The following is a 72089-nucleotide window of genomic DNA, read 5'->3' as shown; positions in this document are numbered from 1 at the left end:
CCTGAAGAAATAATAAATAATTGCAATTGTCGCTACATTAAAGCTGGTGACCGGGGAGCCATACGGTAGGGGCAGCCACTGTAGGAACTGAAACATCACCGAAAAATCTGAAGGAAACAACCATGGAGAGAACCCACCACGTGTTCTGCCCGAAATTAACTCGGTGACTGTGATTAGCAAGAATCCTGCAAACACCAATTTATAGCTGGGGGTGCTGCAAAACACAAAGGGAAACATGCTGAGCTTGGGTTGTGCCTTGTTTGCAGGGAAAGGATACAAGGTAGTGTTAGAAATTCATGGCACATCGTGCATACGCATGTCCTTCCATAGAGGAAAATGATGGGAGCTTTTGGCATCTTGGAACCATTTGGTGAGAATACAGAGTGATGGAGCCTGTATACAGGATTATTTAACTATTTTGTTCAAGCTAACAAGAAAGCAGCAGATATAAAAGTCCCATCACTCCTGAACATAATGGGGGAGGGACGTTTGGTGTTCTGAGGAGTCTCATACAGCCGGAAAAGCCTGGCAAGATAACCTGAGAGGAAATAGCATAAATATAGCAGGACCACTGTTCACCAAAGCATTTATTCATTGCATAAAGGTTTAGATTTCAAAAACGCAATCAAGAAGAAGATGGACCGATTACACAGTTTGTAGCCTCCCTGAAAAGACTGGTTGATCCAATTAAGAATTTGGGGATGTGTTGAACAATACCATCAGTGATAGATGAGTCTGCGTTTAAGGAGCGAAGCTATTCAAAAATGGTTGTTAACCGAAAGCAACCTGATCTTAAAGAGAGCTTTCGAGTTGCTGTCCATGGAATTAGCAGCCAAAGAAGATCAAAAGTAGTGTTCTCGCACGAGATGTCGGCTGAAACTCAAATGCAAACACAAACTCGCACTCACCATGGGTGTGCAAAATGTGTGCAGCCAGCAGCAGATTGGTGGGGCAAAGACATCATGTGCAGGTATTGTAGCTGAAACGGCCACATTTCACGTGCTTGTTGGAAAAAGAAACACGCTTCAGGCAAAAGTTGCAGGAAGCAAGAGCTGAATAAAACAAATGGGAAACTGAATCAAGGAAAACGTGTCCACGTTGTACACAAAGGATGCGAGAAGGAATTCAATTCACAGTCCGAAGATGAACTTTCATTAAATGTATTAGCTATTGCTGGTGCAACAAACTGATATTAGGTCACTCCATTGCTGGACGGTTAGCCAGTGAAGATGGAGATGGACATTTGGGCAGATGTCTCGCTGGTGCCAGAGACTGTTTATCAAGGGAATCTTGCTCTGCAACCCTCGAAGATAGTGTTAAAAGCTTACACTGGAGAAGTAGTTCCATTGAGGGGCCATATTATCATAGAATCATAGAATTTACAGTGCAGAAGGAGGCCATTCAGCCCATCGAGTCTGCATCGACCCACTGAAAGATCATCTTACATAAACCCACGCCTCCACCCTATCCCCCCATCGTAGCAACCTCGTCCAACCTTTTGGGCACTAAGAGGCAATTTAACATGGCCAATCCACCTAACCTGCACGTCTTTGGACTGTGGGAGGAAACCGGAGCACCCGGAGGAAACCCACGTGGACACGGGCATGAAGTGCAAACTCTACACGGGCAATCATCTGAGGCTGGAATTAAACCGGGCCCTTGGAGCTGTGAGGTAGCAGTGCTAACCACTATGCCACCGTGTCGTCCTATTGATGTTGATGTAACAGTGCAATTAAATAGACTGAAGACAGATGTGTTGTTGCACACATTCAAAGGAAATTATCTGGCACTAATGGGAAGAACTTGGCTGGGAAAGATCAGATTAAATTGTGCTGAGGTAAATCTCCTGACAGATTCCAAATCAGGCCTACCCACAATCGTGAAGTAACATGCCATTGTCTTCAACGGTGAGCTGTGAAGCATGAAGAATATCTCAGTCAGGCTGAAGATAAAGGAAGAAAGTCAGGCGAGTTGGTTAAGGGCTGTGTCAGTGCCGCACGCAATCAGATCGTAGGTAGAGGCAGAATTATAATGGTTGGTCAGAACGTGAGTCCTTGAACCGATTGGCATGAGTAATTGGTCTACTCCGATCATACCTGTGATGAAAAAAGACAGATCTGTACACATCTGTGGTGATTTTAAAGTCCCGATTAATCCTTTACTGTGTGCAGAAAGGTACCCTCGACCCCTGATTGATGACCTGTTCGCTGGGTTGGCTGGAAGCCAACACTTCAGTAAAATTGACCTCCGTTAAGCATATCTTCAACTGAACCCGGATCAGATTTCACAAGTGTTATTGATGATTATGACACACAAAGGGTTATTCACACAAAAGATTATCATTTGGCATCATATCAGTGCCCACATTGTTCCAATGAGTGATGGGCCAGAAATTAAGCAGATTAAACAGAGTCCAGTGTTACCTGCATGACATTATTGTTACTTGGAAGAATGAGGAAGAACATCTCCTCAAACCTAGATGCCACACTCCAGAGATTAGAAGGTTATGGATTAAGAGTCTGAAAAGACAAATGTGCATTTTTATACTCTTCAATTGAATATCTGGGTCATCGAAGCCAAGGGGCTGCATAAGTCACCGTCAAAAGTTCAAGTCGTTACTGAGTCAGCCGTACCTCAAAATGTCAACTAACTTCTTTCTGAGGCTTACTAAATTACTACGGAAGATTTGTCCTTAATCTGGAGACTCTTCAAAAAACCTTGCACAATTTACTGTGTCAAAACAAAAAGTGGAAATGGGTGGATCAATGTAAGAGAGCATTCGTGCAAGCCAAAAAGGTTCTACTCAAGTCAGAAGTCCTGACACATTTTGCTCCAAATTTATCCCTGCACCTGATATGTGACACATCACCTTCTGTGGTTTGGGCGGTGGTTTCTCACACTGTACAAACCCGAGACGATGTAATACGGAGAAGGCTTGTGGATCAACCTTTGGCCACACGGACCAATCTGCCAGAGACAGAACCAACAGAGTCCAAATCCAGCTGTCCCAAGAGACGACCTTGACCTTCCAGAGAACCTGACACAAACCAAATCAACTGGAGAAAATAGCACCTCGGTTGCGAATCAAACAAAGTCAACTCCGGTTAAGGTAACCACTGGTGATGCCTCAACCTAACTTCTGTGGCAGACGAAAAGTGTTCAAGTATAACTGACTGCTTTGAAGTAATTTGGAAGAGAGAGTCGAACTAACTATTGTGATATTCATTAATATTTCCATCACTAAATCCTCCATATTATTGCACTGGCAGTCCCCATTGTCTAAACACTCAATTGAATTGACCACATAAATGCTGTGCCAACTACTGCAGGTCAGAGGCTGTGTATTCACGGGAAAAAGAGTATGTGGATTAATAAAGCATTTCCCACGTGAGTAATGTGATAATGACCAGATAATCTCTGTTTTTAGCAATGTTGGTGGAAAGATAAATATTGGCCAATAGACAGGACAAACTCCCCTGTTTATCTCTGAAATACTATTGTATGATCTTTTACATTTGCCTGAGATGGTACATGGAACCTTGGTTTAATGAATAATCTGAAAAACAGCAGAATGGGGTTCCCCGTTTGACGACGGCGAAATCGCCAAACACGATTGGGCAGAGAATAGGTTCCGACGCCAAAATAGCAGTGGCCATCGATTTGACGCCATATTGCGATTCTCTGTCACCTCGACAATGACGTCAATGCATAGCGGAATGCACATACAGTGGACATCATTTGCATATCATTAGCAGGTCTCACCTGCTACTCTCCCGGGCCTCTGCGATGCTCCGCCTCCGATGGGCCAAGTTCCTTACGGCACGGTTCACTTGTGCTTTTAAAAATCCTGAAACTGGCATGGTGGCTGCTGAGGGAGAGAGAGGGGACACAGAAAGTGTCCAACATCCCCATAGTTTGCCGACAGTTGTGCTGCTAGCCGGGAGGGGGGCACCTGCCAGGGCCGGGGGTGGTATAGGTGTCCCCCCAGGCCACGCCCTGGGTGCCCTCTCGCCCCAGCCGAACAATCAGCTGTATGGGCGCGCTCCAGCACAATCAATGCCATCTTGTTGGCTGATTTGAGTGTGTGCGGGGATTGAAATGTGTATATACGGCTGCAGCTTGTCAGCCTCCCCAGTGTCAATCATGAACATGCAGAATCCCACATCATTTTCCATTGGAATCGATTGTATTCCACATGGCGCCGGTGCCAACCCCTCCACAGTCGCTGAAAGGGTCCAGGTATGGCGCCAATTCTGCTGTTGTGAAAGTTCACGAATTCTGCATTGGCTTCAACACTTAGTCTCAAAAGCAGAAAATCCCGCCGAGCACCTCCGAACATCAGAGCTCCTTGAGTACTGCACTGGACCGTCAGGCTGCATTTGCTCAAGTCTCTGAGTAATTGTTAGAACCACGATTTACTTGCTGAGTCAAGGTAGAAAGCTGCAGCGTTTGGGTCACCACCTGACCTCCCAAAGCACCTCCATCATCTGTACAATGCAGGACAAGAATGAGAAATGCTTTCCACTTGCATGAATGCATACAGCTGCAACAGCACTTAAGAAGCTTTACACCAAAGAGTACAAGGCAGCCTGCGTGATTGGTAGCCATTCATCACCTTGGCATTCACTCACACCACCGCCACCAGTGCTGCACACTGTTACAGACAGGGAAGGAGAGACAAACTGAAATCCCCAATTGCTTTCCCCGACTGCACTTGGTCTGCTTGGTCTTGTGGAAAGGTCAATGTATGTGTTTCCTGAGTGACCATTAATGTGTTGTAAACTTCAAGAAACAGCAACAGACTTCGGTGGGGTTTGAAAATAAAGATTATCCTCAAACTTGCCCCACATCTAAACGCTGCATCAATCGCACACGCACACATGATGCACGCATGAAGAAAATTCAGGGCGGGATTTTCCTGCCGTTCTTGCCGATATAATCTTCCGGTCCCGCCAAAGGCGATCCGCCATGGCGGGCTCCCCGGCGGTGGGACGGGCGAGACACACAAACACCGTAGACGTCGGCGGAACTGTAAGATCCCACCTCAGGCCAACTGTGAGTCATCTCCATGGCCGCAAAGCATTTTAAAAATGTTTTTTTATTTATTATTTTTAATTAAGGGGCAATTTAGCGTGGCCAATCCACCTAGCCTGCACATCTTTGGGTTGTGGGGGCGAAACCCACGCAAACACGGGGAGAATGTGCAAACTCCACACTGACAGTGACCCAGAGCCGGGATCGAACCTGGGACCTCGGCGCCGTGAGGCTGCAGTGCTACCACTGCGTCACCGTGCTGCCCCTACTACCGCAAAGCATGATGTGGGTGGTGTAACCATCTCAGATGGCCACCTGCAAAGGACCATGGGAATTATGGCCAACCCAGGACTCAGACACACTCAGAACTTGTGTGTGTATTTGCAACCCAGATAGCTAGACGTGATTGAAACCCCCGCTCGTTTGCATTCTAATGGCCCATTTCCCCAGAACACAAGGACTGTACTCAGGTAACCGACACAGATGCAGACTAACGGTGCCACTCCCTTTGCTAAGAAAGCCCAGACAGCCAAGGTCAATGACCGCTCAGGACACACCCAACCATCAAGGCACCCGCCCCTTTATTGGCCAAAATCGAAGGCAGTGATCGAAGCCTGTCAAATTATTGGGTCCAAAGCTAAGGACCGCCCCAAAGAGCGCGAAATCCCAGAGGGATAAAAATAGACACAGCCATGTGCTCGGCCTCTCTTGGCCACGTTCTACGCCTAAAACCAAGTGTAGCATTACGGCCAGAAGTCAAGTTCAAGACCAACGATCGCTACCAGATGGATGAGCCCAGCAGAAACTAAGCCACTTCTTCTACCCAGCCACGCAAGATCCGAACAAAGGCTTTGTTCATCTGCAAAGAGCCGGTTGCCCTGAAGTTAAGTATAGGTTATTGTAGTTGTTAGGTGTAGTTTAACTTGTAGTGTTTTATGTTGCATGTCGAAGTAATCCTTGTGTGTAAATAAACTATCTTTGAACTTGAACTGACTTCCTGGTTGTTTGGTCTTTGATCGATATTCAGTAAAGCATTGTGGTGGTATCATTTTCTACCTGGTGACTCTGATAAGCAATATTATCATTGATAATTGCCATATCTAGTTAATTTGACAATATTAATGGTGCCGATTGGCAACATTATTGGTGATGCTAGTGGGATAGTATTCCACTCATTAAAAAGAGCAACAGTGGTAGTGGCGGTGGGGCAGGGGGGGGGGGGGAGTCCTGCTCACAGTTAAAGAGAATGAAGCACTTTTACAAGTTATAAACAAAAGAACAGTTCATAGTTCACACATCTAGCTCGTTGCAGGACACAGTCTTTGTTGATCCATTGAAAATGATTTGGGGCTCCTGAACTGTTTATTCAGATAGATTCAAACAGCCAAAGTTGCATTTTTGAAAGTGGCACGATTCACTTGAAGAGGTGATGGTCACCATATGATCGAATTCGGAACTTTCCGGAAACTTGAGATGGTGTTGAATTTGCAAATTGGCAACCATTTTAGACACCTTATGAGCGTCCATTTTAAAATATAAAAGGACAGTTCCAGCAGCTTCCACAGGAACACGGTCCTGTATTTGAAGATATAAATAGGATATGCCTTCACCGGATATGACATCCCGAACCTGACACTTCCACCTGGACAATTGAGCTGTGCTGGGAACCATCTGACAAAATGATTTAAATAACTTTGGATGTTTCTGCCAGTTTTACCCTCATAGAGTTAGAAGAAATGAAACCACTGCTAACTTCAGCATAACTATTTTAAAGACCCAGCCCAGACCTCATCTACACGGAATTCCCCTGGCCCGCAGCTGCAAAGAAGAGGTATGTTCCCCTTCGCTCCATTTCATTGATAGTTCGACGGTCAGGGGAGACGAGCAGCTACCACTGATTGTCACTCAGAGGAAGTCATGGCCCATTATTCTGAAAAATACAGGGGTATCCTGTGGATGTTCCTACAAGGCATCAACTGCAAGAAGGTAGCTCACTGCCACCTTCTCAAGGGCAGATAGGGATGGGCAATAAATGCTGGCTGAACCATGGACACCCGTATACCATGATCAAGTATATTTTAAAAAACCAAGGGGACGAATTGTATTACAGGAGACAGAAAGCCTACCTGGTATTTCATTTGGAATTCTACTTCTGGTTTGCCTATAAATGCGTTTATTTGCCAATAACATCTGTTGGGGTTCCCCTATCTCCCACCTTGGCGGAAGCTCCTGAGGAACAATATAAATAACTTTTCCAGGACTTCCATCAATTGTGCACGCATGGGGCAGCACGGTAGCATTGTGGATAGCATAAATGCTTCACAGCTCCAGGGTCCCAGGTTCGATTCCGGCTTGGGTCACTGTCTGTGCGGAGTCTGCACATCTTGACAAATACATGAATAGGATGGGAATACAGGGATACGGACCCAGGAAGTGTAGAAGATTGTAGTTTAGTCGGGCAGCATGGTCGGCACGGGCTTGGAGGGCCGAAGGGCCTGTTCCTGTGCTGTACATTTCTTTGTTCTTTGTTCTTTGTTCTCCCCATGTGTGCGTGGGTTTCCTCCGGGTGCTCCGGTTTCCTCCCACAGTCCAAAGATGTGCAGGTTAGATGGATTGGCCATGCTAAATTGCCCATAGTGTCCAAAATTGCCCTTAGTGTAGGGTGGGGTTACTGGGTTATGGGGATAGGGTGGAGGTGTGGACCTTAGGTAGGGTGCTCTTTCCAAGAGCTGGTGCAGACTCGATGGGCCGAATGGCCTCCTTCTGCACTGTAAATTCTATCTATATATGCACAGTAATTGCACTGAGAGATGGGATAATCTCCAGGGCCATTCTATGCTCCTGTTCGGAAAATGGGTTATTACCCAATAGATATTCAACAGTATTAGCCAATATTGGAAGTGGCAAGCGTGCCACCATGAAGTTCAATATTTGACAGGTTTATAATAAGCCTGATTTCTTTGCAGGGATTCACTGAGAAGAGAATTACATTGTCCTCTTCTATAATTAAGATCAACAATGCTGCAGTGTCAACCGCTGAATGTGACTAAAAGGAACAATGACTATAATTCATCAGGATTTAGACAAAATGGCAATGAGCTTTAAAAGTGACAAGATATAGATATCCAGAGAAACCAAAGAGGAGAAATAGGTCTTTACGTACAGCCCCAGGTGCTATTACTGCACATCTAAAGCGTGCATGAGTGGGTTTTGAAAACTGAATACTGAAGAAGATAAGACATTATACAAGGGAATTAAACTGAGGGGAGGACTGCAGATAAACAGGAATAGCAAGCAACATAAACAAGGAAATAAAACAAAGCTGAATGAAATAAAGAATCATTCAGATAGATCTGAGAAGCAAAGTTTTCTTCACTGTAGAAGCGCCCTTTGATAACTCTCGAAGGGCACAATAGAAATATAGGTAATTGAATGGGAACTTATGAGCGTACTATAACTTCAAGATGCATTATTAGACTTCAATATTTAGTATACAGATGCCCTTGCCACAATGTCCTCTGATAACCTTGGTCAACAGGCTACTTGCTACTGTATTAATAAAAATCAACAGCCTGACCAGACACCTACTCATTACAACTGTCAGGCTATGTAATAGAAAGATAGAAATAACTTTCTGTACTACCTGTCATGTTGGGTGTTCTGCTATACAGACGAACCAACACGGTTGCAGATGGTACAATTCTGTTTTATTACTATCAATAATAACATCTGTAAATATATGACTGTGGTTCGTTCTTTACCCTTTAACTTGTGGACCCAGCCCTAACACTATCTTTGAGAGGCACTCAGCACATGGTGTATGTCTGAGTGGTTTGCTGTGAGCTCTGTGCCCTGAGCTGTCTCCTGCTGGAATGAGCGGGAACTGTGGTGTTCCCCGTTTTATAGTGCGTGTGCTCTTGCTTGTGATTGGCTGTGATGTGGCGTGTGTGTTGATTGGTCCGTTGATCTGTCCATCAGTGTGTATGTGTGTTTGCACCATGATATTTATCTGAATATCATGACATCCCTCCTTTTTTACAAGAATATGTGCCTATGTGGTAATAAATATAGATGTGTACTGAGTGCAGCTGAATGTGTGTGTGCAATATCTACAACATGTACATGAGGCTAAACTATATACATAGGAAGGTGTCAGGTGCAACATAGCAACGAGGTTGTACCATAAACAAAACAAGTGTAATCATCAAACATCAAAACAAATTCCTGTAATGACAAAAAGAGAAACATTATTAACATTGTGGCACAACACTTTAGTGAGTCCAATGTTCAAACAGGCTCATAAGTCCAGTCCAGCCTAGTAGGTGGGCGACAAATTTGGGTTGACCGTTAGGGTGGCACACCATTCATCACCCGGATTAACGCTGTTCACTGGCATCGGCTGGTGGGTCCTGCTTGGGGACATCCGGTTCCTGTCAATGACCGCGACGCGGAAGGCTTCCCGGTCGTCAGTACCACCGGTCTGTACATCGTCAGGGTATGACTCGGTGTATGGAGGCTGAATGGCCCGCACGTCCCTGCGAGGCTGGCGGAATTGGGGAGCGTTGGCAGGCTGAGCTGCTCGACAGTAGGCAGCGGAGTGGCCCATATTGCCACAGCGGAGGCATTGTCGTTTCTTTGCTGGACATTGCCACTTTAAATGTGCGGATCCGCAGTTGCCGCACGTCGTGGCGTCATGGCGTACGTTGCACCATCGCGCATGCACAGTTCGGTCCTGCATAGAGCGCGCCTGCACGTCGCGTCCCTCTGCGTCGACGTCTCTTTTGGCACGTACAAGCACGGGAGGCCGCGGAAAGCGCGCGAAATGGCCGCCATCGTCCGGGCCGCGGGCCGGGAGGACCTCAATCGACTGAACCCGCTCGGCCTCGTAGCACCCCTGCTGTGCCGATTCAGACGCCTGGAATTGGGAGTACCGGCTGGTCGCGTTTTCATGGAGGACGCAGGCTTCGGTGGCGGTGGCTAAGGTGAGGCTCTTAATCTTGAGGAGCTGCTGGCATAGGGTGCCCGAGGTGACTCCAAAAACTATCTGGTCCCGAATCATGGAATCGGAGGTGGCCTCCTAACTGCAGGACTGCACGAGGATACGGAGGTGTGTCAGGAAAGATTGAAAAGGCTCATCCTTACCCTGCAGGTGCTGCTGGAAGAGGTACCTCTCAAAGCTCTCGTTCACCTCGACGCTGAAGTGCTGCGCGAGTTTAAGAAGGACCGTCTTGTACTTCGTCTTGTCCTCACCGTCCGAGAACACCAGGGAGTTGTAAATGTGGATGGCGTGTTGCTCTGCCGTGGAGAGGAGGAGGGCGATTTTTCTGGTGTCCGAAGCATTCTCCCTTTCTGTGGCTTCTAGGAAGAACTGGAAGCGCTGTTTAAATAGCTTCCAGTTGACGCCGAAGTTTCCAGTGATTTGGAGCGGCTGCGGCGGGCTGATGGTGTCCATGGCGCAGGATGGCGGATTCCTGAAGATGTGTAGGTAGGTCTCACAGTTGCTGGGTTCCAATCCTGGTACTATGTCGTGTTGGGTGTTCTGCTATACAGACGAACGAACACGGTTGCAGATGGTACAACTCTGTTTTATTACTATCAATAACAACATCTGTAAACTTATGACTGTGGTTCGCTCTTTACCCTCTAACCTGTGGACCCAGCCCTAACACTATCCTAGAGAGGCACTCAGCATATGGTGTATGTCTGAGTGGCTTGCTGTGAGCTCTGTGCCCTGAGCTGTCTCCTGCTGGAATGAGCGGGAACTGTGGTGTTCACCGTTTTATAGTGCGTGTGCTCTTGCTTGTGATTGGCTGTGATGTTGCGAGTGTGTTGATTGGTCCGTTGACCTGTCCATCAGTGTGTATGTGTGTTTGCACCATGATGTTTATCTGAATATCAAGACACAACCGACTAAAGTTCTCAAAAAAAACCTCCTTTCTGACATATTTCATTTGAGATGATAGGCGCGATCTACCAGCCATGCTGCACGTGAAAAGCAATGTGCTGCGGCGTAATGTGTCCAGTAAATACCCGGCTTGCCGCACTTCACGAGATCTAACGTGTCGCAAGATGTCGCAATGTGAAGCCCGCCCACTGTGGGCGGGATCACTTTTTGGCAAATCTGCATCTGAGAACGAGACAGCTCGTCTCACTTTGATATGTAGTTCCCTGAGGTAACCAAAGCATTGGGATCTATCTCCCACGTGATTGGGAGCCCCAGCTGCATGCCCTCTGGGCAGAATGGCACCTTGGCAATGCTGACTCCACCTGGGCAACCTGGCAGTGCCAGGCTGGCATTGCCAAGATGCCCAGGTGGGACTGCCAGCTGACAGGGGCATTTCCAGGTTGCCAGGCTGGCACTGCCAAGGTGCCAAGCTGGCATTTTCTGTGCAGTAGTGATTGGGCAGTGGGTGCCCTGCCTCAGTGACGGAGGCCCGGGGAGCCCCGTTCAGTGAGTTGGAGCTTGATGAGCGTACGGAGTTCGGTGTTGGGTGGTGGCTCGAGAGATTGGGACGCCGTTTTTAAATAACATCCCAAACTCTCCCTGTACTGAGGAGTTTCGGCGAGCTGGACTCCTCAGTGCAGGAAATGGAATTAAGTCCGGCCATGGCTGTGCATTCCCCTCTGAGACCCTGTATTGAACCGTGGTCAGGATAGATAGCATTGTGTTTCTCTGCGCTGTGGGACATGGGGTGGGATTTACCGACTACCCCGCTGTTTGTCAACGGAGGAGGCAGCCAGCAGTGGGATCTTCCTGCCCCGTCATTGTCAACGGGATTTCCAAAAGACAGGACAGAGTCTTTGAGGCCCAGACACTGTGAAGAGAGAGGGAGAAGCACAGACAGGTGGAGAGAGCAGATTGGACTGTTTAGAGCAGTCATTATCGGACTAAAGGAGAGTGCAAAGCGGCAAGATGGGCCAATGATGGGATTCGAAGGTGACACTTCATGATTTCAAATGTAATTTGTTGAGGGAATTTGCAATGGATGAGTGATGTAGCTCAGCAGGAGAGATTTTGGATTAATTGGGGTTTTAGAAGGAGGGAGATATCCCTGACTGAGTGCACTGGAATCTTGATATCCCGAGGCAGAGGGAGCAGTGTGGCAGGCGTGAGAGTAAGCGGTTTTTCTGACTGAGAGTGTATGGAGTTTTGAAACTAAGCTCATGGAATTGCAAATGATTTTAATCAGCCTGAGGCTATAGCCGGGAAATGGAATAGACACTCAGTGAAAAGGCAGCAACCTTTATGGTAGAGGCTGAACACAGTTTCAGTCTTCCCATTGTTATTTGGATGGACATGATAACCCCATCCAGTACTGAAATTCGGATACAGGATAGAATCTTATGTCCTCCACCATAGTAAGCTCATGTAGGGGTTATTTAATCAGGCAGGAGAGTGGTGGGTGTGGACCCCACAGCTGCTCTGCTACCAACTAAGACCCTTAAGTGACCAATTAACATCCACTGAAGGGCTTCATCCCACCACCACTGTTTAACCCAGTAAAGGGGGCTCGCCATGTGGCGAGCATGACAAACAAACCTTGGTATGTTTGTATTCGGACTCCCAGGGAGCATTCCTCATTCAAAGGCATTGAGTGTCTGACTGTTAGATCCAATGCCTCAGATTGATGCAATACCATCAGTGGCCACTGCTTTCCTCGTGGAACTGCTGAGTAGCAAAGAACTGTCAGTCACTCATTGGCCTGCACCTCTCAATGGGCAGAACCTCCGACCCAGGATCCTTGATCCCTGGGGAAAGACCCATCAGTCGCCTGTTATGTGCATGATTGGCACTAGATGTAACAAGCCATCCCAAGTGTCTTGTTTGAGGGATCTGGTAACAGCAGGAGGGATGCCCCCAAAATAAAACCTCCTGCCCTTGCTGCCAAACCTCCTCAGCACCACCCCCCACCCCCCCTCCCCGTAACACCCACCCTTCCAACCCCCAGCTAGATCATTAGAAACATTTAAGGTGGAGATGGATAAATATTTGACAGATCGAGGAATAGAGGGGTATGGAGAAATGGCACAGAAATGAAATTGAGGCCGGCATAGATGAGCCATGATTGTATTGAATGGCGGGGAAGGCTTGAGGGGCCTGGTGGCTTACTCTTGCTTCTATTTCTTGTGCTCTTATGTTCTTGTGACAGGTTGAGGGGGCAGCATGGTAGCACAGTGGTTACCACAGTTGCTTCACAGCTTCAGGGTCCCAGGTTCGAATCCCGACTTGGGTCACTGTCTGTGCGGAGTCTGCACGTTCTCCCCATGTCTGCGGGGATTTCCTCCGGGTGCTGCAGTTTCCTCCCACAGTCCAAAGGTGCGCAGGTCAGGTGGATTGGCCATGGGAAACTGCCCTTAGTGTCCAAAAAATGTTAGGTGGGGTTACTGCATTACAGGGATGGGGTGGAGGTATGGGCATATGTAGGGTGCTCTTTCCAAGGGCCAGTGCAGACTTGATAGGCTGAATGGCCTCCTTCTGCATTGTAAATGCTATGATTCTATGAGAAGCATGACTTTGACTGACCCGTCATGATTATAATCACCTAGAATATTAATGGTTACCTGTAGTTTGGTACAGTGAGAAAGGCAGATACTAGGCTGCAGCGATTCCACATTTCCACTCGAGACCAAGGAGGGAGGTGGGCATGGAGCTGAGAGAACACCTTAGAAAGTCAATGGTGGAAGCAGTTTCATGATGAATGGATAGACAAAGATATTTGTACAAGACTTGTTCTACTCAATGAGTATTTACTTTTTCTTTGAAGGGGTCTTGAAAGAATTGTTGTTCTGTTGCCCTTCTGTGTGCATATCTTTTTTTAGTCATTCTGAATAAATGTTGAAAATTAATTTATCCCCTTGTCTTTGTTTGACCTTCACATTTTTATTTCTTTGCCTGTTTTACAGATCCCAGTTCCTTTCATTTGGGATGTAACCTCAGATATATAATGGTAATTTGAGATCTGAAACATCTTACAGTGCATACCTACCGTCGTCCCAAGTGACAGTGTATTCTACATTAATAGGACACAAAGAAAATCACAATTGCACTTGTCTTTGTGTCCCAGATCTCATGGCAGCTTGGAGACAAGTGGAAAATTACCTGAACAGAGTTTTAAACAGATGACTTTTTTTATTTACACAAAACTCCAAGAGAGATAAGTTTGAGTCAAATGAATTCAAACAAAACCTTTTAGAACTTAGTTTTCAAGGGTCACACTCAAATATTAGCTTCCTATTTCTCCGTATAGGATTTGATGAACCTGCGTATTTCTGAATAAAAGCAAATTACTGCGGATGCTGGAATCTCAAACCAAAGAGAAAATGCTGGAAAATCTCAGCAAGTCTGGCAACATCTGTAGGGAGAGAAAAGAGCTAACGGGTGGGCTTCTCTGATCCTGAGGCTAAGTGTTGACGCCGTCGTAAACGCCGTCGCGTTTCTCGACAGCGACATCATGCCCTCTGGAGAAGGGATTCTGACCCCTTCAGGGGGCCAGCAAGGCACTGGAGTGACCCATGCAGCTCCAGCTGCCGATACCGGCGTCAGTCAGGCACCGTGGGCCTGCGCATGCGCAGTGTGACCGCGCCGATGCGCGCATGCGCAGGACGACCGCCACCAAAGCACGCATGCGCAGGGCGACCGGCGCCAAAGCACGCATGTGCAGGGCGACCGGCGCGATTGCGCGCATGCGTGGTGGCTCCCTTCTCCGCACCGGCCCGATGCAACATGGCGTAGGGCTACAGGGGCCGACCCGGAACAAAGAGGCCCCCAGCCTGAGAGGCCAGCCCGCCTCATCGATAGGCCCCGATCGCGGGCCAGGCCATAGCGGAGGCCCCACCCAGGGTCGGACCCCCCCTCCCCCCCCAGCTGGCCACCCCCAGATGGAAGCACGCCGAGATCCCGCCGGGTAAGACCACACGTGGATGGCGCCGGCAGGATTCCGATTTTTTGTGCGGCTGCTCAGCCCATCATGGGCGGAGAATAGCCGGGAGGGGGTGGGGGGGCTGCATAGAATGGCCCCCGACCGGCGCCACGCAGACCATGGCGGCACCAATAGCGCCAATTCCCTGCTCTTCGGAGAATCGGCGGACTGGCGTCAGGGCGGCGGTGCTGATTCGTGCCCGGCCCGGCGATTCCCCGGCCCGGCCTGGGCTAAGAGAATCCCGCCCAACGTTTCGAGTCCAGATGACATAGAAAGTGGGAAATATTTATACTACGGTGTGAGAGAATGAAAGATAAAGTTGGTAAAAGACAGTTAAAATGAAATGGGATGAAAACAAAGGGGTCGAGGTGGGTTAGAGCTAATCATCTGAAGTTGTTGAATTCGATGTTGAGACCGGAAGGCGGTAGCGTGCCTAACCGGAAGATGAGATGTTGTTCCTCCAGCTTACGTTGAGCTTCACTGGAACATTGCAGCAGGCCAAGGACAGACATGCGGGCATGGGAGCAGGGTCTTGTGTTAAAATTGAAAGCAACGGGAATGTCAGGGTCCTGAATGCACACAGATCGAAGGTTCTCAGCAAAGCGATCACCCAGTCTGCGTTTGGTCTCTCCAATATAGAGGTGACCACATTGGGAGCAGCAAATGCAACAGACCAAATTGAAAAAGGTGCAAGTGAAACGCTGCTTAACCTGGAATGAGTATTTTGGGCCTGGGATGTTAAGCATGAAAGAGGTAAAGGGGCAGGTGTTACACCTTCTGCGATAGCATGGGAAGGTGCCATGGGTGATGGGAGAGGTACTGGGTATGGTGGAGGAGTGGACTAGATTATCTTGGCGAGAACGGCCTCTGCAGAATGCTGGCAGAGGGAGTGAAGGGAAGATATGTTTGGCGGTGGCATCACGCTGAAGTTGGCGAAAATGGCGGAGGATTATGCTTTGCATATGGAGGCTGGTGGGGGGAAATGTGAGAATGAGGGGGACTCTATCCTTGTTCTGGGAGCACTGTAAGAAGTCTTACAACACCAGGTTAAAGTCCAACAGGTTTGTTTCAATGTCACTAGCTTTCGGAGCGCTGCTCCTTCCTCAGGTGAATGAAGAGGTATGTTCCAGAAACATATATATAGACAGATTCAAAGATGCCAGACAATGCTTGGAATACGAGCATTAGCAGGTGATTAAATCTTCACAGATCCAGATTTAAGTTTGAGGCTGTGCCCTCGTGTTCTAGTTTCTCCGACTAGTGGAAACATCCTCTCCATGTCTACTCTATCCAGGCCTCTCAATATTCTGTAAGTTTCAATAGGATCCCCCTCAAGCTTCTAAATTCCATCGAGTACATATCCAGAGGCCTCAACTGCTCCTCATGTGACAAGTACTTCATTCCAGGGATCATTCTTGTGAGCCTCCTATGGATCCTCTCCATGGCCCACACTTCCTTCCTTAGATACGGGGCCCAAAGCTTCTCACAATATTCCAAGTGGGGTCTGACCTGAGCCTTATACAGCCTCAACAGTAATCCCTTCTCTTGGATTCTAGCCTCTCGGCATGAATGCTAACATTGCATTTGATCAGAAGTCAATAAGACCATAAGACATAGGAGCAGAATTAGGCCACTCGGCCCATCGAGTCTGCTCCGCCATTCAATCATGGCTGATATTTTTCTCATCCCCATTCTCCTGCCTACTCCCCATAACCCCTGATTCCCTTATTAATCAAGAACCTATCTATCTCTGTTTTAAAGACACTCAGTGATTTGGCCTCCACAGCCTCCTGCAGGAAAGAGTTCCACAGATTCACCACCGTCTGGCTGAAGAAATTGCTCCTCTTCGCTGTTTTAAAGGATCGTTCCTTTAGTCTGAGATTGTGTCCTCTGCTTCTAGTTTTTCCGACAAGTAGAAACATTCTCTCCACGTCCATTCTATCCAAGCCACGCAGTATCCTGTAAGTTTCGATAAGATCTCCCCTCATCCTTCTAAAATCCAATGAGTACAGACCCAGAGTCCTCAACCGTTCCTTATATGGCAAGCTCTTCATTCCAGGGATCATTCTTGTGAACCTCCTCTGGACCCTTTCCAAGGCCAGCACATCCTCCCTCAGATACGGGGCCCAAAACTGCTCACAATACTCCAAATGGGGACTCACCAGAGCCATATATAGCCTCAGAGGTACATCCCTTGTCTTGTATTCTAGACCTCTCGACATGAATGCTAACATTGCATTTGCCTTCGTAACTGCCGACTGAACCTGCACGTTAACCTTAAGGGAATCGTGAACAAGGACTCCCAAGTCCCTCTGATTTTCTATGCATCTTCCCATTTAGAAAATAGACTGTGCCTCCATTTCTCCTTCCAAAGTGCATAACCTCACACTTTTCCACATTGTATTCCATCTGTCACTTCATTGCCCACTCTCCTAGCCTGTCCAAGTCCTTCTGAAGCCTGTCTGTTTCCTCAGTACTACCTGCCCCTCTCCAGATCTTTGTCTCATCTGCAAACTGAGCAACAATGCCTTCAGTTCCTTCCTCCAGATCATTAATGTATATTGTGAAAAGTTGCGGTACCCGCACCGACCCCTGAGGTGCACCACTAGTCACCAGCTGCCTTCCTAACTGCCAACCGAACATGCATGCTAACCTTAAAAGAATCCTGAACTAGGACTTATTCTGATTTCTGAAGCCTTTTCCCATTTAGAAAATAATCTATGGGCGGGATTCTCCGCTTGACAACGGCAATTTCGTAATTGGCGATTTGATGGAGAATCCCTTTTTACGGCCGACTCAGGGGCGGCGCCTGTTTTCAGAAACTCCTCCACTTCCAAAACGGATCATCGGGGAGTACGCCGCACGCCGTTGGGACGGGCTCAGGACGTTACCTGAAGGCCCTCCCTCGATGCTCCGCCCCAATGGGCCGAGTTCATGACGACGCAGTTCATTTGTGCTCTCAGTTTTCATGAACCTCGCATGGCGGCTGCGGACTGTGTCAGCACCGATACAGTCAGGGGGGGAGCCATGCCGCTGGCCGGGGGGGCTTCAGTGAGGGCTGGGGCAATTGGTGGGTTGTCATCCGGGTGTGGCGAGTTGGGGTCCATGGGGACACTATCTGGCAGATCAGGACCTGCCGAGGCCGGTGCCATGTTGTACAGCGCAACTGCTGCAGGCCGTCGCCATGCGCATGCGTGGCTATGGACCCAGCCATTCTCCGGCCATTTTCGGCGTGGGATCCAGTAGTTTTACCCGGCACTGCTGCTAGCCCCTCACCAGTCCCAGAACCGGTGAGGGTTCGTCGCCAATTGATGTGTCGTAAAACGCCACAGTTCCCACGCCGGCATCGGCAATTAGCCGCAGAATCAGAGAATCCAGTCCTATGCCTCTATTCTTCCTACCAAAGTGCATAATCTCACACCTTCCTAACTTTGCCCTCAGTTCTTTCTTCCAGCTTATTTTATATCGTGAATAGTTGTGGTCGCAACATTGACCCCTGCGGCACACCACGAGTCACTGACTGCCATCCTGAAAAAGATCCCTTTATCCCCACTCTCTGCCTTCTGCCAGTCAGCCAATTCTCTATCTATGCCAATACATTGCCCCTAATGCCATGGGCTCTTATCTTTTTTTGCAACCTCCTGTACAGCACCTTTTCAAAGGTCTTCTGGAAATCCAAATCGATCATACCCACTAGTTCTCCTTTGTCTAACTTCCTCATTACTTCCTCAAAGAACTCTAACAGATTTGTCAGTCATTGCCTCCCCTTGACAAAGCCGTGCTGACTCTTTCCTATTTATCATGCTCTTCCAATTATTTCTGAATCTCATCTTTAATAATATACTCTAAAATCTTACCGACAGCCAAAGTCAGGCTAACCATCTTCTGCCTCCTTCCCTTCTGAAACAGGTGTGTTAAATTAGGCACTTTCCAGTGCTCTGGGCCCTCTCTGCCTCCAATGATTCCTGAAAGATCACCACAAAGCCTCCACAATCTACTCAGCAACCTCCTTCACAACCCTGGGGTGTAGTCCATCTGGTCCAGGTGATTTATCCACCTTCAGACCTTTCAGCTTCTGTACTCACCTCTTCCCCATGACTCTCTGAAGTTCTGGTATCCCATTGTTGTCTTCCACCGTGAAGACTGATGCAAAGTATCTATTCTGTTCCTCTGCCATTTCTCTATTACTACTTCTCCTGTCTCATTTTCCAGTGGTCCAATGTCCATTCTTTTCTTGCCTTGCTCTTACCTTTTATATATTGAAAAAACTCTTGCAATCTTCTTTTATATTACTAGTTGGCTTGCATTCATATTTCCCCCCTTATTGCTTTTTCAATTGTCCTCTGCTTGCTTTTAAAGGTTTCCCAATCCTTTGGCTTCCACTAATTTTCGGCACTTTGTACGTCATCTTGTTTCAAACCAAAATCTCACCATTTGCCTGGTGGTTGAAACCAAAGTTATCCTATTTTGGTGTCAGTCATGGCTCAGTTGTGAGCATTCTTTCCTCTGAATCTGAACATTATGATTTTAAATCCCACATCTGGATCAGACCACAAAAATCGAGGCTGACTCAGGAGTACAGTCCTGAGGAAGTGCTGCATGGTCAGAAATGCTAGGCGGGTTTCTCCGCTGTCCGATGGCGATATCGTAATCGGCGATCGGGCGGGGAATCCCTTCCGACGGCCAAATCGGGGGCGGCACCAGTTTGACGCCGGTTTTCAAGTCTCCGCCTCCCCCAAAATGGCATTATCGCATTGCGCACCGTACACCGTTGTAACAGCGTTGGTGCGTCATCGGCAGGCCCTCTCCCGATGCTCCGCCCTCGATGGGCCGAGTTCACGACTGCGCGGTTGACATGTGGTCTGAGCGCTCGGGAACCCGGCGTGGCAGCCGCAGATTGTGTCAGGCTAGGAGCCATGCCGCTGGCCTGGGGGGACTTCCACGAAGACTGGGGGGACTGGTGGGTGGTAGCCAGGGGGCGGGCTGTGGGACCGTATTTGGCAGGTCGGGTCAGCGCACGGCCGGCGCCATGTTGTACGGCATGGCCGCTGCAGACCATCGGCGTGTGCATACATGGCCACGGACCCGGCCATTCTCTGGCTGTTTTTGCCGCAGGAGCAGGGGGTTTTACCCGATGCCACTGATAGCCCCTCACCGGTCCCGGAATTGGTGAGAGTTCGGCACCTATTTTGGCGTCGTAAAACCCGGGAATTCTCTGTTTCAGCTGGCACTTAGCCGCTGAATTAAATTGGGACCTCCTTCTTCCCTTTCAGGTGGATGTAGAAGATCTGTTGACACAACTTTGAAGAAGATCTGTGGAGTTCTGCCCAGTTTCCTTTCCAATATTTACCACTCCATCAACATCACAAAAGCTGATTATTCAGTTTTTATTACATAACTGCTTGTCGGAGCTCCCAGTGAGTAAAGTGGTGGTCGCATTTCCTACATTACAACAATAACTTCACCTCAAAAGTGCTTAATTGGTTGTAAAGTGCTTTGAGATGCCAGGTGCTCATGAAAAGTGCTATGTCAATGCGAGTCTTTATATTTAAAAGCATTTAATCTCAAGGCTGGCTCGGATAACAAACCCTTAACATGCCCGTGTGACATTTGTTGGTCCTGTATCGGGGGAGTTAACCAATTAAAATAAATGGCCGATCTAATTAATAATGACAGTCACTAATTCTTCCTTTGAAACAATCTGATTGGTCGACAATTGCCAATCTCACTGAAATAAAGTTTTGGTGTGCCTTACTTATCAAACGTTGACTGTCACATGGCCTGGAATCCTGACTGTATTCTTAATAAACCGATGGTCATTGTGGGTGACCTAATATGGGCTAAAGTTACTGGGAGGGTGACAGATCTCTTTCCTTAAAGGTCATCAGTGGCACAATTAACATCAACTTGTATTTAAATAATGCCCTGAATATAATAAAATGTCTCATAGCTCTCCACAGGAGCATTGTTAGTCAAAACCTTTTACGATTCTTTCACAGGATTTGGGCATCACTGACTAGCATTTATTACCCACCTTGAAACTCCACACCCAAACCATATATTAATAAACCAAGGCTTGAGAACAGAGGTAGATTGTAAGAACTGTCTCTTCAAGGAGTTGAGAGCAGGAGAAAGGCAGGAGAAGTGGGATTATTGTATTCCCTTAATCCATTATCCACCCTACAACATAACAGTTAATCGGTGAAATAAGATCCTGGAGTTTTGATGTAATTTATCCTCAAATCACCCCTAAAACAGATTATCTGATCATTTACTTCATTGCTATTTGAGAGAATTTGGTGAGTGCGACTTGACTGCTGTGTTTCCAGACTGCAATTCAAAAGTGTCATGATATTCAAACATACATCATAACACATACATAATGATAGACAGACCAATGGACCAATTAGCACACATAACACGACAGCCAATCACAGACAAGAGCAGACACAGTATAAGACAAGAAACACAACACTTCCTGGGCAGTCCATCTGGAGACAGCACAGGGCCAGGACCTCATTAGCAAGACACTCACACAGTCATAACGTGCTGAGTACCAAGTCAGATGTCTAAATAGTTGGATGGAATCAAACTGCGTTGTACCAATCGCAACCGTGTTGGTTCTTCTGTACCTCAGAGAGCACCCAACACCTCAAAAATCACTTGAAACTCTTTGGAACGTGAGGATGTGAGGGTAGCTATAGAAGTGCCGTTCCTTCTTTTAATAATATACGTATCAAATCTCACTATTCAAGAGCGTCAAAGATCACATGCGCCCCTGATGTTGCATAACAGGGACATGGATCTGTACAAATGAGGATTACCGCAGAGATTCGTAATCACATATTTAATTGTATTAAACAGAGTGCAGCAATATAGCTATCATTTCATAAATTCCGCAAATCAACCTTCACCTTTATCAGTTGTCCAGCCATCCCATGTAACCCTGCTCTCAACCAATGTTTACATACAGGTGCTTCCAGTAGGGGTCACCAAATAATACTCGGGATTGGAAATCCTGACTGATTCATTTTCACATGTGCATACCCAGCAACATTGAGTCAAATAGGAGCATTTCTATTGTTATCCTACAATGAATGAAGTAACCAACAATGCTAGCCCCTGCATTGGGTACTTTGCTCCATTCAGTGAATTATTTCATTTATATAAGGTTACTCAGGAATTAACAGAACATAATTAAGAGGAAAATGTAAAATCGGGGGAAAAGACTTGTGTTCAGTCGAATTCTTTAATTCAAGGCATATTTCATCTAATTACTCATTTGACACATCCACAATTTGGCTACAATAACTTTATATATGTATTTCTCTTTTAACAATAATCATGCCGCTGCGAGCCTGAATGCCTTTCTCTGCATGCTAAGTTGCAATTAACCTCGGGTAACCTTTTGTGTAAAATTGATAATGGCTGCTTTTAAGTTCGCAACATTGCGAATCGTGGTACTTTGTCATAGGGTGTGAGGAGGTTCCAGAGAAAGATGGACAGAAACGAAGGCCGGATTTTTTTCACCCGCAGCAGCAGTCGTTGAGGGTGGGATGAAAACTCTCAGCCTGTCACTGAGTCTCTGTCGCAGCCTTGAACACAGTTTCAAAGAGTATTTTGAAAATACTACACTTGTTTATCTATTCTGTCAAAAAGCTACCCTCCTGTTTCATGATCAGTCCCTGTCATTCTGATACTTCTTCAATGTGAACACTTGTTTCTTTTAATGGAAGCTTCTAGTCTTCAATTAGGCAGTCAAGCACTCCCAGGTCAACGCCCACTGCCACCCTCATCAAAATGCCTGACAGGTGAGCATTCATATGGAATCTCTGAGTGAGGTTCTCACTTCAGTACTGAATTTAATGTAATGGCTATGATGCAGGTTTAGTAAAGTCTGGACTGATAATTCATGGCAGTTTGAGAATTTGAGGTTTTTCTTATACATTCCCTGGTGTTAGACCTTAAGATTATATGACATAGGAGCAGAATTAGGCTATTTAGCGCATTGAGTCTGCTCCGCCATTCAATCATGATGTTTCTCATGCCCACTCTCCTGCCTTCTCCCCATAACCCCTGATTCCTATTCATCAAAAACCTATCTATCTCTGTCTTAAAGACACTCAGCGATGAGTCCTCCACAGCCTTTTGCGGCAATGAGTTCCACAGATTCACCACCTCCTAGCTGAAGAACTTGCTCCTCATCTCTGTTTTCAGTCTGAGGCTGTGCCCTCGAGTTTTAGTTTCTGCTACTAGTGGAAATGTCCTCTCCACATTCACGGCGGCGCGGTGGCACAGTGGTTAGCACTGCTGTCTCAATTCCAGCCTTGGGTAACTGTCTGTGTGGAATTTGCACTTGCTCCCCGAGTCTGCGTGGGTTTCTTCCGGGTGCTCCGGTTTCCTCCCACAGTCCAAAAATGTGCAGGTTCGGTGGATTGGCCATGCTAAATTGCCCCATAGTTTCCAAGAAGGCTAGGTGGGGTTACTGGATTACGGGGATAGGATGGAGGCATAGGGTGCTTTTTCCAAGGTCCGGTGCAGACCCGATGGGCCAAATGGCCTCCTTCTGCACTGTAAAATCTATGATTCTATGACTCTCAGTATTTTGTAAGCTTCACTGAGATCCCCTCCTCATCCTTCTAAACTCCATCGAGTACAGACCCAGACTCCTCAACCGCTCCTCATATGACAAGTGTTACTGGCAAGATCAGCATTTGTTGCCCAACCTTAATTGCTATTGAGCTGGGTGGATTGTTTGATCTTTTCATCCACATCGTTGTGGGTCTCGAGCCACCTGTAGGTATGGATGGCAGATTTCTGGAGTTGCACTGGGTAAGGACGGCAGATTTCCTTCCCTAAAAGACATTAGTGAACCAGATGGGTTTTTACGACAATTGGCAACGGTTTCATGGTCATCATTAGACTTTTTACATCCAGATTTTTAATGAATTCAAGTTTCACCATCCGCCGTGGTGCGATTCGAACCCGGCTCCCCAGAACATTATCCATGGTCTCTGGATTACTAATCGAGTGGCGTCGCCATCGCCTCCCTCCTTTCACTTGACAACTTGACCTTATTGGAGCTGATAGTCTGCCTGACATCTGTATGGGTCTAACGGGTGCCTGTAAGAGCGAGAAGGTAGATTTAGTTCATGAGCATCCAGAATACAACATTGCATGTCACTCACTGTGAATGTTAGGATGCGATCATCTCATGGAGGGATCATGGAGGGCTTACTGGGAGATGCCAATCCCATCTTCCCCTCAGGAATAATCCCCATCCTCCCCTGCCAACTCGGTGGCATCCTCCTCAACCATAGTTAGTTCCTGCATATCGGCCATCCCTCCTCCTATTTTGGATCTCCTGGTGTGGACAAGTTTGGTCTGCATGGAGACACATGGATGGAATGTGATGAGAAGGAATGGAGTAGAGGTTTGGAACCATGAATACCTGCTGTGTGTACTGAGCCTTCCCCAGTAAGGGCTGAGGATGTAGACTGTGCAACATGATAGATGAGATGCTGGTGATCTTAAACTATCTATGAGACAATCAGTGCTGATGTCTCCCCTGTTAATGTTGCATGATATCTTTGAGGAGTGTAACCCTTTATGTGCATGGTGCCATTATGAGAGTGTGAGGTTGGAGTGAGCAGAAGGTTGATAAATCCGATAGATGTATATGCCAGTTGCATGCCAGATATGCTCAGTCTTGCATTCTCTTAGTCATGAGCGAATAAAGATGGGAGCTGTACCAAGATCATCAAACAGTATGAAGGGTAAGAAAGTGTTTGCTCTGGACAAAGATATCAAAAGTGTAAATGAAGAAGTAACTGAGCAGGTTGACACCTCAGAATGGTTGTGACTATGGGTTGCAGAGTTTAGATTTAGAAAATGCATCTACGAGTGACAGGTGACATTTGGGGGAATTGTTGCAGAGATGACCAAATGGCATTGGAAGTGGGCAAGGGGAGTATGCAGTGAGCAACATTAAGAAATTGTTGAATGTATCTTGATCTGTGACAGTAACCATGTGAGTACAGAAGCCACAGGAAATGGCAAGGCCAAGGGGGTATCCATGAATATCTGCAGATGTATTTATATGGATGGAGAGTTTTAGGAAGGACAGGAGATTGGTGCATTCAGAGGGGAAAGGGGATGGAGAGCTGAGCTGAAAATTTGATAGAGTTAAGAATGATGACCATCACGAGCAGTGTGGTTATTGTGAATGCTGGATGTTTCTAAATTTTCCTCCTCTACAGAACAAGTTGTTTCAGAGCACTTTATAATTTAGATCCTAATCAGCTTGCTAATGTCAGTTTATTTCATCATTAATTTGCCTGAATGAGGCCTACTCCACATTGTTGAAAAATGCTGTGAAGATATGAAACATGAACCAATCTGATTGGAGCTGTTATTCTATTGTCGTTAGCACGCTTCATTAGAGGCTTTTATATTATAGGCTGAATCTTCGGACAGAGGCTTAAGAACTCAATTCTTGTGAATTTACTTTTAAATCTTGCTGCTAAGTTATGAAACAGTTGAAAGGTGACAGTTGAAGTAATTTACACTTTTGGTCTCCATATTACAGTAGTGATATCCACCTTACTGACCAGGTGGAAAGCTGGAAGGTGCAGTTAAAACCATTAAAGTTATTTATTTACCTGCCCAGTAGCTGCTGAGGCCTAAATGGTCAGTGCATTGGCCTTTCTGATTGTACAACTGACAAGGAATAATCTCAGACAAAGGGATCACTCATTTAAAACGAGGATGAGGAGGAATTTCTTCTCTCAGAGGGTAGTGAATTTGAGGAATTCTTTACCACAGAGAGTTGTAGAGGCTGGGTTATAAAATATGTTCAAGGCTGTGTGGTGTTCTTTGTGTTGCTTATTTCAGGATGGTTGGCGTCGTGTTCGCAAAGATCACAAAATAACTTTAACTTGAACAAAGCTATAAATTTATTAACATTACTAATTTGGATTCGACAAGCACTCCTAAATAATACACTGTTGATAATTAACATATAATCTATACTCACCTACAACTAATCTCTACACTAGAATAAACTATGATTTGTTCTTACTCACACTATATTTACTTCAGTCTGTCTCTAGCTAACTCCTTGACTTCTCTCCCCCACAAGGCTTAGCATCAATGTTTTATATATTTGTAACTGTAGCTCCATCTAATGGTTGATCTAGACATTTCATTCACCCGTGCAGTTATTACATTTATAATAATACCACAGGCTGAGACAGGAAGACTTTTAATCAGTAAGGGAATCAAGATCATAGAATCATAGAATTTACAGTACAGAAGGAGGCCATTCAGCCCATTGAGTCTGCACTGGCTCTTGGAAAGAGCACCCTACCCAAGGTCAACACCTCCACCCTATCCCCATAACCCAGTAACCCCACCCAACACTAAGGGCAATTTTGGACACTAAGGGCAATTTATCAAGGCCAATCCACCTAACCTGCACATCTTTGGACTGTGGGAGGAAACCGGAGCACCCGGAGGAAACCCACGCACACACGGGGAGGATGTGCAGACTCCACACAGACAGTGATCCAAGCCGGAATCGAACCTGCGACCCTGGAGCTGTGAAGCAATTGTGCTAACCACAATGCTACCGTGCAGGATAAGGCAGGAAAGTGAAGTTGAGGATCATCACACCAGTCATGATCTCAGTGAATGGCAGAGCAGACTCGATGAGCTGAATAGCCGACTTCTGCTCCGATGTCTTCTGGTCTTGTGGTCCCCAAGAGCTGAGTCCTTTTGAACATATGCATGTCAGGTCTCAATGACATAATTTGAACTTTCCCGCAATATTAACTCAGCAGTCTAAACGGGAGGCTGCAGTTAGGCTCCCACCAGGCAAACCTTGCAATGAGGAGGACTGGAGCAGAAGAGGCCCCTAAAAGGCAAGTAGTTCAGCAACCGGACATCATAGATAGAAAATCATTCACAAAAGTTCTAGAGGGGAAGGGAGGGGAAATGTTTTCACTCAAGAGTGTTATCGTGATCTAGAGCGCTCTATCTGAAATGTGATGGAAGCAGATTCGCAAAATATCTTCAATTGGGAGTTGGACAAGAGCGTGAGGATGAGGAATTTATAGAGATATGAGGAATCAAAAGCAAGAGTATGAAAATAAAAGCATGGTTGTTGTTCCAAAGGACCGGTATAGGTAGAAGAGCTGAACAGCCTTTCACTATGCGATGTGAAGGGCTAAGACCTGCCCCTGTATTTTATTTTTGTAAAACATATAGAGATGTGCACATTGCTATCTCTAAAACTAATTATACTGGAGAAAAAACAAAACAGCTGAATCAACATTTGGCTGTGACCCTGAACAAGGGAAACGCATACACTGTTATCCCTGAAGATCCACTAATGACCCCCCCTGTGGACTGCACAGCCTAAATTCAAAGAGCACTGTACAAAGGCCATCTGCATTTCATAACCCAGGCTGGCCAACAGGATTCTGCTTGTCTGCTAAGACAAAGGGCCCACAAACATCTTTCAATTCTTGCTGGTTAAGACATTGAACAATCTCAGAGACCCAGACAAGGGATATATATCCATTGTCAAAGACAATGGGAATCATGTGACATGGGTCTCTAACTTGCTGAACTGCAAAGTCTCAGTCAGCTTTTTTATCATCCCACCAGCAGCTTCCCAGCCAAGGTTGGAGAGCTGGCCCCATCTAAATTGCTTCTGCTGGAAATTGTGTACCATCACCTGCAAGACTGATTCTTTCCTGTATGCCAATCACATTGTGCAAAGTCAACACCAACAAAAATTATACAGCATCGGTTTTTAACCCACTAACCTCTGCGAAGAAACCTCACCTGTGACTTTGATTCTGGACTCTGGAAACCACATGAAACAGTTGTTATTTTAATCCATGGTCTCTGCACTGTAAATATTTCTTTTCTCTGTCCTTCTACTGTATGAATGCAAAGAAGTCAATGTTGCAAATCTCCTCCCATGTTTTGAGTGTTCGAAAATAAACAAACGCTGAGTTCATCCTATCTTAATATTGCTGTGGGGTTATGAGCAGAAAATTGTACTGCACCAAAACCAAGAGTTTGAGAAATAAACCACATTTTATAAAGAGGGAAACAAATTAAAACACCTGTCTGTTTACAGGTGTGTGATGAGAGGAGAGAACACTGCTGTTTAAATTAACCCCCCTCCTATCCATAATAGCGATAAGTTTCTATGATCTTAAGACATTCTTCACAAAACTGAGTGGCGAACACACTGGAATTCTAATAGATGTCATGGACCGAGATAGCAGTATTTCACAAAGAAAGAAGGAAAGGATGCAGTTATATAGCATTTTCCACAATCCCGAAGCACTTTATAGCCAATTAAGTACTTCTGAAGTGCAGCCATTATTGTAATTTCGGAAACAAAGCCGGCAATGTTCACATGCATGGACCTGCAAACAGCAATGTGATAGCCAGACTTTTATGAACGATGAAAGACAATTGGCGGAATTCTCTGTCCGTTCACAGTAGCGGGATTCTCTGGTCCCGCTGAAGTGAATGGGAGATTTGGCTGAGCGTCAAATTGTCCGTACTCGCTAGCAGTGTTAGCGGGGTAGAATTGCAACCGAGAATCACGGCCAATGTTGTTTTCGTCCTTTGAAAGTTTAGCTTCATCTAGGGTTGACGAGCTGTAGAGTAGATTTGCAAAAGAATTGGACGGTGTTCTCAGACTCTGCTAGAGCTTTCTTTGGAAGAGACATGATAGAAACGTGAATCGTAGAATCTCTACAGTGCAGAAGGAAACTATTCGTCCCATCGAGTCTGCACCAACCCTCTGAAAGAGAACCCTACCTAGGTCCATTCCCCCACCCTATCTCCGTAACCCCACCTAACCTTTGGACACTAAGGGGCAATTTAGCGTGGCCAATCCACCTAACCTGCGCATTTTTTGACTGTGGGAGGAGACCGGAGCACCCGGAGGAAAACCACACAGACATGGAGAGAATGTGCAAACTCTACACAAATAGTCATCCAAGGCCAGAATTGAACCCGATCCCTGGAGCTGAGAGACAGCAGTGCTAACCAGCGTGCCACTGTGCCGCTTTTATGAAACCTTGTGGGAGAAATTGGTGAGCGAGAGAATGGTTGTGCAATTGGACTCCGCAGCACTGCTCTCACAATGGAAAAGGTGTTGGCCAGGCTTCCAGCCATTTCTCATATGACCAATGAGGTGCTCCATGCTGGGAAGTGCACTAGCGTGGGTGTGCCACATATAAACCAAAAGCATCAGAAGTCCGATTAGGACATTAATCAGGCAAAATAACTCTTTCGCAATAGATTTCAGGAACTTGAATAAAGCAGGTCTAGTAAATGCCCATGTTCGTCGCTAAAAGCTGAATACCTGTTTATTAGCACAATGAACCATGCCTCCCTCCTCCTAGCTCCTCACTTCTCCACTATGGAGGTGAAGAATTGGAAGACATTTTTGAGACATTTATACCTGAGCAAAATGCCAATGACTCAGTGAAAAATGCATTCACAACCCATTTCACACCCAAGAAAAACACAATGTATGAAGCAATTGTCTTCCGGAGCACTAAGCAAGAAACAAATGAAATTATTGCACTTGACTTTGCTGACAATGAACACGTCGAACAAGAAATCACAACGCAAATAATTGCTCTTCGTCAACTACCAGGAAAAGCACTTGAGAGAGAGAGACAAAAAGCTGTACGAGCTGTTGAAGTTAGCAAGATCCCTGTGGATTTCAGAGTTACACAGCAGAGGTTAAGGCCGCCAGTTACTTCATCATGATTGGGTGCGCAAATGCTGCCATAGAGTTGACTACTGTTGCATGGTGGATAGAAGAGGCTCCAATTTCTGCACAATGCCCTGTATGTATTTGGAGCCAAACACCTCCATCCTCTTTGATAGTAACAAGATGATGTCTATCAGACCTGCCAATGCACCAATCATCTGTGTGTATGTTCATCAGCAATGTCCAGCACACTATCCATCAAAGTCCTCATCTTAGTCCCCTGAAGGTGATCTGGGGCGAAATTCTCCCGAAACGGCGCGATGTCCGTCGACTGGCGCCCAAAACGGCGCCAATCAGATGGGCATCGCCCCAACATTGAGGGGCTAGGCCGACGCCGGAGGAATTTCCGCCCCGCCAGCTGGCGGAAACGGCTTTTGTTGCCCCGCCAGCTGGCGCGGAAATGACATCTCGGGGCGGCGCATGCGCGGGAGCGTCAGCAGCCGCTGACAGTTTCCCGCGCATGTGCAGTGGAGGGAGTCTCTTCCGCCTCCGCCATGGTGGAGACCGTGGCGGAGGCGGAAGGGAAAGAGTGCTCCCACGGCACAGGCCCGCCCGCAGATCGGTAGGCCCCGATCGCGGGCCAGGCCACCGTGGGGGCACCCCCCGGGGCCAGATCGCCCCGTGCCCCCTCCAGGACCTCGGAGCCCGCCCACGCCACCTTGTCCCGCCGTTCAACAGGTGGTTTAATCCACGCCGGCGGGACAGGCAATTTATCGGCGGGACTTCGGCCCATCCGGGCTGGAGAATCGCGGGGGGTGGCCCGCCAACCGGCGCGCCGCGATTCCCGCCCCCGCAGAATATCCGGTGCCGGAGACTTCGTCAACCGGCGAAGGCGGGATTCACGGCGGCCAACGGCCATTCTCCGACCCGCTGGGGGGTCGGAGAATGACGCCCCATGTCTGTGATCCCATGCTCTGGTGAGCTGGCACACAAGCTAAGCTTTCCTTCTGGCCTAGCTAAAGTCCACCCATGCTCAATGACTCACCAGGTTTTGATGCAACACTGGCCTCTAAACTTCAAACTGTCAATATCTTAAGGAATGGCTGCGAGTATGAGATAAAGTGAAAGAGTTTCTTCATCGGCGAACTGGTGCAACTCTGTCTCTTCCTCCTGGGGTTGCTCTGGTTGGGCAGGTGGACATTTTGGATACCTGAAAGTATAAAATCATAACAGCTGGTTAGGGAGATGAAGGTGAAAGAAGGTTTAAATTAAGAGGTCCATAGTTGCAGCATCTGCTGTTTACGATTCATGCTCGGTAGCAGAAAAAGAACATAAGAATATAAGAAGTTGGAACAAGAGAAAATCATACAGCCCGTTGAGCCTGCTCCATCATTCAATATGATCATGGCTGACCTTGGGTTTCAACTCCACTTTCCTGCCTACATCCCACAACATCCCTTGATTCCCCGAGAGACCAAAAATCTATCTTTTTCAGCCTTAAATACATTCAAGGAAGATGCATTCACAACGCAGTTGGGGCAGCATGGTAGCACAGTGGGTAGCACTGTTGCTTCACAGCTCCAGGGTCCTAGGTTTGATTCCCGCCTTGGGTCACTGTCTGTGCGGAGTCTGCACATTCTTCGTGTCTGCGTGGGTTTCCTCTAGTTTCCACCCACAAGTCCTGAAAGACGTGCTGCTGGGTGAATTGGACATTCTAAATTCTCCCATTATGTTCCCGAACAGGTGCCGGAATGTGGTGACTAGGGGCTGTTCACAGTAGCGTCATTGTAGTGTTAATGTAAGCCTACTTGTGACAATAAAGATTATTAATTATTAGAGATTTTATATAATAATAATCTTTATTGTCACAAGTAGGCTTACATTAACACTGCAATGAAGTTACTGTGAAAAGCCCCTCGTCGCCACATTCCGGCTCCTGTTCAGGAACACAGAGGGAGAATTCAGAATATCCAATTCACCTAATTTAGTTGCACTTTGACAATAACGCAATTATTTAAACATAGCCAATACTTAAAACCACAAAGGAAGAACCTGCAAAGAAAAAGTGGCCATTTGAAATGGACAATTTTCGTGAGCGGCATGTGGCGTAGTAGTTAGCACTGGGACTGTGGCGCAGAGGACCTGGGTTCGAATCCCGGCCCTGCATCACTCCACTGTGTGGAGCTTGCACATTCGCCCCATGTCTGCGTGGGTTTCACCCCCACAACCCAAAGATGTGCAGGTTAGGTGGATTGGCCACGCTAAATTGCCCCTTAATTGGGTAAAACAAAATAATTGGGTACTCTAAATTTTTAAAAAAATGAAATGGACAATTTTCAGAAATTGGTCAGGTTCTGTATCCAAACATTCCACAGGAGCTTGAAATCGTGACATAAACACAATAAGTGACTTTTTCAATCCTTCTTCGGTGATCACTTGCTAATGAGTGCAATTGCCCAGCTAAGAAACTCTGTGTTACCTCGTCATGGGTTCTGTGGGTTCTTGCATGGATGATGAGCCTGATCCGAGAGCCACATCTTCGACTGCACACTTGGCAGGTGTCACTGGGAGATGGCATTGGTCCTCTGGGTCTAGATCGCTGGTAGACCTTTCTCAGGCTCCTTTTCCGGGCCTCCTCTTACTGTCGGATATCATAAGAACATAACAACATATGAACTCGGAACAGGAGTAGGCCATCTGGCCCTTTGAGCCTGCTCCGCCATTTAATGAGGTCATGACTTCTGTATTTACTAATGAGAGGGGCGATATTGTTGGAGAGGACAGTGTGAAACAGACTGGTAAGCTCGAGGAAATACTTGTTAGGAAGGAAGATGTGTTGGGCATTTTGAAAAACTTGAGGATAGACAAGTCCTCCGGGCCTGACGGGATATATCCAAGGTTTCTATGGGAAGCAAGAGATGAAATTGCAGAGCCGTTGGCAATGATCTTTTCGTCCTCACTGTCAACAGCGGTGGTACCAGGGGATTGGAGAGTGGCGAATGTCGTGCCCCTGTTCAAAAAAGGGACTAGGGATAACCCTGGGAATTACAGGCCAGTTAGTCTTACTTCGGTGGTAGGCAAAGTAATGGAAAGGGTACTGAAGGATAGGATTTCTGAGCATCTCGAAAGACACTGCTTGATTAGGGATAGTCAGCACGGATTTGTGAGGGGTAGGTCTTGCCTTACAAGTCTTATAGAATTCTTTGAGGAGGTGACCAAGCATGTGGATGAAGGTAAAGATGTAGTGTACATGGATTTTAGGAAGGCATTTGATAAGGTTCCCCATGGTAGGCTTCTGCAGAAAGTAAGGAGGCATGGGATAGTGGGAAATTTGGCCAGTTGGATAACAAACTGGCTAACCGATAGAAGTCAGAGAGTGGTGGTGGATGGCAAATATTCAGCCTGGATCCCAGTTACCAGTGGCGTACCGCAGGGATCAGTTCTGGGTCCTCTGCTGTTTGTGATTTTCATTAATGACTTGGATGAGGGAGTTGAAGGGTGGGTCAGTAAATTTGCAGACGATACGAAGATTGGTGGAGTTGTGGATAGTAAGGAGGGCTGTTGTCAGCTGCAAAGAGACATAGATAGGCTGCAGAGCTGGGCTGAGAAGTGGCAGATGGAGTTTAACCCTGAAAAGTGTGAGGTTGTCCATTTTGGAAGGACAAATATGAATGCGGAATACACGGTTAACGGTAGAGTTCTTGGCAATGTGGAGGAGCAGAGAGATCTTGGGGCCTATGTTCATTCATCTTTGAAAGTTGCCACTCAAGTGGATAGAGCTGTGAAGAAGGCCTATGGTGTGTTCGCGTTCATTAACAGAGGGATTGAATTTAAGAGCCGCGAGGTGATGATGCAGCTGTACAAAACTTTGGTAAGGCCACATTTGGAGTACTGTGTACAGTTCTGGTCGCCTCATTTTAGGAAGGATGTGGAAGTTTTGGAAAAGGTGCAAAGGAGATTTACCAGGATGTTGCCTGGAATGGAGAGTAGGTCTTACGAGGAAAGGTTGAGGGTGCTAGGCCTTTTCTCATTAGAACGGAGAAGGATGAGGGGCGACTTGATAGAGGTTTATAAGATGATCAGGGGAATAGATAGAGTAGACAGTCAGAGAATTTTTCCCCGGGTGGAACAAACCATTACGAGGGGACATAAATTTAAGGTGAAAGGTGGAAGATATAGGAGGGATATCAGAGGTAGGTTCTTTACCCAGAGAGTAGTGGGGGCATGGAATGCACTGCCTGTGGAAGTAGTTGAGTCGGAAACATTAGGGACCTTCAAGCAGCTATTGGATAGGTACATGGATTACGGTAAAATGATATTGTGTAGATTTATTTGTTCTTAAGGGCAGCACGGTCGCATTGTGGATAGCACAATTGCTTCACAGCTCCAGGGTCCCAGGTTCGATTCCGGCTTGGATCACTGTCTGTGCGGAGTCTGCACATCCTCCCCGTGTCTGCGTGGGTTTCCTCAGGGTGCTCCGGTTTCCTCCCACAGTCCAAAGATGTGCAGGTTAGGTGGATTGGCCATGATAAATTGCCCTTAGTGTCCAAAATTGCCCTTGGTGTTGGGTGGAGGTGTTGAGTTTGGGTAGGGGGCTCTTTCCAAGTGCCGGTGCAGACTCAAAGGGCCGAATGGCCTCCTTCTACACTGTAAATTCAATGATAATCTATGATTAATCTGGGACAAAGGTTCGGCACAACATCGTGGGCCGAAGGGCCTGTTCTGTGCTGTATTTTCTATGTTCTATGTTCTATGACTGATCTTTTGTGGACTCAGCTCCACTTTCCCGCCCGAACACCATAACCCTTTATTCCTTTATTCTTCAAAAAAATATCTATCTTTATTTTTAATGAAACAGCCTCAACTACTTCACTGGGCAGCCTGAAGAATTGTGTCCCTTCAATCAAGAGGTTGCTCCAAGTAGGTCTCTTCTGAGCCAGGGTCTCCCATGCGTTGACATTTCTGTTATACTTCTTGAGGTAAGCCTTCAGAGTGTCTTTGAAGTGCTTCCTTCATCCTCCTCTTGTTCGGAAGCCTTATTTGAGTTGGGAAAAGTAGATTTTGCGTTGGTAGTCGGGACTCTGACATCCAAAGCACATAGTCGGCCCAGCGGAGTTGGTTTTGGATGATCATGGCCTCAATTCTGGTGCTCTTGGCTCCTTCAATGACACTGATGTTAGTACACCTCTCCTCCCAGTTTATGCAGGGAATCCATTGCCGGTACCTGTCCAGGGACTTGAGGTAGCATCTATACATAGTCAATGTTTCTGAGGTGTATAGAAGTGTTGAGAGGATGATTACCTGGTACACAAGAATCTTGGTATCAGCACAGATGCTGTGGTCATCAAAGATTCGTCCTTTTGTGCCCTAGGGAGATGCTCATGTATTGGATTTGATGTTGGATCTCCACATTGGTGCCAGCCTGAGAGGAGAGGTGGCTCCCCTGGTATGGGAAATGTTCCCCGTTTGGCAGGGTTCCTCCACCTTGATGGAAGGAGAGACCGGATCTTGCCCTGGGGCAGGTTGGTGAAGGATTTGAGTCTTCTTGAGGTTGAGGCTGAGGCCAATTCTTTGGTATGCTTCCGCGAAGGTGTCAAGCATGGCTTGGAGATTTTCTTCACAGAGAGAGGAGATGGCGACGTGATTTGCATACTGAAGTTCCACAAGCGATGTTAGTGTCGTATTCTCCTTGGATTTCAACCAGTTAAGGTCAAAAAGGTTTCTGTCTATCCTGTAGAGTGTCCACTCCACTGGAAAGTTTGCTCTTGACAAGGTGAAAGATGGTGGCGATGAAGATGGAAAGAAGAGTGGGGTGATGACTCCAGTCTTGATCTCAAAAGTTTCAGTCTCAGTTCTTCTGTCGCCGACATCTTGTTGTGGAGGAGTTGAAAGATGTTGGTGAATTTCACTGAACAGCCAGCCTTTGACAGGTTTTTCCATAGCATTTCCCGATTGACTGAGTCAAAAGCCTTGGTCAGATTGATGAAAATCATGTCCGCTGTTCCACGGATTGATCAGAAGCCACACTGGCTTTCCAGAAGGATTTCTTCAGAGACTGAAAGAAGGCGGTCGAGAGGATTCGGGTGATGATTTTCCCGGTAATGGAGAGTGGGGAGATTTCTCAATAGCTCCAACAGTCTGATTTACAATAATAATAATAATAATCTTTATTGGCACAAGTAGGCTTAGATTAACACTGTAATGAAGTTACAGTGAAAAGCCCCTAGTCGCCACATTCCGGCGCCTGTTCCGGTACCCAGAGAGAATTTAGAATGTCAGAATACAGCACGTCCTTCGGGACTTGTGGGAGGAAATCGGAGCACCCGGACGAAACCCACGCAGACACAGGGAGAACGTTCAGACTCCACACAGTCAGTAACCCTAGCCAGGACTCAAACCCGGGACCCTGGAGCTGTGAATGACCGAATCCCGGAGGTCAGCAAGGATTTCTTCTCTGTCCTGACCCAAATTTTCAGCAACAGCTGATGGAGATTACTTTTTCAATATATTAGTGGCAAGTCACATTTTGACCACACAGTTAATGACCATCTCCAACAAGAGCCTCTTGACATTCATGACATTATAATCACTGAGTCCCCCACTATCAACATCCTGGGGGTTACCATTGACTGGAAACTGAACTGGACTAGCTATATAATTACTGTGGCTAAAAGAGCAGATCCGAGGCAAGGAATCTTGTGGCGAGTAACTCACTTTCCTGACTCTCCAAAGCCTGTCTACCATGTACAAGGCACAAGTCAGGAATGTGATTAAATACTTTGCACTGGTTGGATGAGTGCAGCTCCAAAAACACTCAAAAAACTCGACACAATCCAGACAAAGCAACTCGCTTGATTGCTCCTCCTTCCACAAACATTCACTCATAGAACATAGAACAGTACAGCACAGTACAGGCCCTTCAGCCCACGATGTTGTGCCAACCATTTATCCTAATCTAAGATCAACCTAACCTACACCCCTTCAATTTACTGCTGTCCATGTGCCTGTCTGAGAGTCGCTTAAATGTCCCTAATGACTCTGACTCCACCACCTCCGCTGGCAGTGCATTTCACGCAGCCACCACTCTCTGTGTAAAGAACCTACCTCTCACATCTCCCCTATACCTTCCTCCAATCACCTTAAAATTATGTCCCCTCGTGACAGCCATTTCCACCCTGGGGAAAAGTCTCTGGCTATCCACTCTATCCATGCCTCTCATCACCTTGTACACTTCTATCAAGTCACCTCTCTGCCTTCTTCGCTCCAGTGAGAAAAGCCCTCGCTCCCTCAACCTTTCTTCATAAGACATGCCCTCCAGTCCAGGCAGCATCCTGGTAAATCTCCTCTGTACCCTCTCCAAAGCATCCACATCCTTCCTATAATGAGGCGACCAGAACTGGACACAATATTCCAAGTGTGGCCTAACTAGAGTTTTATAAAGCTGCAGCAAAACCTCGCGGCTCTTAAACTCAATCCCCCTGTTAATGAAAGCCAACACACCATACGCCTTCTTAACAACCCTATCAACCTGGGTGGCCTCATCATTGATAGACAGTGGTAGCAGTGTGTACCATCGACAAGAGGCACTGCAGGAACTCACCAAGATTCCATTGGCAGAACCATCCCAATACATGTTCGCTACCATTTAGAAGGAGAAGAGCAGCAGGTAGCTGGGAGCCCCACCACCTGGTTGTTTCCCTCCAAGTCATTCACCATCCTGATTTGGAAATATATCGCTGCTCCTTCACTGTGGCTGGATCAAAATTCTGGAACACCCTCCCTAACAGCACAGTGGGTGTACCTATACCTCAGCGACTGCAGCAGTTCAAATAACAGGACTATTGATGTAATGTATGTAGACTTCCAAAAACGCATTTGTGAAATACCGCACAACAGACTTGTGAGCAGCATTAGATCGCATGAAATAAAAGGGACAGTAGCAATATGAATGCTAACTTGGCTGAGTGACAGGAAACAGAGGGTAGTGATGAAAAGTATTTTTTGTACTGGAGGCAGGATTATAATGTGTTACCCATGGTTTGGTATTAGGTTACCTGATCTTCTTGACACATATTTTATACATATATCTTATTGCCATAGGTTTTCGAGGGGAGACAGTGTTGTAGTGGTATTGTCACTAGACCAGTAATCCAGAGACCCAGAATCATTCCCTGGGGATCTGGGTTTGAACCTCGCCAAGACAGATGGTGAAATTTGAATTCAATAAAAGACAAAATCTGGAATTAAAAGGCTAAAGATGACCAGGAAACCATTGTCGATTGTCGTAAAAACCCATTTGATTCACTAATGTCCTTTAGGGAAGGAAATCTGATGGGCAGCATGGTGGCGCATTGCTGCCTCATGGCGCGAAAGTCCCAGGTTCGATCCCGACTCTGGGTCACTGTCCGTGTGGAGTTTGCACATTCTCCCCGTGTTTGCATGGGTTTCACCCCCACAACCCAAAAATATGCAGGGTAGGTGGATTGGCCATGTTAAATTGCCCTTAATTGAAAAAAAATGTAATTGGATACTCTAAAATTTTAAAAAAGGGAAGGAAATCTGCTGTACTTACTTGTTCTGGCCTCCATATTATTCCAGATCCAGCAATGCGGTTAACCCCTAAGTGCTCTTTGGGATGGGCAATAAATGCTGGCTCAGCCAGTGATGTCCAACATTCCATGAACAAATTTAAAAAAAGGGGGCGGCACAATTTCAAAATGTGCAGATGTGATGGGATTTGAAAGTAATGTGAACTGTGAGGAGGATAGTGTTAAACCTCAAGAGGGAGCAGGCATGGTTGGGCAGGTGGTCGCTGAAATGAATGCAGAGAAGTGTCAAGCGATTAGTTTGACAGGAATAAATGAGAGAATAAATAGTACAATCTTAAAGGGGGTGAAGGAGCAGAGGAGCCTGGGAGGATATGTGCACCAAATCTTTGAATGTGGCAGGGCAGGTTGTGGGAATGGTTCATAAAGCATAGGATCTGGAGTGCACTACCTGGGATTATGATGGAGCCAGCTTCAATCATCAATTGGGACATAGAGTAAAGCATAAATAAAGGAAGGAGTTATGTTCAGCCTGGAGTTTGGCATCCAGTTCTGAGCACCACATTTTAGAAAGGATTAGAGAAGATGCAGAAAATATTCACGAGAATGGTTTCAAGGATGAGGAACCTCAGCCACGTGGGTAGGTTGGAGGAGTTGGGGCTGTTTTCCTTGGAGAAGGTTGAGAGGAGATTTGATAAAGGCATTCAAAACCATGAGGGGTCTGGACAGAGTAAATAGGAAGAAACTGTTCTCATTGGTGGGGGGATCAAAACCAGAAGGCACAGATTTAAGATAACTGGAAAAGGACCCAAAGGCGACTTGAGGAGGCAGCAAATAGTTAGGAACTGGAGCGCACTACCTGAGAGTACGATGGAGGCAACTTCAATCATGGCTTTCAAAGGAGCACTGGATCATTATCTGAGGAGGAGATTTTCAAAGAGTAACAGAGGAAAGATGGAAGGGTGGCACTATGTGAATTGATCTTTCAGAATTGGCACAGATACGACAGGACCAATGTCCTCTGTGCAGTAACCAGTCTATGATTCATTCTTTGATCATGAACACTGCATGCAAAAATAGATGGCAATGAGTTTTTAGCCCACTGATTTTAAATCTTTTTTTTAACTGATGAATTCTGTATTAGCGTCCTTTTTCTCAATGATGGAAATCCTTCAGGGAAGGAAATATGTTGCCCTTTGCCTGACTGCCCAACATGTGACTTCAACCCCCAGATCAAAGTGATAGACTGTTAACGACCCGAAGAAGGCACTCAGGTGCATCAAACACCTGCAAATAGTAATTAGTATTGGACTGGAGCGATTGGAGGGAGAAGACCCACCAAAGGGCAATTAGGGCTTAGCCTGACCATCCAAAGATCAGAAGGGAAATCCTGCCCCCACAATAAATAAAACTTCCTTCAAAAATGGCAAAGTTTGAAAGGCAGTTTTGTTTTTTGGACTGTGGGATTTCTGTGATTGATGGACCGACCCCTATCCTCCTCCTGTTACTCTCTGGAACACACATTTTGCAGTATCTCGAGGAATCATTTGCCAAAGTCACAGCAAGAATTCGAGAGAACCGTGCAAAAAGCCTGCTCCATCATTTGTGGAAGGTGCTGGTAAATTCACCAGCTAGATTGTGCAGGACAATTCAGCAACACATGCCACAGAGGAAGGAGTGGGGAAAGCTTGCACAATTGTGCAGGTGACATAGCAAACCTGAATGACTGTCAGAGCACTGTCGTAGTTAAAGTGAACATTATACAGCAAAACGTTTAACCAAAAACGGTGAAATAGGGAGTACAGTTTGTAGAAAAAAAGCACACATCCTACACAGCATTTTTAATAATGATACAGATATATAAAAGGACATTTTTCTTTGTGCCAGGAAATTAGATAATATCAGATAAAATCGAATTCCTACTAAAATATTGCCACTGATATCAATAATTACGTGCAGTCTGTTTCCTTGATCATATATTGCTGGTAGTTTAGGGAAAATCATACATTGTAGTTAAACCATATTCTGCTGTGTGGTGCTGTATGGCAGCATCATGTACACATTAATCACTCCCAATGGTTTTATAAATGGCAACTGGTTCATTTTTAGCATAATTTCTTTTTTTGATTAATTGCTGGTTGCAAAGCTTTGAAGGAAATTGAACCCCACTTCAAAGGTAACATTCAGCAAAATATTTACCACAGGAAAATATTGTAAAAAATGACCTATTTCATACAAGATGTACCCAAATTAGTATCACAGCTTAATTGATGTGTTTAGTTATTGAAGAACAATACTGCTCAATTTAATTCAATGTGAAAAATGAGACTGTTTATTAACAAAATAACCATCTAATTGGAAGCAGCAGAGGCATGATTCAGAAGCAAGTTTGAGTAGATCTAGAAATTGTCAAATGGAACAAAAAATAAAGAAAAGTGCAGCACAGGAACAGGCCCTTCGGTCCTCTAAGACTGTGCTGATCATGATGCCTTAACTAAAAAAAACCCTTCTGCCCTTACTCGGTCCGTATCCCTCTATTTACTGCCTATTCATGTATCCATCCAGATGCCTCTGAAATGTGGCTAATGTGCCTGCTTCCACCACCTCCTCCGGCAGAGCATTCCAGGGACCCACCACTCTCTGCGTGAAAAACGTACCCCGCACATCTCCCTTAAACTTTCCCCCTCTCACCTCAAACCTGTGTCCCCTTGTAATTGACACTTTCACCTTTGGAAAAAGCCTCTTACTATCCACCCTATCTATGCCTCTCATAATTCTGTAGACCTCTATCACACCTCCCCTCAGCCTCTGTCTTTCCAGTGAAAACAATCCTAATTTATTCAACCTCTCATCATAGCCAACACCTTCGAGACCAGGCTAATCCTGGTGAACATTCTTTGCATTCTCTCCAAAGCTTCCATGTCCTTCTGATAGTGTAGTGAGCAGGGCTGCACACAATACTCTAAATGCGGCCTAACCAAGGTTCTATGTAGCTGCAACATGATTTCCCAACTCCTGTACTCAATGCCCCGGCTGATGAAAGCAAGCGTGCCATATGCCTTCGTAATCACCTTGGTCACTGATGTTGCCACTTTTAGGGAACTGTGGACCTGCACGCCCAAACCCCTCTGTATGTTAATGTTCCTAAGGGTTCTGCCATTTACAGTATAATTCATACCTAGATTTGATCCTCCAAAATGCATCACCTCGCATTTGTCCGGATTAAACTCCATTTGCCATTTCTGTGTACAAGTCTCCAATCATGTTGTATCCTCTGACAACCCGTGGCACTATCAGCAACTCCACCAATCTTCAAGTCATCCGCAAACTTACTAATCAGACCACCCACATTTTCCACCAGATCATTTATATATACTCCAAACAATAGAGGTCCCAGCACTTATCCCTGTGGAACTCCACTAGCTACAGATCTCCATTCTGAAAAACACCCTTCCACCGCTACCCTCTGTCTTCTATAACCAAGCCAGTTCTGATCCCATCTAGCCAACCCATCCCGAATCCTATGTGATTTTAATTTTGTACCAGTCTGCCATGTGAGACCTTGTCAAACGCCTTTCTAAAATCTATATAAACTACGTCCATAGCCTTTCCCTCATCAATTTTCTTTGTCACCTCTTCAAAACACTCAATCAAGTTTGTGAGACATGACCTTCACCTTAAAAAAACATGCTGCCTGTCACTAACCAGTCAATTTTCCTCCAAATGTGCATACATCCCTTCCCTCAGTATCTTTTCCAAAAGCTTCCCCATCACTGATGTCAGGCTCACCGACCTAGAATTTGCTGGATTGTCCCTGCTTCCTTTCTTAAACAAAGGAATAACATTTGCGATTCTCCAGTCCTCTGGAACCTCGCCTGTGCTCAAAGAGGATGTAAAGATATCTGTTAAGACCCCAGTTATTATTCCCCTTTCCTCCCGCAGTGTCCTGGGATAGATTACGTCTGGTCCCAGGGACTTGTCTACCTTAATGCAATTTAGGAAAATCAACCCTTCTGCCTTTGATATATTGATGTTCTCAAAATCGTTCACACAATTATCCCTGACCCCAACATCTATCATGTCCTTGTCCCTGGTGAATACCGATACAAAGTACTCATTAAGGATTTCATTCCCTTCCTGTGGTTCCACGCATAACCTCCCTCCATTGTCCTTCAGTGGGCCTACTCTTTCTCTTGCTACCCTATTGCTCCTAATATATGCATAAAAAGGCTTGGGATTCTCCATGACCATGTTTGCTAAAGACATTTCAAGGCCCCTTTTAGCCCTCCTAATTTCACGTTAAAGTTCCTATCGTACGTTCACTGTACTACTCAAGGGTTTTGTCAGTTTTTAGATGCCTAGACCTATCATATGCTTCCTTTTTCCTTTTGACTAAGCGTCCAATTTCCCTTGTCATCTATGGTTCCCAAACCCTGCCATTTCTATCCTTCATTTTTGCGGAGACATGCCTGTCCTGCACTTCAATCAACTGGCCTTTAAAAGTCTCTCACATGTCAGACGTGGATTTGCCCTCAAATAGCCGCTCCCAATCCACATACCCCGGTTCCTGTCTAATTTAGGTATAATTGACCCTCGCCCAATTAAGCACCCGCACCCGCGGGCCACTCTTGTCCTTATCCATGACTACTCGAAATATTATGGGATTATGGTCGCGAAGTCAAAATGCTCCCCCAATGAAACATCAATCATCTGGCCTGGCTCATTCCCCAATGCCAAGTTTAGTATGGCCCCTCCCTGGTTGGATTGTCTACATACTGTATCAAAAAGCCCTCCTGGACACATCGAAAAAAATTGCTCTCTATCTGAGCCCCGGGCTGCAAGGGATTCCCAGTCAACAAGGGGAAAGTTAAAATTGTCCATCACAACTACCCTGCCTTTTTCATACCTGTTCAGTATCTGACTACACAACTGTTCCTCTGTCTCTTGTGGGCTGCTGAGAGATCTATAGGACACTCCCAACATTAGATTTCACCCTTATTATTCCTGAGCTCCTCCCATAATGCCTCACTACAAGATCCCTCCAATGTGTCTTCCCTTAACACAGCTGTGATCTGCTCCCTAATCAGCAATGCACCCCCACCTCATTTGTTTCACCTTCTGTCCCGTCTATAACAACGATATCGCAGAACGTTAAGCTACCAGTCCTGTCCCTCCTTTAACCATGTCTCCATAATTGCAATTACATCATAGTTCCATGCCGTAATCCAGGCTCTCAGTTCATCTGTCTTACCTGCTATACATCTTGCATTGAAGCAAACGCACTCCAGACCTATATTCCCGCTGAGCCCTGCGGCTTCCGTCTGCCTGCTCTTACTCTACGCTATTTTTATCTCAGTCTCACTTTTTCCTCCAGTCTCAGCACTTAATGGGCTGCTTTTCCGGTTCCCACCCTCACGTCACACTCGTTTAAATCCTCCTGTCCAGTAGCTTTATTTGTGTTTTCTCATTCAAACTTCTTGCTACTAACTGTTCCCCTCCCCTCACATCCAATGCTCCCAAAGCATAGACTGCTATTCATGTAACATAGTGGTATAGTGGCATCTAGCAATCCCGAGACCCAGAGTGTTGCTCTGGGGTCCCAGATTCAAATCCCGCCACTGCAGATGGTAAAATTTGAATTCAATAAAAATCTGGAATTAAAAGTCTCATGATGACCATGAAACCATTGTCAATTGTAAAAACCCATCTGGTTCACTCATGTCCTTTAGAGAAGGAAATCTGCCATCCTTATCTGGTCTGACTCCAGATCCAAAGCAATATGGTTGACTCGTAACTGCCCCTTGAGGGCAATGCAAGGAACATTCCTGGTGGTGATGGCTTGGGGGTTAATGCTAGAAGGGTCTTCAAATCCAGAGCTCCCGTTGTTCGCATTCTTGTGAGGTTTACTGACTAGAAATCAAAGTCTGGAAACCTGATAAACTTTCCCAACCAAAGGGGTTTGTGACCTGAATAAAGCCGGTGGATCGATATAAACCATCAAGAGTGTCTGTAATGCTCATCAATAAGAATGATGCCATTGATGAGTCTTCGAAAGTAATCAGCTCGCAATTACCTCACCAATGTCACCTCTAATTCAATAGTCATTAAACATGGTGCTTGATGGTGGAATCACATTCACATGTTAAGCTTTCTTCCCCTGATTTCATTATTTTTAATCACTTCCTTATAAAATTTAAAATTTGACTCATGTCTTGATATTCATCACTTTTTTTTCCCACATATAATTGTTGATACTTGGAATGCTTTGTCTGACTTTGTTGCGAATGCTGAAATATGACTTTTCGAAGGACTGTTGGAAAGTTAGTGTAATTTCTGCGCATTTGTCACTATATGGGATCCCATAGAATCCCTACAGTGCCGAGGAGGAGGGGGGGGTGCTGATTGGTTGGGGGGAGAGCCCTGTTGACAACACAATGTCAGCGAATGTGCAAAATCGTTGCTAACTGGAGGGCTAACAAACCTAAGTGGCTGGCCGCTTCCATGGAGTGGGCAGATGATCAAATTCCCAGCCTATTCCTGGGAAAGTTATCTGACAGCAGGAATGTTGAATATCTCCCTGCCACCATCCCCCTTGCCTCCAAGGCTGACATCACGGGGTGAGGAAAGATTAGCCTTTTAACTCTCTCCACAGCTGCTGGCTGAGATGTATTTCCAGAATCCCCTGTTTGTATTTCTGCAAGGTAAAAGTAATGGGTTTGGTTTTGGAAAAGAAGCCAAAATGTCCACATATATTGGGGAGGCAATGGCTCAGTGGTATTGTCGCTGGACTAACAATCCAAAGACCCACAGTCATGTTCTGGGGACCCGGGTTCGAATCCCGCCACTGCAGATGGTGAAATTTGAATTCAATAAAAAAAATCTGGAATTAAAAGTTAAAAGATGCTTAGGAAACCATTGTTTATTGTCGTAAAAACCTATCTGGTTAACTAATGTCCTTTAGGGAAGGAAATCTGTCCTCCTTACCTGGTCTGGCCTGTATGTGATTCCAGATCCACTGCAATGTGATTGACTCTTAAATGTGCTGAGGGCTGGGCATTAAATGCTGGTCCAGCTAGTGACACCCACATCCCATGAACACATTTTTAAAAAGAAACACAGGGGCCTCAAGTCAAATAGAATGGCAGAGATGAGATTTTAACAGGCACAGAGGAGAGATAACGAATAAAGCCCCAGGTTCATGTGTGAGACAAAGTTGACATGTGGAAAAAATGGAGTCAGTTTGCAATGTTGATCAATCAATGTACAGAATCTGAGGCAGGTCTGAGTAGGATGTGAGTCAGGAACTGTTTGAAAGGTAGAAGATCAGTAGGCTATTGTTGGATGTTACCTTGTGGAAACAGAGGATCAGGAAAGAGTTGTAGACGTGGCTCGAGAGATGGTGCAAGAGGGAGGGATTCAAATTCCTGGGGCATTGGAACCGGTTCTGGGGGAGGTGGGACCAGTACAAACCGGACAGTCTGCACCTGGGCAGGACTGGAACCTATGTCCTGGGGGGGGGGGGTTGCTAGAGCTGTTGGGGCGAGTTTAAACTAATGCGGCAGGGGGATGGGATCTGATGTAGGAAGTTGGGGGGAAGTAAAATGGGGCCAGAAACAAAAAGCAGTAAGGGGGAAAGTGTAAGGCAGAGAAGCCATAGTCAAAAAACAAAAAGGGCCACAGTCCAGTGTACAGTGACTGAGGAGAGTGTGAAAAGAGAGGTGGCCAATGCAGGATTGAGGGTGTTGTACCGAAATGCACGCAGTATACAGAACAAGGAAAATAAGCTTGTTGCGCACATTGAAATTGGCCGGTACAATGTTGTGGGCATCACAGAGACGTGGCTGCAAGGGGATCAGGGCTGGGATATAAATACCCAAGGATATATGTCCTATCGAAAGGATAGGCAGATGGGCAAAGGGGGCGGGGTTGCAATGTTAGTAAGGAATGAAGTTAAATCGATAACAAGGAATGATATAGGATCAGAAGGCATAGAATCTCTGTGGGTAGAGTTGAGGAATCGCAAAGGTAAAAAGACCCTGACCCTGAAGTTATGCACAAGCCCCCTAGCAGTAGTCAGGATGTGGGGCAGAAAATAAACCAGGAGATAGAAAAGGCATGTAAAAAAGGCAATATTACAATAATCATGGGGGACTTCAATATGCACGTGGACTGGGAAAATCAGGTTGGTAGTGGATCCCAAGAAATGAAATTTGTGGAATGTCTAACAGCAGCTTGTGACAAAGCCTACTCGGGAACAGGCAATTCTGGATTTAGTGATGTGTAATGAGGCAGACTTGATGAGGGAACGTAAGGTGAAGGAACCCTTAGGGAGCAGTGACCACAATATGATAGAATTTACCCTGCAGTTTGAGAGGGAGACGCTGCAATCAGATGTAACGGTATTACAATTAGATAAGGGTAACTACAAAGACATGAGGGAGGAGCTGGCCAGAGTTGATTGGAGAACGAGCCTAGCAGGGACGACAGTGGAACAGCAATTACAGGAGTTTTTGGGGGTTATTAGGGAGGCACAACAGAAATTCATCCCAAGGAGGAGCAAACATGCTAAGGGGAGGACAAGGCTGATGAGGGATGTCAAGGACAGCATAAAGGCTAAAGAAAAAGCATACAAAGTGGCGAGTTTTAGTGGGAAACCAGAGGATTGGGAAGCCTTTAAAAGCGAGCAGAGGACAACTAAAAAAAGCAATAAGGGGGAGAAGATGAAGTATGAGTGCAAGCTATCTAGTAATATAAAGGAAGATAGGAAGAGATTTTTTTCAATATATAAAAGGTAAGAGAGAGGCAAAAATAGACATTGGACTACTAGAAAATGTGGCTGGAGAAATAATAATAGGAAACAAAGAAATGGCAGACGAACTGAATAGTTACTTTGCACCAGTCTTCACGGTGGAAGACACCAGTGGGATGCCAGATCTCCAGGAGAACCAGTGACTGAGGAGAGTGTGAAAAGAGAGGTGGCCAATGCAGGATTGAGGGTGTTGTACCGAAATGCACGCAGTATACAGAACAAGGAAAATAAGCTTGTTGCGCACATTGAAATTGGCCGGTACGATGTTGTGGGCATCACAGAGACGTGGCTGCAAGGGGATCAGGGCTGGGATATAAATACCCAAGGATATATGTCCTATCGAAAGGATAGGCAGATGGGCAAAGGGGGCGGGGTTGCAATGTTAGTAAGGAATGAAGTTAAATCGATAGGGGCAGAAGTGAATGCAGTGACCATTACTAAGGAGAAGGTTCTGGGGAAACTGAAAGGTCTGAAGGTGGATAAGTCACCTGGACTGGATGGACGACACCCCAGAGTCCTAAAAGAGATAGCTGAGGAAATTGTGCAGGCATTAGTGCTGATCTTTCAGGAATCACTGGAGGCAGGAACGGTCCCAGAGGACTGGAAGGTGGCTAATGTACCACCACTGTGGAGGCAGAAGATGGGAAATTATAGGCCGGTTAGCCTGATTTTGGTCATTGGTAAGATTGGTAAGTCTTTCATTAAAGATGAGATCGCGAAGCACTTGGAAGTGCATGGTAAAATAGGACTGAATCAACACGGCTTTGTCAAAGGGAGGTCATGTCTGACAAATCTGTTAGAGTTCTTTGAGGAGATAACAAGCAAGTTAGACAAAGGAGAATCAGTGGACGTGATTTCTTTAGATTTCCAGAAGGCCTATGACAAGTTGCCGCATAGGAGACTGTTAAATAAGTTAAGAGCTCATGGTGTTCAGGGTAAGATCCTGGCATGGATAGAGGATTGGCTGACTGGCAGAAGGCAAAGAGTGGGGATCCTTTTTCAGGATGGCAGCTGGTGACTAGTGGTGTCCCTCAGGGGTCTGTGCTGGGACCACAACCTTTTACAATACACATAAATGATTTGGAAAAGGTACTGAAGGCACTGTTGCTAAGTTTGCAGATGATACAAAGATCTGTAGAGGGACAGGTAGTATTGAGGAAGCAAGGGGGCTGCAGAAGGTCATGGACAGGCTTGGAGAGTGGGCAATGAAGTGGCAAATGAAATACAATGTGGAAAGGTGTGAGGTTATACACTTTGGAAGGAGGAATCTAGGCATGGACTATTTTCTAAATGGGGAAATGCTTAGGAAATCAGAAGCACAAAGGGACCAGGGAGCCGTTGTTCACGATTCTCTTAAGGTTAATGTGCAGGTTCAGTCGGCAGTTAAGAAGGCAAATGCAATGTTAGCATTCATGTCAAGAGGGCTAGAATACAAGACCAGGGATGTACTTCTGAGGCTGTATAAGGCTCTGATCAGACCCCATTTGGAATATTGTGAGCAGTTTTGGGCCCCATATCTAAGTAAGGAAGTGCTGGCCTTGGAAAGGGTCCAAAGGAGGTTCACAAGAATGATTCCTGGAATGAAGAGCTTGTCGTATGAGGAACATTTGAGGACTCTGGGTCTGTACTCGTTGGAGTTTAGAAGGATGAGAGGGGATCTTATTGAAACATTCAGGACACTGCGAGGCCTGGATAGAGCGGGCGTGGAGAGGATGTTTCCACTTGGAGGAAAAACCAGAACCCGAGGACACCATCTCAGACTAAAGGGACGATCCTATGAAACAGAGATGAGGAGAATTTCTTCAGCCAGAGGGTGGTGAATCTGTGGAACTCTTTGCCACAGAAGGCTGTGGAGGCCAATTCACTGAGTGTCTTTAAGACAGAGATAGATAGGTTCTTGATTAGTAAGGGGATCAGGGGTTATGGGGAGAAGGCAGGAGAATGGGGATGAGAAAATATCAGCCATGATTGAATGGCAGAGCCAACTCGATGGGCCGAGTGGCCTAATTCTATTCCTATATCTTATGGTCTGTCATGTGAGAGTACCTTTAAGCCAACAGTGATGTCAGAGAGTGGGTGGAGCTGGGCTTTAGATCAGCCATTTTGCAGTCTGTGTTTTTCAGTTGGAAAAAGAGCTTGTGTGTGCCTGTGTGTTTCCAGAGAGCTGCAGTTTGGAGAAAAAGAGCTTGGGGAGAGTCTGTGTTTGCAGTGAGCTGGTTCTCTGTCATGAAAGACTATCTCTGGATAATTTGGGTGATTTAAACTCATAATAGTAAAGCTTTTGACCTGATGTGATTCTGTTTAAAGGTGTTAAGTCTCTTGGAAGTTTGAAGGAACATTTTGAGGAATTATTTACTGTTGCAATATTTTCTGAGTTATCTTTGAAGTAAGGGGTGTTAAGAGATCCAATGTTTATTTAAGATGTTAAGTTGAGTTCATGGAATAAACATTGTTTTGTGTTGAAAAACCCACATGTCCCTAATTGTAATCCCACTCCTAGGCAACAAGCCGTGTGCTAGGAAAAGCAACAAATCCATAAAAGGGAGAGGTAGGTTGAACACCATGATACATTTTGGGGTTCTGAAAACGCCTCGCTCATAATAGGTCTTATAGACTCAGACAGCGTTACAGCACAGAAAAGGCCCTTCGGCAGATCGCCTCTGCGCCGGTCAAAAACAACCACCTATCTATTCTAATCCCATTTTCCAGTATTTGGCCCATAGCCTTGTATGCTCTGACATCACAAGTGCACATCTACATACTTCTTAAATGTTATGAGGGGCTCTGCCTTCACTGCCCGTTCAGACAGTGAGTTCCAGACTCCCACCACCCTCTGGATGAAAAACTTTTCCTCACATCCCCTCTAAACCTCCTGCCCCTTACCTTAAATCTTAGCCCCCTGGTCATTGATCGCTCCACGAAGGGGAAAGGTTTATTCCTGTTCACCCTATCTATACCCCACATTATTTTACACATCTCAGTCAGGTCCCCCTCAGTCTCCTCTGCTCCAAAGAAAATAAACCAAGTTTATCCAATCTCTTTTCATAGCTAACACTCTCCAGTCCAGGCAACTTCCTGGTAAATCTCCTCTGCACCCTTCCCAGTGCTATCACATCCCTTCTATAGTGTGGATTCCAGAACTGCATAGAATACTTCTAGCTGTGGCCTAACCAACGTTTTATACAGTTCTAGCGAACATCCCTGCTCTTGAACTCTACGCCTTGCCTAATAAAGGCACATATACAATATGCCTTCTTAACCACTGTATGCACCTGCCCTGCTTCCTTAAGGGACCGGTGTACATGCATACCAAGGTCCCTCTGATCGGCGGTGCTTCCCAGTGTCCTGCCGTTCATCGTGTATTCCCTTGCATCATCTCACACTGATCCAATTTGAATTTCATTTGCCACTGATCAGCACATCTGACCAGCCCATATATGGAAATCGTGGGTTTCCTCCGGGTGCTCCGGTTTCCTCCCACAAGTCCCGAAAGACGTGCTGTTTGGTGAATTGGACATTCTGAATTCTCCCTCTGTGTACCCGAACAGGCGCCGGAATGTGGCGACAAAAGGTTTTTCACAGTAACTTCATTATAGTGTTAATGTCAGCCTCCTTGTGACATTAAAGATTATTCTTAATTATTATTGTGTAGTTTCTTACTGTTCTGTGCCGAGCAGTTGCCATACCAGGCTGTGATGCAGCCAGATAGGATGCTTTCTATGGTGCATTTGTAAAAGTTGGCAAGAGTCAATGTGGAGTCAAACATGAGCCAACAGAGCTTGACCCAAGGCCCAGTGGAGCAGCACTATGGTTACAATGTTAGTCGTGTTCACTTGTGGATTTGACACATGCGCAGAGGAAGTAAGGAACTTTAGGAGTGGAATTCCAGAGAGCCGGGGAGGCTGAGAACTAAGTCCGCAGTGTCAGTGCAGATACAATTCATAATGGATTAAATGTTCTCAAATCTGCCACAAAGTGAAGTCTGAAAATGTTGGAAATTTTCTAAAATCACTGACCCAGCTGCATATTTTGTGACAGCCATCAACAGTTCTTTAATTTATAGTCTTGAAGTTAAACATGGTTTATTTAGTGAGATAACAGTGCTAACCTGAGGGATTGATTTGAGTGGTACGAATGTAGTAGCTTAGATTGATGTGAACTAGTTTACAGTTGTTTACTATCTTCTGTCCTCCACTTAAGAAAGCTAGAAGAATAAAAATGCATGACGTACTGTATAGAGAGGAACCTCATTAGCAAATGGAGAATTTTGGTTCCACCATCTATCACTGTCACTTGTGACCATCAACTGACTAACGAACACCGATGAAGCATAATAAAGATATAACTTTAGATGCGTCCCAAACACCCTGAAAAGGGAAGATGCTAATGTGTAGAAAATATGTGCATACTGATTAATTAGAACTGCTACATTTCCTGAGAGATGTTGGGAAAGAAAAAGTTGGAAACTATAGAAAATGAATGTTGAGGAAGCTTGTTGAAGAAAAGTGACCAAATGCCATAACCAAGGATTTTGGAGCAGCATTCAGGTGGGAGAAAAGCTAGATTCAGTTTTGGTTTTGAAGATATGACAAACACAAAACTGAGTTGGTAGGGAACTATTTTTGACCGTGAGCTGATGTCACAATTCAGCCAATGCTTCTCGATTTTTCTTACATCCAATCGCAACTAATTAACTATATTGACTGCAACAAAGACTGGAACAATGCTGGTGTTATTGACAACAGAAAGATGGATTTTTTCTTTGCATTAATATGACAATGAAGGTAACAAGCAGGGTGGAAAAAGGAGTAGTAGTAGGTGTAATGTATTTGGATTTCCAAAAGGCATTCAATAAGGTGCCATGGGCAGCACTGTAGCACAGTGGTTAGCATTGTTGTTTCACAGCGCCAGGGACCCGGGTTCAATTCCCGGCTTGGGTCACTGTCTGTGCAGAGTCTGCACGTTCTCCCCGTGTCTGCGTTGGTTTCCTCCGGATGCTCCGATTTCCATAAAATATATCAGAGCAGAAATGGGCCATTCGGTCCATCTTATCTGCTCCGCCATTCAATGAGATCATGCCTGATCTGATGTGATAATCCTCAACTCCACTTTCCCGCCACAGTCAGATCAACTCTGATTTTATTGAATGATGGAGCAAGTTCAAGGGGCCACATATCCTACTCCTGCTCCTATTTCTTGTGTTCTTATTAATGGCTTTAGAATGTTTTTTAGCAATTCAGTTTTAGTGATGTGCACCCTTGTACTCCTTTAAGTTCCTTCCCATGAGTTTAATCAATTGATTAGGCCCTGCCTGTGATTCATTCCTTAATTGCTAATAGCAACATGGTAATACTGGAGATACAGTGGTCTATATTACTGATTCAGAGACATGGGACGGGATTCTCCAATAATGGGGCTATGTCCCCACACCGGCGTGAAAACCAGCGCCAACCACTCCGGCATCAATGGCCCCCGAAAGTGAGGAATTCTCCCCTATCTAGGGGGCTAGGTTGCCGCTGGAGTGGTTCCCGCAGGTCCAGCCGGCGCCGAACGGCCCGCTGCGTGAGTTCGCGCATGGGCGGAACGGCTGGCGTATTTCCGCTCATGTGCGGGGTTTCCCTTCTCCGCGCCGGCCCCCATGAAATATGGTGGAGCCCTACAGGGACCCGGTATGGAGTAAAGTAGGCCCCCATGGAACCAGCCTGCCCGCCGATCGGTAGGCCCCCATCGCGGGCCAGGCCACCATGGGGTCCCCCCTCGGGGTCGGAACCCCCCCGCCTACCCTCCAGGATGGCCCCCGCACACTTACCTTCCAGGTCCCGCCGTGTGGGAAGTGATTAATCCAGGTCGGCGGGACTCAGCCAAACCTGTCGGCACTCGTCCCATCGGGGCCCGGAGAATCACCGGGGGGTCCACTGTCAACGGGAATCCCGCCGACGCCCGAAGAATGGCGCCGGAGAATAGGGAAGCCGGTGTCGGGGCAGGATTTGCATCTCCCCCCGGGGATTCTCCGACCCTGCGCAGGGCCGGAGAATCCCAGACATGAGTTCAAATTCCACCATAGCAGCTGCAGAACTTAAATTCAGCCAACTCAATGAATCTGGAGTAAAAAGCTAATAGCATAGAATCCCTACAGTGCAGAAGGAGGCCATCTGGCCCATCAAGTCAGCACCAACTCTCCAAAGAGCACGCTACTTAGGCCCAATCACCCACCCATCCCCGTAACCTCACCTAACCTTTGGGCACTTAAGCATGGCCAATCCACCTAACCTGCACATCTTTGGTTTGTGGGAGGAAATTGGAGCACCCGGAGGAAACCCACAAAGACACGGAATGAAAGTGCAAACTCCACACAGCCAGTCACCCAAGGTCGGAATTGAACCCAGGTCCCTGACGCTGTGAGGCAGCAGTGCTAACCACAGTGCCACCATGCTGCCCATATGAATAACAGTGGACATAAAGCTACCTTATTTTAGTGACTATCCATCTGGTTCAATTCCTTTTGGAAAGCTAGTCTACCATCATTCCATTTCTGGTGTATATGGGGCTTCAGAGCCACAGAAATATGGTTGACTCTTACCTGCTCTCTGCAATGGTCGAGCAATGCATTCAGCGTTACCCAAGAAGCTGTTTCACGATCACTTTCCCAAGAGCAATTAGGGATCGGCAATAAATGCTGGCCTTGTCACATGAATGAATTAAAATAATGAACCCTTACCCATTTTGACATGATGGTCGAGATGCCGGCACTGGACTGGGGTGGGCACAGTAAAAAGCCTCACAACACCAGTTTAAAGTACAACAGGTTTATTTGAACTCATACACTTTTTGGAGTACTGCTCCTTCATTACCTGGTGTTGTGAGATATTGTGACATGTGCAGCTGCCAGGCAGAGCTGCCACAGGTAAGTGCTTGATTCCCATCTAGCTTTCTGGGAAACAGTATAGTGCCTATAGCACCTAATCAATGCGGAAGTGGAGCCTGCAAATTTTACTTACACATTCCTACTTTGTGTAAATATTTTTCAATCCATTTTCTTTTATTTTTATCCCCCCTTTAAAAAGTGGTTTGATGTTGAAAGGGTTTTGCTGTTGTTGCTCATCCCGAGGACCTGAACTTAATTCTTTCTGCCTGCTATTAGTTCAGGCCACCTGAAGATTTCCCAACTGCTCCTCATCAGCGTGGTCAGCTGAAATGCAGGTATCCCCTTCTCCCAACCTTCCACTTCATGCCTTTGTTATTTCACAGTACGAAGTCTTACAACACCAGGATAAAGTCCAACAGGTTTGTTTCGATGTCACTAGCTTTCGGAGCGCTGTTCCTTCCTCAGGTGAATGAAGAGGTCTGTTCCAGAAACACATATATTGACAAATTCAAAGATGCCAAACAATGCTAGGAATGCGAGCATTAGCAGGTGATTAAATCCTTACAGATCCAGAGATGGGGTAACCCCAGGTTAAAGAGGTGTGAATTGTCTCAAGCCAGGACAGTTGGTAGGATTTCGCAGGCCAGATGGTGGGGGATGAATGTAATGCGACATGAATCCCAGGTCCCGGTTGAGGCCGCACTCATGTGTGCGGAACTTGGCTATAAGTTTCTGCTCTGCGATTCTGCGTTGTCGCGGGTCCTGAAGGCCGCCTTGGAGAACGCTTACCCGGAGATCAGTGGCTGAATGCCCTTGACTGCTGAAGTGTCCCCGACTGGAAGGGAACATTCCTGCCTGGTGATTGTTGCGCGATGTCCGTTCATTTGTTGTCGCAGCGTCTGCATGGTCTCGCCAATGTACCACGCTTCGGGACATCCTTTCCTGCAGCGTACGAGGTAGACAACGTTGGCCGAGTCGCACGAGTATGTACCGCGTACCTGGTGGGTGGTGTTCTCACGTGTAATAGTGGTATCCATGTCGATGATCTGGCACGTCTTGCAGAGTTGCCATGACAGGGTTGTGTGGTGTCGTGGTCACTGTTCTGAAGACTGGGTAGTTTGCTGCAAACAATGGTTCGTTTGAGGTTGCGCGGTTGTTTGAAGGCAAGTAGTGGGGGTGTGGGGATGACCTTGGCAAGATGTTCATCGTCATCAATGACGTGTTGAAGGCTGTGAAGAAGATGACGTAGTTTCTCCGCTCCGGGGAAGTACTGGACGACGAAGGGTATTCTGTCGGTTGTGTCCCATGTTTGTCTTCTGAGGAGGTCGGTCCGGTTTTTTGCTGTGGCGCGTTGGAACTGTCGATCGATGAGTCGAGCGCCATATCCCGTTCGTACGAGGGCATCTTTCAACGCCTGTAGATGTCTGTTACGCTCCTCCTCGTCTGAGCAGATCCTGTGTATACGGAGCGCTTGTCCATAGGGGATGGCTTCTTTAATGTGTTTAGGGTGGAAGCTGGAGAAGTGGAGCATCATGAGGTTATCCGTGGGTTTGCGGTAAAGCGAAGTGCTGAGGTGACCGTCCTTGATGGAGACGAGTGTGTCCAAGAATGCAACTGATTTTGGAGAGTAGTCCATGGTGAGTCTGATGGTTGGATGGAACTTATTAATGTCATTGTGTAGTCGTTTCAGTGATTCTTCGCCGTGGGTCCAAAGGAAAAAAATGTCATCGATGTATCTGGTGTATAACGTCGGCTGAAGGTCCTGTGCAGTGACTAGGTCCTGTTCAAACTTGTGCATGAAGATGTTGGCATATTGGAGTGCGAATTTGGTCCCCATGGCTGTTCCGTGCGTCTGGTTGAAGAACTTGTTGTCGAAGGTGACATCTACAGACGCTGAAAAATGCCCTCGTACGAACGGGATATGGCACTCGACTCATCGATCGACAGTTCCAACGCGCCACAGCGAAAAACCGGACCGACCTCCCCAGAAGACAAACATGGGACACAACCTACAGAATACCCTTCGTCGTCCAGTACTTCCCCGGAGCGGAGAAACTACGTCATCTTCTTCACAGCCTTCAACACGTCATTGATGACGATGAAAATCTTGCCAAGGTCATCCCCACACCCCCACTACTTGCCTTCAAACAAGCACGCAACCTCAAACGAACCATTGTTTGCAGCAAACTACCCAGTCTTCAGAACAGTGACCACGACACCACACAACCCTGTCATGGCAATCTCTGCAAGACGTGCCAGATCATCGACATGGATACCACTATTACACGTGAGAACACCACCCACCAGGTACGCGGTACATACTCGTGCGACTCGGCCAACGTTGTCTACCTCATACGCTGCAGGAAAGGATGTCCCGAAGCGTGGTACATTGGCGAGACCATGTAGACGCTGCGACAACGAATGAACGGACATCGCGCAACAATCACCAGGCAGGGATGTTCCCTTCCAGTCGGGGAACACTTCAGCAGTCAAGGGCATTCAGCCTCTGATCTCCGGGTAAGCGTTCTCCAAGGCGGCCTTCAGGACCCGCGACAACGCAGAATCGCCGAGCAGAAACTTATAGCCAAGTTCCGCACACATGAGTGCGGCCTCAACCGGGACCTGGGATTCATGTCGCATTACATTCATCCCCCACCATCTGGCCTGCGAAATCCTACCAACTGTCCTGGCTTGATACAATTCACACCTCTTTAACCTGGGGTTACCCCATCTCTGGATCTGTAAGGATTTAATCACCTGCTAATGCTCGCATTCCGAGCATTGTTTGGCATCTTTGAATTTGTCTATATATGTGTTTCTGGAACAGACCTCTTCATTCACCTGAGGAAGGAGCAGCGCTCCGAAAGCTAGTGACATCGAAACAAACCTGTTGGACTTTAACCTGGTGTTGTAAGACTTCGCACTGTGCTCACCCCAGTCCAACGCCGGCATCTCCACATCTTTGTTATTTCAGGAAGAGAGACCAGTGGCGGTTGGAAACAAGCAGGCAGTTTTCCAGCAGAATGCAGCACATCGGATATTAGACCACTTTTGCAAGAGAATTTCTCTGCCTCTATTAGGTTTTCTCTTGGGATTTCTGCTACAGTTGGGTTTGCTTCTTAAAAATTGCAAGTGGGCATCTCAATGACCTGCTGCAGGAAGATCTCATATCATACTCATGTCAACAGTGCTCTCTGTGACAATGAAGCGACTACAGCTCTCAACTTTTACGTCTTAAGCTCCTATCAGGTACAATATAGGAACTCTGCAATGTGGGAGCACTCGGGGCATTCATATGCCAGTTCACATAATTAGCTCTGACTTCACAGACCAGCAATAGAGAGAAAGGACCAACCAATTCTACATGAGTGTTGGCTTTCCCAAGCTACGTGATACTGTCAATGTCCACCACATTGCATTAAAGCAGCCACAGAACTCTTGCCTCGAGGCAAAGGGATTTTGCTCAATGAATGTGCACTCAGAGGATTCTTTCAGTCAATGGCTGATAGGTTAAAAAAAGTGTCATCTGACACCTTCATTTAGCACTTGAGAAGCGCAGGCTCAACAGTTGAAAATTTGCACAGAAAATTCATGCCAGTTGTACTACTTGCAATGCTTTCATCAAGGGCATGTAAATAAGCATGCCCAGAAAATCTCTCTATATCTCCCTCTAGTGGCCACGAGCATGTGTTACTTTTCTTTTCTAAGTTGCAACATCAATGCAAATTATATTATCAAAATTACTGGCCTGTTTTTTTTTAAGCCTGCCCCAGAGTTTAAACGAGCTAAGAGCCCCTTGGCTCTACTGAGTGAAATAATTCTTAATGAATTCAACTTGGATCATCTCAACTCAGTGAAACGAGATTGGACAGTTTCAAAAATGTTCCGCTCGAGCACAGAAAGCAGAAGAATGGCTCAAACAGGGAATGGAAAAGGTCATACTTTTACAGGGAGTTGGGAGAGGTCAAGGGTCACTACAGGGTAGCAATGGAGGGATGCTTTTCTAATTGGAGGGCTGTGACCAGTGGTGTTCCACAGGGATCAGTGCTGGGACCTTTGCTCTTTGTAGTATATATAAATGATTTGGAGGAAAATGTAACTGGTCTGATTAGTAAGTTTGCAGACGACACAAAGGTTGGTGGAATTGCGGATAGCGATGAGGACTGTCTGAGGATACAGCAGGATTTAGATTGTCTGGAGACTTGGGCAGAGAGATGGCAGATGGAGTTTAACCTGGACAAATGTGAGGTAATGCATTTTGGAAGGGCTAATGCAGGTAGGGAATATACAGTGAATGGTAGAACCCTCAAGAGTATTGAAAGTCAAAGAGATCTAGGAGTACAGGTCCACAGATCACTGAAAGGGGCTACACAGGTGGAGAAGGTAGTCAAGAAGGCATACGGCATGCTTGCCTTCATTGGCCGGGGCATTGAGTATAAGAATTGGCAAGTCATGTTGCAGCTGTATAGAACCTTAGTTAGGCCACACTTGGAGTATAGTGTGCAATTCTGGTCGCCACACTACCAGAAGGATGTGGAGGCTTTAGAGAGGGTGCAGAAGAGATTTACCAGAATGTTGCCTGGTATGGAGGGCATAAGCTATGAGGAGCGATTGAATAAACTCGGTTTGTTCTCACTGGAACGAAGGAGGTTGAGGGGCGACCTGATAGAGGTATACAAAATTATGAGGGGCATAGACAGAGTGGATAGTCAGAGGCTTTTCCCCAGGGTAGAGGGGTTAATTACTAGGGGGCATAGGTTTAAGGTGAGAGGGGCAAAGTTTAGAGTAGATGTACGAGGCAAGTTTTTTACGCAGAGGGTAGTGGGTGCCTGGAACTCACTACCGGAGGAGGTAGTGGAGGCAGGGACGATAGGGACATTTAAGGGGCATCTTGACAAATATATGAATAGGATGGGAATAGAAGGATACGGACCCAGGAAGTGTAGAAGATTGTAGTTTAGTCGGGCAGTATGGTCGGCACGGGCTTGGAGGGCCGAAGGGCCTGTTCCTGTGCTGTACATTTCTTTGTTCTTTGTTCTTTGTACTGGGGTCACAGGAAAGAAACCGTAATTTCATGTCAGGAGAAATTGGCATCTTTGGGTTACTTTTCTAATTCTGTCCCCAAATTTGCAGATTTATTGGAGTAGAGTTTATAAAGGGGAGCAAAACTAATGTCATGGATCAGCCCCCTCCTCTGAAAGAAACTTCTCAATGTTCAATTCCCTTGATTTCAATTGCAGAAAAACTATAGATTTCTATGTTGATCTGTTTCTATGATGATTTGCGCTGTTAAAATCATGACATCTGTTTTGCACAAATGCAATAAGTTGAAAATCTATCCCACTGAACTCAGCTCCACAATCCACTGTGGTGGGAATTGAATGTACAACCTCTGGCTTGCTGGTACAGTACAGATGCAGTATAATTTGGATAAATGTGAGGTTGCAAAATCGAGAAGGCAGACTATTATCTGAATGGTCATAAATTAGGAGAGGGGAATGTGCACCGAGACCTGGGTGTCCTCGTACACCAGCCACTGAAGGTAATCATGCAGGTGCAGCGGGCGGTAAAGAAGGCAGATGGTATGTTGGCCTTCATAGCGAGAGGATTCTAGTACAGGAGCAGGGATGGCTTGCTGAAATTGTACAGAGTCTTGGTGAGGCCACACCTGGAATATTGTGTGCAGTTTTGGTCTCCTTATCTGAGGAAGGATGTTCTTGCTCGAGAGGGAGTGCAGCGGATATTACCAGATTCCTGGGATCGCGGGACTGACGTATAAGGACACATTGAATCAGTTAGGATTGTATTCACTGGAGTTCAGAAGAATGAGGGGGATCTCATAGAAACCGAGAAACTTCTAGCAGGACTACACAGGGTAAATGCAGGAAGGAAGTTCCTGATGATGGGCGTGTCCAGAACCAGGGGCCACAGTCTGAGGATATGGGGTAGATCATTTAGGACAGAGATGAGGAGGAACTTCTTCACCCAGAGAGTGGTCGGCCTGTGGAACTTGTTACCACAGAAAGTAGTTGAGGCCAAAACATTGTGTGTTTTCAAGAAGCAGTTAGATATAGCAATTAGGGCGAAGGGGATCAAAGGATATGGGGGAAAGCGGGATTAGGCTATTGAGTTGGATGATCAGCCATGATCACAATGAATGGAGGAACAGGCTTGAAGGGCTGAATGGCCTCCTCCTGCTCCTATCTTCTATGTTTCTATAATCACCAGAACCCTGGACCCATTCACATAAATTATAGAATTTACAGTGCAAAAGGAGGCCATTCGGCCCATCGAGTCTGCACCGGCCCTTGGAGAGCACCCCACTTAAGACCACACCTCCACCCAATCCCTATAACCCAGTAACCCCACCCAACCTATTTTGGACACTGAGGGCAATTTATCATGGCCAATCCACCTAACCTGCACATCTTTGGACTGTGGGAGGAAACCAGAGCACCCGGAGGAAACCCATGCAGACACGGGGAAAACGTGCAGACTCCGCACAGACAGTGATCCAAGACGGGAATCGAATCAGGGACCCTGGAGCTGTGAAGCAACTGTGTTACCCACTGTGCTACCGTGCTGCCCGAAAGAGCAATCTCAGGAGTGGGATTTAAAACCACACCCCAAAAATCACCAGGCTTAAACAAGGCAAGGAAACAAGACGAGTCAAGTTGCTTTGAACAAAATAGCAAATGATAAAATACTTACTGGATTTCCGAGTGATGATCTTATAATTGTGTCTCTAGTTATGCTCTTCCCCCACCATAGGAATAATTGGGCGGGATTCTCCGACCCCCCGCCGGGTGGGAGAATCGCCTGGGGTTGGCGTGAATCCTGCCCCCGCTGTCCTCCCAATTCTCCCGCCCCCCAAAAACCGGCCCGGCGTGAGTCGCACCTCCCCGCCTCGGGGACCGTCGCGACTCAATGGGCGCCGGGGCCGCCCGAATTCTCCAGCCCGCAATGGGCCAAAGTCCCGCCCGTTTGTAGCCGGTCCCGCCGGTGTAAATTAGAGTAGCTCCCTTACCGGCGGGACCTGGTGGCGCGGGCGGGCTCCGGGGTTCCTGGGGGGTCGCGGGGGGGATCTTGCCCCGGGAGGTGCCCCCATGGTGGCCTGGCCCGTGGTCAGGGCCCACCAATCCATGGGCGGGCCTGTGCGTAGGGGCACTCCATTGTTCTGCACTAGAGGCTGTGGTCTTCCACCATTTCCGGTGCGGAAGCGAATCCCTCTGCGCATGAGCGGGGATGACGCCAGCACGCGCTGGCGCTCCCGCGCATGCGCTGACTTGCGCTGGCCAGCGGAGGACTTTCGGCACGGGTTGGCGTGGCGCCAAGCCCCTATCCTGTTGGAGCTGAAGCCAGACCAAGCAGGTGTACTGCAGTTCGCTCTGCCATCAAAAGACGATATCTTGATCATTTGGTGAATTCAGAATTATAAATGTTCTCAGTAGTGAATGTAAACCTAATGTGCTTCTGTTAAAAGGTGTTTCTTTTGTCTTCTGGATGTTGTTTGGGAAGTTATTAAGCATTACTTAGTGTTGTATTCTTTGGGGGTTGTATTTTAATTAATGGTTGCTGAGATGTTGATTGTGTGTTTTAAAAAGGTTAACTTGAGTTCATAGAATAAACATTATTTTGCTTTAAAAAATACTTTTCCATTTCTGCTGTACCACACCTGTAGAGTGGGCTGTGCGCTCCCCATACCACAATCTATTAAAGGTTGTGGGTCAGGTGAACTCCATGATACACTTTGGGGTTCTCTAAAACCTGGCCCATAACAAATGTCAGTATGTTTTCCATGGAAAGAGGTGTATCTTTTCTTACCCTTGGAGTACAGATTTCACTAATTAATTCAGCAGCAAGCTATCATGAGTTCGAAATAAAGAAAATTATTTATCCTCACACACTTATCCTGGATTAATGTAATGTTCCTTACTCGGTCTCACACATACATATACACACATATATTGGATGCAAATAAAGGCAACACATTTTTACAGATTACAGTTCATTCAATCTCTGATTTATGATTTGCAGTCTCCCACATGGCAGGCTTCTTGAACTAATTCAATGAGTTAAAGTTGAAATGAGGTTATAGTAAAGCAAAGGGTTAACAGCAGGTAGCAAGCTTTCTTGTAGTCAAATATCTGGGAGTTTGGCTCTCAGGAGAACATTGAAACTGGAACAGGTTTTACTTTAGCTGCTTGATCATTTGAGAGCTAGTTTCAGAGTCTGGTTTATAGACAGGCAGATGGCTGATGAATCAGTTGAGTCCTGGGGCAATAAGGATACAGTTCCTGAAACCAGTTTCAATCAAATGACTGCTGGGCTAGCACATCTGAGGCAAACCAAGTTTAATTTGGATGGGGGAGGCCATTATAATACAATCAAAAGTGTATGGTGGCCACTGAGTTTTGATCATCCCTTTTGTCTGGTATGAAACATTGAAATAGGCAGTCTTTAGGTTTCAGCCAATTCTTAATGAGATGTGTGCATTCCAGAATGCATTTAACTGAGTGTTTTGCGTCAAGGAACTCTAGCAAAATTGAAGTCAATGTGAATTGGGGTAAAATTCTCCACTGGTTGTAGTTGTTGGAGGTCAGTCTTTCAGTGCCGGGACATCACGGGAGGAGTTGCTCAGTTTAGTGCTCCAGGCCCAACCATCTTCAACTGCTTCATTAATGCTTTCCTCCATCATAAGGTTCGAAGTGAGGATGTTCGCTGAAGATTGTACAATATTCAGACCCATTTGCAACTCTTCAGATACTGAAGCAATCTGTATCCATCTGAACTGGGCAACATTCAGATAAGTAACAAATAATATTCATTTCACATAGCTGCCAGGCAATGACCATCTCCAACAAGGGAATCAATTATCATCCCTTGAGATACAGTGGTGTTCAGCCCTCTATCAACATTTTGGGGATTGGTATTGACCAGAAACTGCGCTGGCGCTGCCATAAAAATACTATGACTACAAGAACAGGTCAGAGGATGGGAAACTTGTGGACAGCAACTCATCTCCTGACTCCCTAAATCCTGTCAGCTGTCTACAAGGCACAGATCAGCTGTTTGATGGAATAATCTCCATTTATTAGACGAGCCCAATCAACACTCATGAATTTCAACACCACCTGAGACAGCACAGCCTGTACACCACCTTCAACATTCACTCCCTCCACCTCCGATGCACAGTGGCAGCAGTTTGCACCATCTACAAGATGCACTGTAGCATCTTCCAAACAGCCAATCTATACTGCCTAGAAGGACAAGGGCAGCAGATACACGGGAGCATCGCAAACCGGAAGCTCACCTCCAAGCCTGGGTCAAAATCCTGGAACTCCCTCCTTAGCTGTGGATGTACCTACACCACATGGACTGCAACAGTTCAAAAAGATGGTTCACCAGCATCTCAGGGCAATTAAGGATGGGCAACAAATGCTGGCCTAGCCAGCGCTGCCCACCCCCCATGAACAAATAAAAACAATACTTTTACAGCTTCAGACTCTACCACATTTTTCAAGACCAACATCTCCATGTACACGAACAAACCACTTCTGATCCTTTACACAGGCCTAATATTGCTCTCGTTCCTGACACAGACAATTACATTCTTTATGAGTCCACAGTTGCTACTAGTGAGGTGGGCTTTGAGGCAAGTTGGTAAAACAAAAAAACAAATGGCAGTTTTCGCTGCACCCGATCCATAACCTGTTCCATACACACATCAAAACAGAATATTTGTGCCATTATTAAAACTAAATTACATCAAAATTGGCAAGTTATTTGCTGAAGCTTCAGCCCAGTTTGGATTTCTTGGGGGTTCAGCAAGTTTTAAGTTTGATGTGGAATTGATCTATTCAAACGGTTCAGATTGGAAGAATCAATTCTAATGGCACATCCACCTTTGCAAGATTCACACAATTATATTTCAAGTATATTGAAATGGCACTTGCATTAATGTAGGGCCTTGGGCTACGTCTTGTTGATAACATTCATCCTCAGCCCTCAAAATGTGAAATAAGAAAATAATTTCAATACAGAGTCAGTGCACAGAAACCAAGTGGCCTCCCGAGGACTTTATGCAACTGTTTACAAACACTGAAAGCTGCGTCTGAGGCTTAGGGGAGTAACAATCCAATTCTTCCACTTGCTGAGGGAAATCAGTAACTACCCAAAGAAAGGAAGCATTTTCTTTCTGAGGGACGCAGAAAATAATAATTGAGATAAATAAGGTAACGCCTGTTTGGGGAGACCTACGTATATAGAGAACCACTGCTCCATTTCAGCAACTGAAAGGATATGATTTTCAAAGCGCTATTTTGAATATTCAATGTACTTTTCACTTTCGGGTATATAATTGGCCCAATGATACAATGGCAGGTGCTCGGGCGATCAAGTATTCCTGCAGTGATATTAGGCGTCTGTGTGTTTTTGGGGAAAGGCACAATGAGCGGCCTCTGCATAAAGCAACTGAGGCTCCTGAACAGAATTCTAATCACCAGTTCATGTTTCAAATGGGGAGACAGTGGCGTAGTGGTACTGTCACTGGACTAGTAAGATAGAGAGCCAGGGTAATGCTCTAGGGACCCAGGTTCAAATCCCGTCACTGTAAATGGTGAAATTTGAATTCAATAACTATCTGGAGTTAAAAGTCTAATGGTGACCATGAAACCATTGCCGATTGTCGTAAAAACCCATCTGGTTCACTAATGTCCTTTAGGGAAGGAAATCTGCCGTCCTTACCTGGTCTGGCCGACATGTGATTCCAGGTCCACAGCAATGTGGTTGACTCCTAAATGCCCGCTCAAGAGCAATTAGGGATGGGCACGTCCCATGAATGAATTAAAAAAACTGAGGGTAAGGCCCTCATTAGCAAAGCTATTTATTCATCATCTCCCTCTTTATCTATCTGCGTATCTCCTTTCAGCCCGAAAACCCTCTGAGAATTCTGTGATCCTCCAAATCATAATCGATTTTCATCACTCCACCATCAGCAGCCAATGCCCTCAGTCATCTAAATCCTAATGTCTGGAGTCCCCCTTAATCCTTTCCAGTCCTCAATCTATTAGCCCTTATTTAAGATATCCTTCAAAACCCACATTAACCAAGGTGTTTGGTTTCCTGTCCTAGTAGCTCATTCTTTGGTCCAGTTTTTGTCTGGTTTTTGAATCGCTTTGAAACGTTTTTCTTGCCCAAATTGCAAAATAGCAAGCACTGTTGCCATTGTTGTGCTTCATGGGTAGTGGTTGGTGACACAAAAAATTCCCAACATCTAATATTTCCGATTTTCCATTAACCATGCGCCAGGACCAGCAGGAAAATATTCAGGTGAGCTGACCCTGCACTGTGGGTTATGTCAATTCAAACTTGCACAAATGTTATTTTTCAACTGCGTCATTCGTAGCTGTTGATCATCATGGCAATGCTGTTTTTTAAGTTGGTGACCAACTTTTAACCTCCCCCTTTTACCCTTCAAGTCCCTCCCTTTCCTCCTCTGACATCACCACATCCCAATTCCCTTTCCTCCTGTCTCCTCTGTCACATTGGAGGTAATCTTTATTGCCTGGCAAACATCCAAGCAATCAAAAACAAGCTGGATGAGTTTAACGCTAGACTTACCTCCCAGAGGGAAGTAAGAGACTGCTGAGTTCTCTGTTTCACAGAGACATGGCTCACTCCTGCATTTACCTAACATTTATTAACACATCATAAATTATTAATTTCTAACGGGTCACTATAAAACATTTCACTGTTAAACATTTAACTTATCCGTACAGTTGATTACTAACGAACACTAGCTAAGCTACTCTCATGCTGCTGGAGAATATCAAAAAGAACTTATGTACAGCACAAACATTTGAAAACAGCAGCATTACATTGCTACCTAACCTGGTAAAGTTACAGAGGGACATGGTTTTAATTCTTAGCAGCAGTTAGTACATTTGTTCAGTTTTGTTGAATTCCGAAGAAGGGGGCTTGAACTGTATATATCGGGGAGCAGGAGGCTTTTGCTCGCCATTTACGGAGACAAAGTGTCTGAATGACACTGCAGATTATTGCAATTACTAGAAGGGCCTCTACTGTGTATGAAAGGGGGTTCCAATTGGCAATGTTTTTCCACCAAGTGGGGGTTTCTGTGTCTATCTTTGTATGTGGTGTGGTGTCCGGGCTAGGGGTGTCATGTTGTGTGGTAGTGTTCGGGCCTGGTGTGGCGTACATTAAAATGGTCCGTTGCGCGCGCAGTTGCAGAAGTCCAGCGATGATCAAAACGCATGTCAGCGGTCCTTGCTTCACCCTGTCTTCTGTTTTCCGTCTTCCGTGTATTCCTGGGGGTGCAAGCACAGTATCTGTTATTATCTTCGGTTAATATCGCGTTTTATTTGTCTTTCTCTCCTTACTCCAATTACCCATTATGATTGTCATCATGTGTGACTCCCTCATTTTTTTTTTTTGAAATAACGTTTTGAGAGACAAGAAATACAAATTTTTAAGTGCAGAGATTCTCGCAACTTGTGGTCGAAGCGGGGAGTGGGTGGACAATTTCTCCGTCCAGTCTTTTATTTACCACAACCAGTGGTGGCTGAGGCTCATCTTAACTAGCCGAATTTTAGGGCGGCCAGTTTTATAACGTTTCTTCATCCCAGGGTCCAGAGGTAGTTCGGGTGTAGCAGCATCTGTGGCAACCAAGTGTGTCATATGTGTAAATCGCAGGTGGGGAGCGACCAAAGGGTCGCGAAAAGTAAAAGAAAGAGGGGGTGAGTATACAGAGCGTGGCAAAGGGCATTCTTTAAACTACAATAAAAGAGCAGAGAAGGGGAAACTAAAACCTGCCAAGGACAGCGTAGAGTGTAGAGAACCATTCCAGAGTACTCGAGGTGACGGGAACATGAGGTGCGTGTGAGCCGCGGCAGGGCAAGAATGGATGGAATCCCCGGGTAGGGCGGTGATCAGTGCCATTGCTCCACTACCGGGCTTAACTGACCGGATGCATTTGGGGTCCTCAGGTAGGGTGGGGATTAGTGCCGTGACTCCCTACCTGGGTGACCTAACGAGCGATAAGAATTTGTAGTCATGTGAGATCCAACCATTGTGTCTTTAACGGCCATTGGTCAGTAAATTGCATCTGTGTCTCTGTGAGAAGAGTAACTATGACTCTATCAAGAAATTGGGTGTCAGGCCGACATCAATTAAAACCATGTATTGGGCAGAAAAGAAGAAGGAAAGAGGCGGGCATAATACTTAGGCGGTGTCTCTTTCTCATCATCTGGACACCTCAGGTTTCTGTACCAAACAGCGTTGTAAAAGCATTACCAAAATGAGAGTCAGTATCTGAATCATCATCACCTCCCGGTTGCCAGACTTGTGTCTGCCGTTTCTGTGCCATGGCCGCGTGGGCCATCGGATAATCTGAATCGTCGTGTCTTACCAGCCTACAAGAGTTGCCGCGGTGCCAAAGAGGGGCTTGTTTGTTGTGAGACGTTGGGGCGGTGGGAGTGGAGGGCAAGTTACTGTCGTCGGGTGGTGGCTGTGGCGGTGGCTGGGGAAGGGCATAAGGGGGGCCAAAGATATCTAAGTCGTGGTTCCGGGGGCTGGGGTGACTGGGGGCAGAGAGATTGCACCAATGGTCAGGGATAATGATCAATTCGGGGAGGCTGTCGCTGTCGTCGGAGTCAAGTTCAAGGTGAAAGTCTGTACCTGTGGGCGGAGACAGGTTCGGGTCTATGGGCATGGACGTGCTGGCATGGCTGGCGAGGGTTGGCGTAGGGGTCAGGCTAGGTTGCCGATGGGCGGGGCGGAATCGTCTCCTATTGCCAGAGAGATGTGGTGGGAGTGGCTACATTGGAATCCGTAGACTTTGAGTTGGTTGATGTGGAACTAACCAGTTTTACCGTTGGGGTACGTTATCTTGGACATGGAGGGGCTCACTTTGTCCGAAATGGAGTAGGGTACTGCAACTTTGGGGGAGAGGAAAGAACTGGGGTTGTAAAGGGAAACCATTACTTGCTGACCGACTGTGTACTCTACGGGGTGGACGGTTTTGTCAAAGCAAGCTTTACTCTGCTTCCTTCTAACGCCTAGCCGGACAGCTGCAGCAAGCTGTGCTGCTTTATTATTATCTATGACCTGTTGGACTGCTTTTTCGTGGGTGAGGGTGGTTACTGTGGGGCTTGCCAAATCGAGACCTAATAAATATTCAATCCCCTTCATGGGCTGTCCGGTCATGAGAGTGTGGGGGTGAAACCTGTGGAACTGGAAACGGTGTTCCAAATGAACATAAGGGCAAATGGGAGAACTGTGTCCCATGTGGTATTATTCTGTTGCACCATCTTCCTAATGGTCACTTTTAAAGTGCGATTCATTCGCTCAACAATGCCACTGGATTGGGGGGGATGCGCTATGTGGAATTTTTGCCTGATTCCAAAAATTGTTAAAACATTTTGCATGACTCTGCCGGCGAAGTGGGAACCTTGGCCTGACTCAATGCTGTGGGGAGACCCCAGCATGTAAATATCTGTTGGGTCAAAATCTTAGCGGTGGCCTTTGCTGTGTTTGTCCGTGATGGAAATGCTTCTACCCATTTAGTAAATGTGTCGATTACAACTAGCACGTACTTGAAACCATTTCTGCAAGGGGGGAGGGGGCCAATGAAGTCAAGTTGCAAGTTTTTCCAGGGGTCATTAACAGGTCGGGTGTGACGTAATTGTCCTTTCTTTGTGTACCGTTCGGGATTGTTTTGAGCACAGATAAGGCAATTTTCGACATAATGGGTTACATCGGTTTTTAAATTGGGCCACCAACACAAAGGTCTTAAATGGGCAATGGTATTGCCTATCCCCTGATATTCGTGTCCGTCATGAGACTGGTAAATGAGCTGATTTCTGTCCAGGGTGGGGACCACATAAATTCCGTCTTTCAAAACTATGCCATCCTGTACCATCAGTGCGTCCTTCCATTTATCATAGGGGGCTGGGAAGTTGCCATCTAAAACCTGTTTAAGGGTGTCATCTGCCTTTTGGGCCTGAGGTAGATCCTCAATGTTGGTCTGGGAAACCTGGACTGAGTGTATCGGTTCGCTTGCTGGGGGCTGCCAAAAGTGACCATGGTGTGATCCTGACTTGGCTAGGGCGTCTGCCTTTATATTACCCAGTGGGGTCGAGCGATGATGGCTCCTTACTTTAATAATACCATATCTGCAGTCTGAGGCTGTCCTGAGAATATGCTTTAACAATGGGGCAGAGGGTAGGGGTTTCCATCAGCTGATACAAAACCTCAAGATTCCCACAGAGGTAGGAAGTCTGTTCAGCAGTTGCACACATACAGGCTGTCCGAGTGTATGTCTGCGGGGATTGGGAAAGAATCGGGTGCTGAACTACATATGCTATGGCTGCTAGTTCTGCTGCTTGTGAACCTAGGTGGCCGGGCAATTTCAAAGAGATCTCTTCCAGTGGGCGCCCCTGCGTGTCTTCTACATAAATTCCACAACCAGTTATTCTCTTTCCATTGTCGATCATGGAGGAACCGTCTACATAAATTTTTAAAGCATTCCCTGTGGCTTTGGAATGCTGTGCTTTACTGCCTGCTCATGGGTGTAGTGACTTTGGGATAAAGGGTCCTGTGTGGTGTTGGGCTGCTATGATCTGGCACTCGTGTGGGGTCCCTGCATATTGGAGATTATCGGCTAGAAATGTGCGGGTCTTGGTGCGTTTCACTGTCATGTCCCTGCCTTGTAATAGTAGTGTCCAGCGAGTTGCTCTGATTTGGCTGACTGAACCGTCCTTTAATCTACCGTCTAGTAATAGTTGCATGAGGGTGTGCTCGGTCAAGATCGTGACTGGGTTAAGGCCTGTGATGTATGCAAAATACTGTACTGCCCAAAAGACTGCAAGCAAGTGCCGTTCGCAGGCTGAGAATCCTTGCTCTACTGGGTCCAAAACTCTTGAGGCATAGACTACGGGTCCTAAGCGATCATGTCGTTCTTGCAGGAGTACTGCTGACAGGGTTTGGTTGGTGGTTGCCACTTCGATGGCATAGGGCGAGTCTGGGTCTGGAACTTGTAAAGCTGTGCCTAGGGCGCGTTTTAAATCTTCAATCGCGTCTGTGTGCTGCGGAAACCATTCCCATGGGGCTTTTTTTTTAAGGAGTACTGAGAGTGGAGCTGCTTTTGTGGCAAAACCATCTATATGACTGCGGCAATATCGTACTAAACCTAGGAATGACCGGAGTGCAATGACGTTTTGGGGCAGGGGCAATTTAACTACCGATTCGATTAATTTCTGTTCAATTTCTCTCTTCCCGTGAGTGATGATGGTGCCTAAATAAAGAACCTTTTCTTTTAAAATCTGGGCCTTTTGGGGGTTGACTTTGCATCCGATGGATTGCAGGAGGCCAAGTAATTCCGATAGGAGCAGTACATGCTCCTCTTTTGTGTCCATTTGCAGGAGCAAATCGTCCACATATTGTATAAGGCATTCGGGTCGGTAAAATTAAAAAAGTCCGTTGGGCAATTGTCGGTGGAAAATGGAGGGGGAGTTATGGAAGCCTTGCGGGAGGCATGTCCACGTGTACTGCTGCCCTTGAAATATAAACGCAAACTTATACTGACAGGCCCTGTCTAATTGGATGGACCAAAAGCCATTGCTGATGTCCAGCACTGTGAAGTACTTTGCCTGTAGTCTCTGCTTCAGCATGGTCTCGGGACTCATGGCAACGGTGGGGGCTGCTAAAGGGATATCTTGTTAAGTTCTCGGTCGTTGATCGTTAATCGCCATGAACTATCGGGCTTTTTTATGGGCCAAATTGGGGCATTATTTGTGGATGCCCACACAAATGTAACAGTGACCACAATTCAGTAAGTTTTAAAGTACTGGTGGACAAGGATAAGAGTGGTCCGAGGATGAATGTGCTAAATTGGGGGAAGGCTAATTATAACAATATTAGGCGGGAACTGAAGAACATAGATTGGGGGCGGATGTTTGAGGGCAAATCAACATCTGACATGTGGGAGGCTTTCAAGTGGCAGTTGAAAGGAATACAGGACCGGCATGTTCCTGTGAGGAAGAAAGATAAATACGGCAATTTTCGGGAACCTTGGATGACGAGTGATATTGTAGGCCTCGTCAAAAAGAAAAAGGAGGCATTTGTCAGGGCTAAAAGGCTGGGAACAGACGAAGCCTGCGTGGAATATAAGGAAAGTAGGAAGGAGTCAGGAGGGCTAGAAGGGGTCACAAAAAGTAATTGGCAAATAGGGTTAAGGAAAATCCCAAGGCTTTTTACACGTACATAAAAAGCAAGAGGGTAGCCAGGGAAAGGGTTGGCCCACTGAAGGATAGGCAAGGGAATCTATGTGTGGAGCCAGAGGAAATGGGCAAGGTACTAAATGAATACTTTGCATCAGTATTCACCAAAGAGAAGGAATTGGTAGATGTTGAGTCTGGAGAAGGGGGTGTAGATAGCCTGGGTCACATTGTGATCCAAAAAGACGAGGTGTTGGGTGTCTTAAAAAATATTCAGGTAGATAAGTCCCCAGGGCCTGATGGGATCTACCCCAGAATACTGAAGGAGGCTGGAGAGGAAATTGCTGAGGCCTTGACAGAAATCTTTGGATCCTCGCTGTCTTCAGGGGATGTCCCGGAGGACTGGAGAATAGCCAATGTTGTTCCTCTGTTTAAGAAGGGTAGCAAGGATAATCCCGGGAACTACAGGCCGGTGAGCCTTACTTCAGTGGTAGGGAAATTACTGGAGAGAATTCTTCGAGACAGGATCTACTCCCATTTGGAAGCAAATGGACGTATTAGTGAGAGGCAGCATGGTTTTGTGAAGGGGAGGTCGTGTCTCACTAACTTGATAGAGTTTTTCGAGGAGGTCACTAAGATGATTGATGCAGGTAGGGCAGTGGATGTTGTCTATATGGACTTCAGTAAGGCCTTTGACAAGGTCCCTCATGGTAGACTAGTACAAAAGGTGAAGTCACACGGGATCAGGGGTGAGCTGGCAAGGTGGATACAGAACTGGCTAGGCCATAGAAGGCAGAGAGTAGCAATAGAGGGATGCTTTTCTAATTGGAGGGCTGTGACCAGTGGTGTTCCACAGGGATCAGTGCTGGGACCTTTGCTCTTTGTAGTATATATAAATGATTTGGAGGAAAATGTAACTGGTCTGA

General features: G+C 46.3%; 1 long non-coding RNA gene across 2 annotated transcripts; it reads right to left on the bottom strand.

Moving 5' to 3' along the window:
• Window positions 1-21830: 21830 nt before the first annotated feature.
• Window positions 21831-65221, bottom strand: LOC140386044 (uncharacterized). 2 transcript variants are annotated; one of them, XR_011933557.1, is made up of 3 exons: window positions 64673-65221; window positions 30752-30916; window positions 21831-24077 (listed from the first exon to the last, which is right to left on the bottom strand). It is a non-coding gene; the product is annotated as an uncharacterized lncRNA (long non-coding RNA). The 2 variants fall into 2 exon arrangements; XR_011933556.1 differs by lacking the exon at window positions 64673-65221 and adding an exon at window positions 32186-32255.
• Window positions 65222-72089: the final 6868 nt, after the last annotated feature.

The sequence above is a fragment of the Scyliorhinus torazame genome, chromosome 11 (assembly GCF_047496885.1).
Source record: "Scyliorhinus torazame isolate Kashiwa2021f chromosome 11, sScyTor2.1, whole genome shotgun sequence".
Lineage (NCBI taxonomy): Eukaryota > Metazoa > Chordata > Chondrichthyes > Carcharhiniformes > Scyliorhinidae > Scyliorhinus > Scyliorhinus torazame.
Note: the sequence above shows the minus strand (reverse complement) of the source record. Positions and strands in the feature narration are given on the sequence as shown.